General features: G+C 30.0%; 1 protein-coding gene across 1 annotated transcript; it reads left to right on the top strand.

The window, feature by feature from the left end:
* Window positions 1–12,922: 12,922 nt before the first annotated feature.
* Window positions 12,923–52,072, top strand: LOC142235936 (uncharacterized). Its single transcript, XM_075307185.1, has 6 exons — window positions 12,923–13,027; window positions 13,207–13,482; window positions 14,232–14,369; window positions 42,279–42,308; window positions 42,387–43,419; window positions 46,017–52,072. Exons 1-6 carry the CDS (start codon window positions 12,923–12,925, stop codon window positions 51,959–51,961), a joined length of 7,527 nt encoding a protein of 2,508 aa, XP_075163300.1. The 3' UTR covers window positions 51,962–52,072.
* The last annotated feature ends 20,017 nt before the right edge of the window (window positions 52,073–72,089 follow it).

The raw sequence follows: 72,089 nt of genomic DNA, 5'->3' as shown, positions 1-72,089 counted from the left end.
CTTTTTCATCCGTGTAGGAGCACAATTAGTAGTGTAGTTAATTGTACTCAATTTGATTGAAATCGGTTCAGATTTAGATATAGCTCCCATATATATCTTTCACCCGATATGGACTAATATGGTCCTAGAAGCCAGAGTTTTGGACCAATTTGGTTGAAATTTTGCACTAGGACTACAATTAGCAGTATAGTCAAGTGTGCAAAATTTGATTGAAATCGGTTCAAATTTAGATATAGCTCCCATATATAGCTTTCGTCCTATTTACACTCATATGACCACAGAGGCCAAGTTTTTACTCCGATTTAGTTTAAATTTTGCACGGGAAGTATAATTAGCATTGTAGCTGTGTGTGCCAAATTTGGTTGGAATTGGTTCAGATTTAGATATAGCTTCCATATATATGTTTTTCTGATTTCGACAAAAATTGTCAAAATACCAACATTTTCCTTGTAAAATCGCCTCTGCTTAGTCGAAAAGTTGTAAAACTGACTGTAATTTTCCTTAAATTCAAGTGCATAAATATATCGAGCGATAACTCATAAATAAACTTTTGTGAAGTTTCCTTAAAATTGCTTCAGATTTAAATCTTTCTCATATTTTTTTACTAACATTGCGTTAAACCCTAGTGCATTAACCGCCCAGCAAAAAAAGCGTCGCCAAAAAAGTAATGAAAATGTTCTTTTTGGATCCGGAAGTGGTGCAAAATTGACGCGGAAGCGATGAATTTAACATGGGTTTGTCATAGGACGGAAGTCCTCCATTTCAAAAGCCGTTGCACTGAATTTGCATCACTTCTTTAGGTGTGATCCGAATTCAATGTTTTGGATGTAAATTAAAAAATTCTGTGATACTTTGTCAAATAAATAATTCTTATAATTTTTAATGGATTCTAACGCTTGTTGGAAACATTTGACCTCAAATATTTTCAAAAATTCACAATTTTTTCAGCTTGGATTATGCATTTTGTTCGACAAAATTTAAATGATTTGTATCATTTTATGAATTCTTACTCTGTTTAAACCTATTTGAAACAAAAAAAGTTAAAATCACCCATTAAAAGTATGAAAAAACCAAGTTATAAAAAATTGAATTAAAAGAACTTCCTGGGTAGTTAAAATAAAGAACATCATTGGAAGTCCATTTTCTGGAAGTGCTTTTAAAGTTGTGCCTTTGGAAGAACTTCCAAATTTTTTTGCTGGGCGACTTAAATTTTGAGTCTATAGATTTTGTAAAAGTCTATCAAATTCTGTCCAAATCGAGTGATATTTAAATGTATGTATTTGGGACAAATTTTTATATATAGCACCCAACACATTTGACGGATGTGATATGGTATCGAAAATTTAGATCTACAAAGTGGTGCAGGGTATACTATAGTCGGCCCCACCCGACTTTAGACTTTCCTTACTTGTTCTTTCTACAAAAATGTTGATCGAAATTTTATTTCTATAGAAAATTTTGTTAACATTTTTTTTTTCTCTAGAATATTTTGTCCAAATTTTATTTCTATACAAAATTTTGTTAAAATTTCATTTTTATAGATAATTTTGCTAAAATTTCATTTCTATAGAAAATTTTGTCAAAATTTTATTTCTACAGAAAATTGTGTCAAAATTTTATTTCTATAGAAAATTTTGTCAAAATGTTATTTCTATACAAATTTTGTCAAAATTTTATTTCTATACAAATCTTGTCAAAATTTTATTTCTAAAGGAAAATTTAAAAAAATTTATTTCTATAGAAAATTTTGTTAAAACATCATTTTTATAGATAATATTGCTAAAATTTTATTTCTATAGAAAATTTTGTCAAAATTTTATTTCTATGGAAAATTATGTCAAAATTTTATTTTTACAGAAAATGTCAAACTTTAATTTCTGCAGAGAAATTTGTCACAATTTTAATTCTGTACGGAATTTTGTCAAAAATTTTCTTTCAATAAAAATTTTTATCAAAATTTTGTTTCTATAGAAAATTTTGTCTACATTTGATATCTATAGAAAATTTTGTCAAAATTTTATTTCTTTAAAATTTTTATCAAAATTTAATTTTTATAAAAATGTTTGGCACAATTTTATTAAATTTGGGCAAAGTTTTATTTCTTTAGAAAATTTTGTCAAAATTTTATTTCTATAGATTTTTTTTCAAATTTGTATTTCCATATAAAATTTTGTTTTTTCTCTAGAATATTTCGTCCAAATTTTATTTCTATTTAGCTACCCTATCTGGGGCTCGAACAACAGTCAATGATACCAAGCTTCTCCATTCTTAATATGTAACTGCTTCATGTGGTTTATGGTCTGTTTATATAAGATATAGGGAAGCTATTTTAAGAATGTTTTATACCAAATTGTCTTAGTCCCCCCCATCACTCCGCACCCTCTCCCTCCTTTCTACTTCAATTGATATTAACTCCAAATGCATGACTCTTTTTCAAATTCCCTTCTTTTTATACCCACCATCATAGGATGGGGGTATATTAACTTTGTCATTCCGTTTGTAACACATCGAAATATTGCTCTAAGACCCAATAAAGTATATATATTCTGGGTCGTGGTGAAATTCTGAGTCGATCTAAGCATGTCCGTCCGTCCGTCCGTCCGTCCGTCCGTCTGTTGAAATCACGGTAACTTCCGAACGAAACAAGCTATCGACTTGAAACTTGGCACAAGTAGTTGTTATCGATGTAGGTCGGATGGTATTGAAAATGGGCCATATCGGTCCACTTTTACGTATAGCCCCCATATAAAGGGACCCTCAGATTTGGCTTGTGGAGCCTCTAACAGAAGCATATTTCATCCGATCCGGCTGAAATTTGGTACATGGTGTTGGTATATGGTCTCTAACAACCATGCAAAAATTGGTCCACATCGGTCCGTAATTATATATAGCCCCCATATAAACCGATCCCCAGATTTGGCTTGCGGAGCCTAAAAGAGAAGCAAATTTCATCCGATCTGGCTGAAATTTGGTACATGGTGTTGGTATATGGTCTCTAACAACCATGCAAAAATTGGTCCACATCGGTCCATAATTATATATAGCCCCCATATAAACCGATCCCCAGATTTGGCTTGCGGAGCCTCAAAGAGAAGAAAATTTCATCCGATCCGGCTGAAATTTGGTACACGATGTTGGTATATGGTCGCTAACAACCATGCAAAAATTGATCCATATCGGTCCATAATTATATATAGCCCACATATAAACCGATCCCCAGATTTGGCTTGTGGAGGCTCTTAGAGAAGCATATTTCATCCGATCCGGCTGAAATTTGGTACATGGTGTTGGTATATGTTCTCTAACAACCATGCAAAAATTGGTCCACATCGGTCCGTAATTATATATAGCCCCCATATAAACCGATCCCCAGATTTGGCTTGCGGAGCCTAAAAGAGAAGCAAATTTCATCCGATCTGGCTGAAATTTGGTACATGGTGTTGGTATATGGTCTCTAACAACCATGCAAAAATTGGTCCACATCGGTCCATAATTATATATAGCCCCCATATAAACCTATCCCCCGATTTGGCTTGCGATCGCTCTAAGAGAAACAAATTTCATTCGATCCGGCTGAAATTTGGTACATGGTGTTAGCATATGGTCTCTAATGACCATGCAAAAATTTGTCCATATCGGTCCATAATTATATATAGCCCCCATATAAATCGATTCCCAGATTTGTCCTCCGGAGGCTCTTGGAGGAGCAAAATTCATCCGATCCGGTTGAAATTTGGAACATGGTGTTAGAATGTCGTCTCTAACAAACACACAAGAATTGGTCCATATCGGTCCATAATTATATATAGGCCCCATATAAACCGATCCCCAGATATGATCTCCGGAGCCTCTTGGAGGAGCAAAATTCATCCGATGCGGTTGAAATTTGCAATGTGGTGTTAGTATAAGGCCGCTAATATCCATGCCAAAATTGGTCCATATTGGTCTATAGTTATATATAGCCGATCCCCAATCACACAAAAATTAGTCCACATCGGTTCATATTTATGGTTGCCACTCGAGCCAAAAATAATCTACCAAAATTTTATTTTTTTGGAAAACATTGTCATTGTTATTTCTATAGAAAATTTTATAAAAATTTTATTTCTATAGAAAATTTTGTAAAAATTTTATTTCTATAGAAAATATTGTCAAAATTTTACTTCTATAGAAAATTTTGTCAAAATTTTATTTCTATAGAAAATTTTTTCCAAATTTTATTTCTATAGAAAATTTTTCCAAATTTTACTTCTATAGAAAATGTTGTCAACATTTTATTTTGTTATTTCTATAGAAACTTTGAACTTAATTATATACGTATTTAATAGGCCTTTTTTAGTTTAATATATACTACGTATGGACTACCTTGTAATTTAGAAGACGGTGTTAGGAAGTTTTAAGATACCTTGCCATCGGCAAGTGTTACCGCAACCCAAGTAATTCGATTGTGGATGAGAGTCTTCAGTAGAAGTTTCTACGCAATCCATGGTGGAGGGTACATAAGCTTCGGCCTGGCCGAACTTACGGCCGTATATACTTGTTATAAATTTTTATGATTTTTAATGCATTATAACGCTTGTCTGAAACATTTTATCTCGAATATTTTCAAAAATTATTAAAATATTAAAATTATCTAGAGTCGATTTTGCATTTTTGCGGAAAAATTTGTACCATTTTATAAACTCTTACTCTTTTTAGTCGCTTTTTATACCCACCACCATAGAATGGTGACGGGGGTATAATAAGTTTGTCATTCCGTTTGTAACACATCGAAATATCGATTTCCGACTATATAAAGTATATATATTCTTGATCAGGGGGGAATTCTAAGACGATATAACGATGTCCGTCTGTTCGTCTGTTCGTCTGTCTGTCTGTTGTAATCACGCTACAGTCTTCAATAATGAAGCAATCGTGCTGAAATTTTGCACAAACTCGTCTTTTGTCTGCAGTCAGGTCAAGTTCGAAGATGGGCTATATCGGTCCAGATTTTGATATAGTCCCCATATAAAGCGACCTCCCGATTTGGGGTCTTGGGCTTATAGAAATCGTAGTTTTTATCCAATTTGCCTGAAATTTGAAACATAGAGGTATTTTATGACCTTGAAGAGGTGTGCCAAAAATGGTGAGTATCGGTCCATGTTTTGGTATAGCCCCCCATATAGAATGATATTCCGATTTTACTTCTTGGGCTTATAGAAACCGCAGTTTTTATTCAATTTTACTTGAAATTGGAAATCTAGAGGTATTGTAGGACCACAAATACGTGTGCCAAAAATTAAGAGTATCGGTCCATATTTTGGTATAGCCCCCATATAGACCGATCTCACGATTTTACTTCTTGGGCTTATAGAAACCGCAGTTTTTATTCAATTTACCTGAAATTGGAAATCTAGAGGTATTGTAGGACCACAAATACGTGTGCCAAAAATTGTGAGTATCGGTCCATGTTTTGGTATGGTCCCCATATAAAACGACCTCCCGATTTGTGGTCTTGGGCTTATAGAAACCGTAGTTTTTATCCAATTTGTCTGAAATTGGAAATCTACAGGTATTTTAGGACCATAAAGAGGTGTGCCGAAAATGGTGAGTATCGGTCCATATTTTAGTATAGCCCCCATAGACCGATTTCCCGATTTTACTTCTTGGGCTTCTAGAATCCGAAGTTTTTATCCTATTTGCCTGAAATTAGAAATCTAGAGGCATTTTCGGGTCATAAAGAGGTGTGCCGAAAACGGTGAGTATCGGTCCATATTTGAGTATAGCCCCCATAAGACCGATCTCCCGATTTAACTCCTTGGGTTTCTAGAAACCGTAGTTTTTATCTGATTTGCCTGAAATTATAAATATTCTGGTATTTTAGGCTCACAAAAACGTGTATCGGATTAAGTTTTTATCGGTCCATTTGGTAATGCCTCCATATAGACCGACTTCACTTCTTGAGGGTGTAGAAGGCGCACTGATCATGAAAATTGCTTGAAACTCAATGTAAAATTTCCAGATTTTACTTCTACAGATTTAAGATTTCAAATCAAGACGTTATTTTATAGTTTTCTTGCACACTTACAAGAGATGTTAATGATTCTGATATAGTCCTCATAGGTGAAATCTTTAAATTTATTTTCGGGAAGTGTCCTCAAGTCCTCAAGCCCTTCTGAAATTTCAAAGGAAACCCTAATATTTGGTTCATGGTGGTGGGTATTCAAGACTCGGCCCGGCCGAACTTAGCGCTGTATATACTTGTTTTATAAATTAATTGTCTAGTTATGTTGAAGTCTGAATTTTTGTTAATTTTTATAAAATATTTAAAGCATTAAATGAACCTATAACTTCAGCGTATTAATTTTTTGCTAGGGGGGCTATAGCCCCCCCATGGGAAAATTGTCTAGCCACGCTAATGCCTATGTGTAAAAAGTATGTGCATGCAGTATTCGTAATACCCATCAAGCATAACACATAAATAAGCGCAAATGGTAGGGTTGCCAATCACGGCTGCCACTCGAGTTAAAAATAATCTACCAAAATTTGGAGAAAATTTTACCAAACGAAAAAAAAGATACTTATTTTGCCAAACTTTTTTTCTTAGAAAATGTTGTCAGCCTTTTATTTCTATAGAAAATTTTGCCAAAATTTTATTTCTATAGAAAATTTTGTCAATATTCTATTTCTATAGAAAATTTTGTCAAAATTTTATTTCTATAGAAAATTTTATAAAAATTTTATTTCTATAGAAAATGTTGTCAAATGTTATTTCTATAGAAAATTTTGTCAAAATTATATTTCTATAGAAAATTTTATCAAAATTTTACTTCCATAGAACATTTTGCCAAAATTTTATTTCTATAGCAAAGTTTGTCAAAATTGTATTTCCATAGAAAATTTTGTCAACATTTTATTTCTATTGAAAATTTTATCAAAATTTTACTTCTATAGAAAATGTTGTCAAAATTTTATTTCTATTTTTATCAAAATTTTTAATTTTTTATTTATCAAAATTTTATTTCTATAGCTAATTTTGTCAAAATTGTATTTGTATAGAAAATTTTGTCAAAGTTGTATTTCTATAGAAAATTTTGTCAAAATTTTATTTCTATAGAAAATTTTGTCAAAATTTTATTTCTATAGAAAATTTTATAAAAATTTTATTTCTATAGAAAATGTTGTCAAAATGTCATTTCTATAGAAAATTGTATCAAAATTTTACTTCTATAGAAAATTTTGTCAAAATTATATTTCGATAGAAAATTTTATTAAAATTTTACTTCCATAGAACATTTTGCCAAAATTTTATTTCTATTTTTATCAAAATTTTTAATTTTTTTTATCAAAATTTTATTTCTATAGCTAATTTTGTCAAAATTGTATTTGTATAGAAAATTTTGTCAAAATTTTATTTCTATAGAAAATCTTGTCAAAATTGTATTTTTATAGAAAATTTTGTCAAAATTTTATTTCTATAGAAAATTTTGTCAAAATTGTATTTCCATAGAAAATTTTGCCAAAATTTTATTTCTATTGAAAATTTTATCAAAATTTTACTTCTATAGAAAATTTTGTCAAAATTTTATTTCTATAGCTAATTTTGTCAAAATTGTATTTGTATAGAAAATGTTGTAAAAATTTTATTTCTGTAGAAAATTTTGACAAAATTTTATTTCTATAGAAAATTTTGTCAAAATTGTATTTCCATAGAAAATTTTATCAAAATTTTATTTCTATAGAAAATTTTATCAAAATTTTACTTCTATAGAAAATTTTGTACAAATTTTATTTCTATACCCGAGAAAAAATTGTGAGATGTAATTTGATACAATTAGATATGAGTAGATCCGAAAAATGGTAAGATCTAATCATATCTAATTAAATTTGAAAATTTTGTCAAAATTTTATTCCTATAGAAAGTTTTATAGAAATGTTACTTCTATAGAAAATTTTGTAAAAATTTTATTTCTATAGCTAAGTTTGTCAAAATTGTATTTGTGTAGAAAATTTTGTCAAAATTTTATTTCTATAGAAAATTTTGACAAAATGTTATTTCTATAGAAAATTTTGTCAAAATTTTATCAAATTTTATTTCCATAGAAAATTTTGTCAAAATTTTATTTCTATAGAAAATTTTGTCAAAATTTTATTTCTATAGAAAATTTTGTCAAAATTTTTATTTCTATAGAAAATTTTGTCAAAATTGTATTTCTATCGAAAATTGTGTGTTTGTGTTTTGGCTCAGAATAAAACCCTATTGATTTTGGAACAAATCGGTTCAGATATAGATATATCTCCCATATATATGTTTTTCCGATTTCGACAAAAATGGTCAAAATAACACAATTTTCCTTGTAAAATCACCACTGCTTAGTCGAAAAGTTGTAAAAATGACTCTAATTTTGCTAAACTTCTAATACATATATATCGAGCGATAAATCATAAATAAACTTTTGCGAAGTTTCCTTAAAATTGCTTCAGATTTAAATGTTTCCCATATTTTTTATACCCTCCACCATAGGTATATTAACTTTGTCATTCCGTTTGTAACAAATCGAAATATTGCTCTAAGACCCCATAAAGTATATATATTCGGGGTCGTGGTGAAATTCTGAGTCGATCTGAGCATGTCCGTCCGTCCGTCTGTTGAAATAACGCTAACTTCCGAACGAAACAAGCTATCTACTTGAAACTTGGCACAAGTGGTTGTTATTGATGTAGGTCGGATGGTATTGCAAATGGGCCATATCAGTCCACTTTTACGTATAGCCCCCATATAAACGGACCCCCACATTTGGCTTGCGAGGCCTCTAAGAGAAGCAAATTTCATCCGATCCGGCTGAAATTTGGTACATGGTGTTAGTATATGGTCTCTAACAACCATGCAAAAATTGGCCCACATCGGTCCATAATTATATATAGCCCCCATATAAACCGATCCCCCGATTTGGCTTGCGGAGCCTATAAGAGAAGCAAATTTCATCCGATCCGGCTGAAATTTGGTACATGGTGTTACTATATGGTCTCTAACAACTATGCAAAAATTGGTCCACATCGGTCAATAATTATATATAGCTCCCATATAAACCGATCCCCCGATTTGGCTTACGGAGCCCCTAAGAGAAGCAAATTTCATTCGATCCGGCTGAAATTTAGTACATGATGTTAGTATATGGTATCTAACAACCATGCAAAAATTAGTCCACATCGGTCCATAATTATATATAGCACCCATATAAACCGATCACTAGATTTGACCTCCGGAGCCTCTTGGAAAACCAAAATTCATCTGATTCAGTTGATATTTGGTACGTGGTGTTAATATATGGCCTCAAACACCAATGCAAAAATTGGTCGAAATCGGTCCATAATTATATATAGCCCCCATATAAACCGATCCCCAGATTTGACCTCAGGAGACCCTTGGAAGAGCAAAATGTATCTGATTCGGTTGAAATTTGGTACATGGTGTTAGTATATGGTATCCAACAACAATGCAGGAATTGGTTCATATCAGTCCATAATTATATATAGCCCCCATATAAACCGATCCCCAGATTTGACCCCGGGTGCCTTCGGAGAAGCAAAATTCATACGATCTGGTTGAAATTTGGTGCGTAGTGGTAGTATATGATATTTAACAACCATGCCAAAAGTGGTCCATATCAGTTCATAATCATATATAGCCCCCATCCCGAGATCCCCCATCCCGAGATTTGGTTTTGGAGCCTCTTGGAGGAGCAAATTTCATCCGAGTCAGTTGAGATTTGGTACATTATGCTAGTATATGGCCGTTAACAACCATGCCTAACTAGGTCCATATCGGTCTATAGTTATATATATCCCTCAGATAAAAAGATCCCCACTCATACAAAAATTGGTCTATATCAAGTTCATAATTGTATATAGCCCACATATAAGCGACCCCCATATTTCAATTCTGGCTCTCTACGTACCGTGCAAAAGTCCATATCGATTCGTAATTATTTGTAGACTTACCTATACACAACTTTTTTGTATAATATATACCACGTATGGACTAACTCACAATTTAGAAAACGATGTTAAGAAGTTTTCAGATACCACAACCCAATTAATTCTATTGTGGATGACAGTCTTTCGTAGAAGTTTCTACGCAATCCATGGTGGAGGGTACATAAGATTCGGCCTGGCCGAACTTACAGCCGTATATACTTGTTTTAAATCTAATTTAATTAAATTATCCTTTAACAGTGGCCAAAGTTTTTCTTCCCTTCGAAATTCCTGATAAAAGAGAAATTTAAAATTAATAGAGATTGTCGAAAACAACTGCGAAGAATAGCAAAGTATGCGGCAGGCATTCATTTTAGATGAACCTAATGGACATTTTCAGAATTGAAGAGGACGAGGGTTGCAAGAGAAAATGCCAAAAGAAAATTTGAACTTAGTTTATTCTGGGCAATTAAGTGGTCCATTATCCAACAGCTTAATTATGCAATTATGCTTTCAAATAATTCATTTGATGCGAATCTGAATGAGACATTAGGCGTCTGCTTAAAATAATCAATTCGTAGATAATCAAAGTGCAAATGCAAATGGTTTTCTGTTGGAATGAATGAAATTTAATATTTAATTTTAAAAATTTAATCAAATAAAAAATATTTGCCTTGAGGGCCAACGAGCTGAGTGGTTAGCATGCACGCGAAGCCATGACCAATACAAAGGGTGATGGCTTCAATCACAATTTCGGCCGAACACCACGAAGTTTGAGGTAAACTCAGTCGCCTCCAGGGTTTCTGTAAGGACCCACTGAACCTTTCAGAATAAGAAGACAAGTGTTTATCTCTCTCAAGTAGCATATAAAATATTTTTATAATCTTGTCTGATATAGAACAATTTCTCTAATATGATCAGGATCTGATGGGAGCAGACATTCGGGATGTCATCGATTTGTGAATAATCGCAAACTGGTATCTTTATCCGAGATGGAGTAGGAATTTGATTCGGGGATAACCGGTAGGTTATAAGAATTCGAGTCGTCGGTTGCTTGTTGATCGGTACTTGAAGAGATATTCGCTTCGTTGATTATCGATATTGAATGAGAACGTCGATTCATAGAGATTCGATAATTGTTGAGAAATTCGGTTCCTTAATGATCAGTACTGATGACAACGGCCGTTTTTAGATGTTCGGTAGTATATGAGAAATGTGGTTCGTTTATAATCGGTAGTAGATGAGAACGTCGGTTCTTTGATGATCGGTAGTTGATGAGAATGTCGGTTCGTCGATGATCGGTAGTTGAGGAAAAATTCTGTTCATCATTGACCGGTAGTTGATGATTCATTGATGATCTCCGATCTGTTGCATTCGTTGGAATGTAGATTAGTGTTCGTTGCTGAGAAGTTTGGTTTATTGAAGATTGGAACGTTTTGTATTAGTCAATTTGTACTTGATCGGAAATTGTTTATTCGTCGCTTTGTATGTGATCGGGAACTGTTGATGAGATCTTCGATTTTCAGATGGTTGCTACAATTGATTATTGTAGAAGCGTTGGGGTATAAGCTTCAGTATCGGCAGTGGTATGGGATAATCGTTACGGGTCGGTGGAAGATTCAGGTCGTTACCACGGTACTTTTTTACACACATAGTGTCAAACAAAGTACAACAGTGTATACTTCATCAACCCTCTATGAGCGAACTGTAGACCCGAAGGTCTCAGTAGTGGAAATGTAGATCCGAAGATCTTAGTGGAGGAACTGCATGGTCGAAGACCTCCGTGGTGGAAATGTATGCCCGAAAGTATCAGCGGGAGAACTATAGACTCGAAGATTTCAAGGGTGGAACTGGAGTTCGAAGATCTCGCTGGTGTAACTGTAGGCCTGAAGGTCTCAATGATGGAACTGTAGGCGCTAACGTCGCAGTGGTGGAAATGTAGGTCCGAAGATCTCAAAGTTGGCATTGGGGATCGAAGATATCAGTGGTGGGACTGTAGGCCCGAAAGTCCCAATAAAGAAACTGTAGGCCCGAAGATGTCAAGGGTGGATCTGTAGGCCCGAAGATTTCAAAGGCGGAACTGTAGGCTCTAAGGTCTCAGTGGTTGAAAGCCTCAACGTCAAAGAGATAGAACTGTAGTGGCGACTACGTCAGCGATGGAACTGTTGGCCAGAAGGTTTCAGTGGTGGAAGTGTAGGATTGAAGAACTTAAGGGTGAAACGGGAGATCGAAGATCTCACTGGTTGGACTGGAGATCCAAGATCTCATTGGAGAACTGCAGGCCCCAAGGTCTCAGTGGTGGAACTGTAGGCCCGAAGGTATCAGCGGGAGAACTATAGACCCGAAGATTTCATGGGTGGAACTGGAGTTCGAAGATCTCGCTGGTGTAACTGTAGGCCTGAAGGTCTCAATGATGGAACTGTAGGCGCTAACGTCGCAGTGGTGGAAATGTAGGTCCGAACATCTCAAAGTTGGCATTGGGGATCGAAGATCTCAGTGGTGGGACTGTAGGCCCGAAAGTCCCAATAAAGGAACTGTAGGCCCGAATATGTCAAGGGTGGACCTGTAGGCCCGAAGATCTCAAAGGCGGAACTGTAGGCTCTAAGGTCTCAGTGGTTGAAAGCCTTAACGTCACAGTGATGGAACTGTAGTCGCGACTATGTCAGCGATGGAACTGTTGGCCAGAAGGTTTCAGTGTTGGAAGTGTTGGATTGAAGAACTCAAAGGTGAAACAGGACATCGAAGATCTCACTGGTTGGACTGGAGATCGAAGATCTCATTGGAGAACTGCAGGTCCCAATGATGGAACTGTAGGCACGAAGCTCTCAGTAGTGGGACTGTAGATCCGAAGATCTCACATGTTGAAACTGTAGGTCGGTAGCTCTCAGTGGTGGAATTGTAGGCGCGAATGTCATAGTGATAGAAATGTAGGCGCTAACGTTGCAGTGGCGGAACTGTAGGTCCGAAGATGGCAAAGGTGGAATTGGGGTTGAAGATCTCAGTGGTGGGATCTCAGTGGCCCGAAAGTGTTAATAATGGAACTGTAGCCAACGAAGGTCTCATTGGTGGAACTGTAGGCCCAAAGATCTCAGTTGTGGAACTGTAGATCCGAAGATCTCAAAGGTGGAATTGGACATCGCAGGCTTCAGTAATGAACTGTCTGCTTGCAGGTCTCAGTTGTGGAAATGTAGGTCCGAAAATCTCAAAGGTAGGAGATCAAAGATCTCATAAATGGAACTCGGCGCCCCAAAGTCTCACTGGTGGAAATGTAGACCCGAAGACCTCAAGTGTGGAAATGGAGATTTAAGGTCTCAGTGGTGCAACTCTAGGTTCGAAGATCACAAAGGCAGAACTGGAGATCGAAGATCTCGCAATTGGAACTCGGGCCCAACAACGTCTCAGTGGTGGAAATGTAAGCCAAAAGGTCTCAATGATGGAACTGTAGCCACGAAAGTCTCAGTGGTGGAACTGTTGGTTCGAAGATCTCACTGGTGGAACTCGGGGACCCAAAGTCTCAGTGGTGGAAATGTAGGCCCAAAGGTCTCAATGATGGAACAGTAGCCACGAAAGTCTCAGTGTTGGAACTGTTGGTTCAAAGATCTCACTGGTGGAACTGTAGGATCAGAGGTGGAACTGTAAACCCCAAGGTCTCAGTGGTGGAAATTTAGGCTCGAAGGTCTCAGTGGTTGAACTGTAACTGGTGGAACAGTAGTCCCGGAGATCTCAGTGATGGATCTTTAGGCCCCAAGATCTCAAGGGTGGAACTAGAGATCGAAGAGCTCAGTGATGGAACTGTAGGCCCCAAGGTAGCAGAGGTGGAACTGTAGGCTCGAAGGTCTCTGTGGTTGAACTGTGAATCTTGACGTCACAGTGGTAGAACGGTCCCGAAGTCCTCAGTGATGGATCGTTAGGCCCTGATATCTCAAGGTAGGAACTGTCAGTGGTGAAACTTTAGGCCCGTAGGTCTCGGTGGTGGAACTGTAGGCTCGAAGATGCCAGTGGTTGAACTGTGAATCTTAACGTTGCAGTGGTAGAACTGTCCCGATGTTCTCAGTGGTGGATCTGTAGGCCCTAATATCTCAACAGTGGAACTGTCAGTGAAACTTTAGGACCTAAGATCTCAGTGGCGGAATGTAGGGTCGGAGGTCTCGGGCCTAGGAATAAATTCAATAGACGTCGCAAAAAATATAATCGAACTACAAGCAAAGGGCTTGCAATGATCCACCCGATTAGAATCTCTCTGTAAACAACTAAATGATTTCTTGGTGGAAATTTAGGCTCGAAGGTCTCAATGGTTGAACTGTAACTGGTGGAACAGTAGTCCCGGAGATCTCAGTGATGGATCTTTAGGCCCCAAGATCTCAAGGGTGGAACTAGAGATCGAAGAGCTCAGTGATGGAACTGTAGGCCCCAAGGTATCAGAGGTGGAACTGTAGGCTCGATGATGCCAGTGGTTTAACTGTGAATCTTAACGTCGCAGTGGTAGAACTGTCCCGATGTTATCAGTGATGGATCTTTAGGCCCTAATATCTCAAAGTTGGAACTGTCAGTGGTGAAACTTTAGGCCCGAAGGTCTCGGTGGTGGAACTGTAGGCTCGAAGATGCCAGTGGTTGAACTGTGAATCTTAACGTCGCAGTGGTAGAACTGTCCCGATGTTCTCAGTGATGGATCTGTAGGCCCTAATATCTCAAGAGCGGAACTGCCAGTGGTGGAACTGTAGGCCCAAATGTCTCAGTGGTGAAACTTTAGGACCTAAGGTCTCAGTGGCGGAATGTAGGGTCGGAGGTCTCGGGCTTAGGAATAAATTCAATGGACGTCTCAAAAGAAAAAAAAATACAATCGAACTACAAGCAAAGGGCTTGTAATGATCCATCCGACTATAATCTCTCTGTAAGCAACTAAATGATTTCTTGCCCAATGACTCATTCCGTAGCCCATACGAGTCTGACAAAGGTAAACAATATAAGCCATTTAAGCGATGGACTGGTTGAGAATTATCTTCTCTTACATAAATTGAATGTGTCAACCAAAATTACCTTGGTATAACAGCACACAGCCATGTTGGGTGAATAATAGCCCGGGTCTAGTGGTTGTCCTGTATGTGTGTGTAGCTGTTTTTAAATTAAATTAAAAATTTGTTTTGTTTTGTTATTGTTGGTTTTGTTCTTTAAGCATTGTTGTTGTTTTTTATTTCAGCTTAAAACCATACATTGACTAAACTACAAGAGTAGCTTAACCAACAGAGGAAAAGAATGTTTGTCAAATTTATTTGGGCAAAGCCCTATAGACTGCAAGATGGTTGGATGGACGCACGTTTCGGAATTACCACATTCCTCATCAGCATCCTCTACTTGCAGCAAAACTATCAACCAATTATCAGAATAAATTCAGGCAGTTTATTAAACCCAACAAAAACCATACTTGAACCCTCCGAAAAAAGGTTTTACATTGATAGCCGGCTTATGCCGAAATAAAAAATTTAAGTAAAAATATATTAAGGATATCTTGTTCTGTGTTATAAAATATTTTCCATAAGAGTAAGAAACCCCGAATTTATAACAAGTATTGCAACGATTTTGTTTAAATATTTTTTCATTTCTTTATGAATAAAATTCATCTCAGTCAATGAAAAAACAAATAATTGATTCAATTAATTGATACCAGATTAATTAAATCAATTGCACATATAATGATGTTATTTTTCCAGTGTATATTAGTCGGATGCTTTGTTTTGTTCCTTATTCAAATTGAAGTTTAGTCGATTAGAAGGGAATTGCTAAATGAGCAAATGAACATTTTAAATTGTGCGTAATTATCCTTCAATGACCTCGTTTTTTCCATTCATTTCTTCCCTATAATTACCTTCTTTGTGGTTTAGACTCTTAGTGAAGGTGGGGGGATTTCCAATAGTATGCTATTGGAATGGTGAAAGAGGAATGAGGAATGATTACCATTACAAATGTGTCTGTGTCCTATATACATATAAAGGATATTCTCCAAGAATTAATGGTGTCCATAGATGTTGAAATGAGTAGAGAAAGATGTTTCGCTGTGTGTATGTACTCTCTGCAAGGATAATAAATTGTAGCAAAAGAATCCTAAAACTTCTTAATTGTCTTATTTTATAGCAATAAAACTCGCATTATATTTTTTCCTCATATTTTATTTTTAATTTTGGTTGGTGCTGTTGTGCTTGTTGTTATACTCCAGAATAGTTTGTATCCAAATATAATTGTGCTATTAATTCTAAATCTTCCTTGAATGATGGGATTTAGTTTTGCATAATAAATTCATGTAACTTCTTCATCGCCAGACCACTCCATGAGGGTGCTAAGGGAGATTTAAGTCACTACCTCTTTATATTATGATTTTCGTTTGGAAGATATTCAAAAAATCCCGGAAGTCCTATACTTCCGCCTCCCTCACAAAAAAAAAACACAACATCTCATCCAACCACATTAACATCATTACTCTCAATATTTATTATGATAATCCCATAGTAAATGAAATAAATTACATTTTTAATAATGTACAAGAAAATACGCTTACGGCCAGTGAAAAACTCCCACATAATAAACATTTATCATCGGACATATACGATAGCTGAGGCAGCTTGTCTGCTTCCATCTTTTGGAATTTCCTTTAGTCAGATGGCTATTTGTCCGTCCGTCCTCATTTTTGGGCCACATTTTGAGGAAAGCCACTAAACAATCATAAAATATGGTCAAGAGATATACAAAGTACGAGGAGTAACATGGAGTAACTATCATCCCCCCACCCATCTCATCATCATCGTTATGGCCATCTCTCATCCAGAATAGTTTCATTTTCCAGTGGCAATAGGAAATCAACAACAACAAAAACAACGACAATAAAATATCAGAATTTCTAATAAAATTTTCCTTTTGTTTGCAAATCCTTAGGAATATTTAATAATGGTTTGTTCGTTCATTCATTCCATTTGCGTTTCTTTCTCTACTTTAGTCCAAAGTTAAAGTTCATACTTGGGCGGTGTGTGGTAGTATGTGTATCATCATTTGCCATTACTTCAGCCATCACTCATAACAAAGTGGGGAAAAGTGCTATAGTAAAATTTTCTTTATGTATAGAGTTGCCAAATAGTTTTGATTATGAAATGAGAGGGAGAGAGAGAGAGAGAGAGTGAGTGGTGAAATAGAGGAAAGATCAATTTCTGATATTCTGAAATAATCCAACTGACGCATAAGATACCCATAAAATAATATTCTTTGTCTTTAATCACAAAATTAATTGATCCTATTAATATTTAATGATTTATGGAATTTTCATTATCTTTTTGCTATTGCGAAGGGACGCAAAAATAGAAATTTTTTTCAAAATTTTTTTCTATAAAATTTTGTCAAAATTGTATTTCTATAGAAAATTTTGTCAAAAATTTATTTCTATAGAAAATTTTGTCAAAACTGCGTTTCTATAGAAAATTTTGTCAAAATTGTATTTCTATAGAAAATTTTGTCAAAAATTTATTTCTATAGAAAATTTTGTCAAAACTGCGTTTCTATAGAAAATTTTGTTAAAATTTCATTTCTATAGATAATTTTGCTAAAATTTCATTCAACGCAGGTTATTTATGTGAAATGGAAACTTCCCCCTACGACCTAATAAGGTCCTGTGTGGAACGAACAAACTAACTTACTTCTAGTATATATCACAATCATCAAATAGAAAATCTATGTATGTGTTAGGTTATTTAGCTAAATAATCTTCTGCATTCATATAACTTTTCAACAATATTTGAAATTTTGCTTTTCTTAAATTCATATGAAGGTTTTTACCTATTTTTGCCTTCAAATCTTGTATATATGTTTATAACTAATATAATGTATATGTCCAATAAGAGTATTATTTGTTGTAATATCTGCTGTGATAAAATCTCATTAAAGAATTGTAATTAATAAATAAAATAAATAAAGAGGAATATGAAAACTGACTGAAACCTGCTAAAATTTCATTTCTATAGAAAATTTTGTTAAAATGTTATTTCTATTGAAAATTTGGCAAAATTTTATATCTATAGAATATTTTGTTAAAATTTTATGTCTATAGAAAAATTTGTCAACATTTTGTCAAAATTTTATTTCTATAGAAAATTTGGTAAAATTTTACTCTATAGAAAATTTTGTCAAAATTTTATTTCTATAGGAAATTTTTCAAAATTTTATTTCTATAGAAAATTTTGTCAAAATTTTATTTCTTAATTATATTTGCTTAGTTCGGCTTGAGGTCATGTGAATAAAAACAGATGTTGTTGTTTTTTGAGTTGTATTTTTATATTTAAAATTTTCCAATATTTCGAGACATCTCCGATGCTCGTCTTCAGGGAAATTAATTTAAATTTAAAGAACAGTGAACTTCTTTACAAGGGAGTATATTTACAATTTATTTCTTGTCAAAATTTTATTTCTAAAGGAAAATTTATAAAATTTTATTTCTATAGAAAATTTTGTCAAAATTTTATTTCTATAGAAAATTTTGCTAAAATTTAAATTATATAAAAAATTTTGTCAAAATTTTATTTCTATACAAAAGCTTATCAAAATTTTATTTCTAAAGGAAAATTTATAAAATTTTATTTCTATAGATAATTTTGTTAAAATTTAATTTCTATAGAAAATTTTGTCAAAATGTTATTTCTATTGAAAATTTGCCAAAAATTTTATTTCTATCGAAAATTTTGTGAAATTTTTATTTCTATAGAAAATTTCGTCAACTTTTTATTTCTATACAAAATTTTGTCAAAATTGTGTTTCTATAGGAAATTTTTCAAAAATTTATTTCTATAGAAAATTTTGTCAAAATTATGTTTCTATAGAAAATTTTGTCAAAATTTTAATTCTATAGAAATTTCTTGGGAAATTTTATTTCTAAAGGAAAATTTATAAAATTTTATTTCTATTGAAAATTTTGTCAACATTTTATTTCTATTGAAAATTTGGTCAAAATTTTATTTCTATAGAAAATTTTGTCAACATTTTATTTCTATAGAAAATTTTGTCAAAATTTTATTTCTATAGAACATTTTGTCAAAATTTTATTTCTGTAGAAAATTTTGTTAAAATTGTATTTCTATAGAAAATTGTGACAAAATTTTATTTCTATAGAAAATTGTGACAAAATTTTATTTCTATAGAAAATTTTGTCAAAATTTTATTTTTATAGAAAATTTTGTCAACATTTTATTTCTATAGAAAATTTTGTCAAAATTTTATTTCTATAGATAATTTAGTCACAATTGTGCTTCTATAGGAAATTTTTCAAAATTTTATTTCTATAGAAAATTTTGTCAAAATTATGTTTCTATAGAAAATTTTGTCAAAATATTAATTCTATAGAAATTTCTTGGGAAAATGTTACTTCTATAAAAAATTTTGTCAAAATTTTATTTTTATAGAAAATTTTGTCAAAATTTTATTTCCATGGAAATTTTTTGGGAAAAATTTTACTTCTATAGAAAATTTTCACAAAATTTTATTTCTATCGTAAATCTTGTCAAAATGTTATTTCTATCGAAAATCTTGTCAAAATTGTATTTCTATTGAAAATTTTGTCAACATTTTATTTCTATTGAAAATTGTATCAAAATTTTATTTCTTTAGAAAACATTGTCAACATTTTATTTCTGTAGAAAATTTTGTCAAAATTTTATTTCTTGTGACAAAATTTTATTTCTATAGAAAATTGTGACAAAATTTTATTTCTATAGAAAATTTTGTCAAAATTTTATTTTTATAGAAAATTTTGTCAACATTTAATTTCTATAGAAAATTGTGTCAAAATTTTATTTCTATAGATAATTTAGTTACAATTGTGTTTCTATAGGAAATTTTTCAAAATTTTATTTCTATAGAAAATTTTGTCAAAATTATGTTTCTATAGAATATTTTGTCAAAATTTTAATTCTATAGAAATTTCTTGGGAAAATCTTACTTCTGTAAAAAATTTTGTCAAAATTTTATTTCTATAGAAAATTTTGTCAAAATTTTATTTCCATGGAAATTGTTTGGGAAAAATTTCACTTCTATAGAAAATTTTCTCAAAATTTTATTTCTTTAGAAAACTTTGTCAACATAGAAATTTTTTGGGAAAAATTTTACTTATATAGAAAATTTTGTCAAAATTTTATTTCTATCGAAAATCTTGTCAAGATATTATTTCTATCGAAAATCTTGTAAAAATGTTATTCCTATTGAAAATTTGGTCAACATTTTATTTCTATAGAAATTTTTTGGGAAAAATTTTACTTCTATAGAAAATTTTGACTTTTTTTATTTCTATAGAAGAATTTATCAAAATTTTATTTCTATAGAAAATTTTGTTAAAATTTTATTTCTATAAAAAATTTTGTCAAAATTTTATTTCTATAGAAAATTTTATCAAAATTTTTTTCGATAGAATATTTTGTCAAAATTTTATTTCCAAGGGAAATTTTTTCAAAATTTTATTTCTGAAGACTATTTTGTCAAGATTTAATTTCTATGGAAAATTTTGTCAAAATTTTGTTTCTGCACCGAAAAAACAGTGAACTGTTTTATAAGAAGAATGAACTACCACGCACGAAAATTTAACTAAATTTTACTCCACATTTTAAGATTTCCACAAAGCGTTGTTAAAACCAGGAAATTTGAATGCCCTTTTGTACTTTTTAACTACAGTTCGCGAAATTTCATCTCATAGAAGAAAAAATTAACTTAAAGTAAAGAAGAAAATCATTGACCATTTTAAGCATACATTAGCTCATTCTTACTATTTTTGGGAATAGTATGAAATTCTTCTTTTGCTTTAGTTCATATTGAACTTATGTGTACGGTCATTGAACTTTATACTCACGTTTAGTTCATAAAATTTTTGAGACATACTTAAAAAAAGTAAGATTTCATTAAGCTGTGGAAAATTTCGATAAAAATAATAAAATTTAACTACAAGCAAATAATTTTTTTCCAATAAAAATAAGTTGAATTTAGCGTTAGTTTAACTACGGAAATTTTTTGCTGTGTATAGAATTTTATTTCTATAGAAAATTCTTTAAATTCTTCAAAATAAAAACGTTTTGTTTTCTTTACGAAAAATTTGTCTTTCTTAGAAGTTATACGATTTTAACGAATGGAAGCAAATTAAAAAAAAAATATGTATAACAATTTATTTTAAAGAAATTTGTTCATAATTTTGTGTAAATTGCATGTCCTAGAATTTAGCTTTCAATTTTTTTTTTTCGGTCAGAAGTTTATATTTTTGTAGCGTAGAAAAGTTATAGCAATCGAGAAATACATACATATCTACATGGCAACCCCAAAAGAAAGTTATGATACTAGCTATCTACGGTATATGAATACTTTCTCATTTTTATTATAACACATTTTTTTTGCTCATTCTACATACATACATCAATAAATAATAAGTTTTACGAGAATACTATTGGCAATATTCACAATATTTCCTCAAAACTATGACACGGACGAACAACGACATTGCGAATGAATGCATGAAACTTACATGGGTGGGTGGGTTACGGGATCACAGGGAGACATGTTTGTATAAAATACGAGATGACTGCAAAACTTTTCTCCCTTTAGGTAAAGCAAGGAATACGATAGGACTCTCTCAATATGCTGAATAGTCTATGGTAGAGTTAGTGGTAAAGACTGACTGACAGTCAGACGTCAACATCAACAACAACCGATGAGCATACAAATATAGCAATAACAATAACAACAACAACAACACTAACAAATATCGATGCTATTTAACGTTTACAAAGCTATGGTCCACCATGCAAATCAACACACGTACACACATATACACTGACTGACTGGCTTACATCTCATTTCCATCAACATTCGTATGTAATCAAATGATCACATTATGTTAGACTACACAACAACAACAACACAATATGTATTTGCAATAATAACAGTATAATAGCAATAGCAGAAGCAGAGAAGCAATAATAGCAGCAACTTCAGCTATAAGAAAACCCATAGAGTGAATATAAAATGGAAATGTAGCTAATTACATATTCATTAAATTCCGGATATAGTAGAACATACAAATGAACACATTCTCTCTCTGGTACTCTCACTTACTAGTAGTAGAGGGTAGTTTAACCATAACGTTAACATGTTAATCTGTATGAAACATTAACACTTCAAATGCAAGCATTTTTAAATCTTTTAATTTTTTTCACATCAAATAAAATCTTGAAGAACATTTTCATATTTGAATAAAATATTCTTTTTAAACACATACAGAAAAAAAGTAAACTATGTTATGGAAAAAATGAACTCGAGCAAAAATTGAACTAAATTGTATTTCAAACTTTGAGATTAATTAATTTACCGAAAATTTTGTGACACTTTTGGACTTTTCATCAGGCACTTAATAATGTAATCTTTAATCTTTGTTTGTTTGGAGGAAAAGTGTATAATTTTTGCGATAAACGTTGACTTTGTTATAGGATGGAAAAGGAATTAATTACACTAGGCAACAAATAACAAACTTTTCTCTGTGAATTGTTTCTAGCATATTTTTTCTTATTGATTATGACCTACTAAACACGAAAATGATTTTTAAAAAATTTTCTGTCGATTGGTTTTCAAGACACAATTTTTTTTTTTAAATTTTTGGAGGTACACTTCCAATTTTGAGCATATCTTTCGTTTTATTTAACCTTTTTGATCTTAATACTACTCAAATTAAAGAAAATTGAGCCGTCTACAACTCATTCTCAGAAAATTTTCAAATCGGGTAAGTAGTTTGGATGTTGGCGGCTTAAAAAGGTTAAAAAACGGCGTTTTTTTAGTAAAAATGTGGCAGAAAAAAAACATATAAAGATTCATATGATTTGGCCTTTTCGGTCTTTTACCAAAATTATAACTCCGCTATTTGTTGTTCGATTTTGTTAAGTAAGGGCTTATTTTCTTTGTAAAAATTTCAGCTATACGTAAAAACCCAAAATTGCTGTTAGCAATTTTTTTATATTTTATATGAATCTTTATATGGTTTTTTCTGCCACATTTTTACTAAAAAAACGCCGTTTTTTAACCTTTTTAAGCCGCCAACATCCAAACTACTTACCCGATTTGAAAATTTTCTGAGAATGAGTTGTAGACGGCTCAATTTTCTTTAATTTGAGTAGTATTAAGATCAAAAAGGTTAAATAAAACGAAAGATATGCTCAAAATTGGAAGTGTACCTCCAAAAATTAAAAAAAAAAATTGTGTCTCGAAAACCAATCGACAGAAAATTTTTTAAAAATCATTTTCGTGTTTAGTAGGCCATAATCAATAAGAAAAAATATGCTAGAAACAATTCACAAAATGGCTGTTGGCTAGTGTTAGTGACTAACATTGGAAAACTAAACCCTTAACACTTGCCGTTATTATCCTAGGAGGAGGGAATTTAACCATGAAAATAACGAACATTACAAGATTCGTTGTAAGAAGCCTGATATTTTGAGAATGAAATACGTGAGACTTTGCATTAAAGTGTTGGTCAAAAACCCGCAATGCAATAGGAATGATTGTCTCATTTGATATGCAATTAGTAAAACAATTTAGTCATTTATTTATTTTGTGTAAATGAATTTTTCGACTTTTGCTAAAGTCGACTACCCGATTTTTTTCTAAGTTATCAAAACTTATTTTTTAAACATGAGATTTTCAAAAAGAAGACTTTTGATTTTACGACTCACCACTTTTTTTATAAGTTGTCAGCATAAAAAATCTAAGGTTAAGTGGTAGCCCAGTATTTCAAGCTCACTTAGACTATCACTGACCGGTTAGGTTAGGTTAGGTGGCAGCCCGATGTATCAGGCTCACTTAGACTATTCAGTCCATTGTAATACCACACGCAGAGAAGGAATATGATCACCTCAACCATGCTTCAAGAGCAAAATGTTATTTTTGGATGGTGACCATGTAACATGTTTATGGCAAAAATGTTCTTTTCTCGCCAAAAATAATATGCTTGCCGAAATCAGACACATAACCTCCGAGAAAATAACATGGTTGCGACAAACATGTTACATGGTCACCATTCAAAAATAACATTTTGCTCTTGAAACATGGTTGAGGTGATCATATTCCTTCTCTGGGTGCACATTGGTGAACTTCTCTCTTATCACTGAGTGCTGCTCGATTCCATGTTAAGCTCAATGACAAGGGACCTCCTTTTTATAGCCGAGTCCGAACGGCGTTCCACATTCCAGTGAAACCACTTAGAGAAGCTTTGAAACCCTGAGAAATGTCACCAGCATTACTGAGGTGGGATAATCCACCGCTGAAAAACTTTTTGGTGTTCGGTCGAAGTAGGAATCGAAACCACGACCTTGTGTATGCAAGGCGGGCATGCTAACCATTGTGGTGCAATGTGGCTTCCTACTTCTTATAGCCGATTTCGAACGGAGTTCCACATCGCGGTGAAATCACTTACAGAAGCTTTCTATAGGAAATTTTGTCAACATTTCATTTCTATAGGAAAGTTTGCCAAAATTTCATTTCTATAGGAAAATTTGTCAAAATTGCATTTCAATAGGAAATTTTGTCAAAATTGCATTTCTATAGGAAATTTTGTCAACATTTCATTTCTATAGGAAAGTTTGCCAAAATTTCATTTCTATAGGAAATTTTGTTAAAATTTCATTTATACGGGAAATTTTGTCAAAATTGCATTTCTATAGGAAATTTTGTCAAAATTGCATGTCTATAGGAAATTTTGTCAATATTTCATTTCTATGGGAAATTTCGCAAAAATTTTATTTTTATAGGAAATTTTGTCAATATTTAATTTCTATAAGAAATTTCGCAAAAATTTCTGTTTTATAGGAAATTTTGTCAAATTTTCATTTCTATAAGAAATTTTGTCAAAATTTCATTTCTATAGGAACTTTTCTTTAAAACTTTATTTGTATAGGAAAGTTTGTCAAAATTTAATTCCTATAGGAAATTTTGGTCAAAATTTCATTTCTATAGGAAATTTTCACAAAATCTCATTTAGCAAATTTTGTCAAAATTTCATTTCTATAGGAAAGTTTGTCAAAATTTAATTTTTTGGAAAATTTTGTCAAAACTTAATTTCTATAGAAAATTTTGCCAAAATTTAATTTCTATAGAAAATTTTGTCACAATTTAATTTCTATAGAAAATTTTGTCAAAATTTCATTTCTGTAGGAAATTTTATCAAAATTTCATTTTTATAGGAAGTTTTTTCAATTTTTTTCGATAGGAAATTTTGTCAATATTTAATTTCTATAGGAAATTTTGTCAAATGTTCATTTCTATAAGAAATTTTGTCAAAATTTCATTTCTATGCGAACTTTTCTTTAAAACTTAATTTCTATAGGAAAGTTTGTCAAAATTTAATTTCTATAGGAAATTTTGGTCAAAATTTCATTTCTATAGGAAATTTTCACAAAATTTCATTTAGGAAATTTTGTCATTTCATTGAGGAAATTTTGTCAAAATTTCATTTCTATAGGAAAGTTTGTCAAAATTAAATTTCTATAAAAATTTTGTCAACATTTAACTTCTATAGAAAATTTTGTCAAAATTTCATTTCTGTAGGAAATTTTGTCAAAATTTCATATTTTCATATCTTTAAGAAATTTTGTCAAAATTTCATTTCTATAGGAACTTTTGTTTAAAACTTCATTTCTATAGGAAAGTTTGTCAAAATTTCATTTCTATAGGAAATTTTGGCCAAAATTTCATTTCTATAGGAAATTTTCACAAAATTTCATTTAGGAAATTTTGTCCAAATGTAATTTCTATAGACAATTTTTTCAAAATTTAATTTCTATAGAAAATTTTGTCAAAATTTCATTTCTGTAGGAAATTTTGTCAAAATTTCATTTCTATAGGAAATTTTGTCAAAATTTCATTTCTATAGGAAATTTTGTCAAAATTTTATTTCTGTAGGAAATTTTGTCAAAATTTAATTTCTATGGGAAATTTCGCAAAAATTTCATTTTTATAGGAAATTTTGTCAAAATTTTTTTTCTATGGGCAATTTTGTCAATATTTAATTTCTATAGGAAATTTCGCCAAAATTTCTGTTTTATAGGAAATTTTGTCAAATTTTCATTTCTATAAGAAATTTTGTCAAAATTTCATTTCTATAGGAACTTTTCTTTAAAACTTAATTTCTATAGGAAATTTTGGTCAAAATTTCATTTAGGAAATTTTGTCATTTCATTGAGGAAATTCTGTCAAAATTTCATTTCTATAGGAAAGTTTGTCAAAATTTAATTTCTATAGAAAATTTTGTCAAATTTCATTTCTGTAGGAAATTTTGTCAAAATTTCATTTCTATAGGAAAGTTTGTCAATATTTCATTTCTATAGGAAATTTTGTCAAAATGGAAATTTGTCTTCGTAGAGGAGTGATAAAGCGGAAAATGATTCTAAGTTTAAAAGTCTTCTTGATTTGATATTCATATATTTGTTTCCTTTTTTATCGTCTTTTAATGCTTAAGGTTTATATTTTGTTTGAAAATTTTTGAAAAATTTTGGATCTTTTCAGTATGAATTTGTATCATTGTATTCATGAAAATTTTTCGTTATATGAATGAAAAATTTTCGTTGGCTTAATTTAAATGAAATTTTCTTTGTGTATGACTGTCGAAACTATATTGCCTTTTCAATTTAAAATTGACTTCTCGGTTTTTTTTCGATATAAATCGATTTTATCGCTATCAATAATACTACTTTACAAAATATTTTTTTTATGAGATTTATGTAGTTTCATTTGCTAATTTCAATAATAAAGATTATTTTTTTATGCAACAGTTTTTGAGTTATCCTTAATTTTTTGTCTTATTTGTACATGACAAATCATATCTCGTGCTAGAAATGTCGAATTTCAAAAATTCAATGTAGACTTTTTTTTATTATCCGAAAAGTTAATTTTCGAATTTTTATCCTTATATACAGTATCATAAAAATTAACATCATGCATTAGTTTTGGTACACCTTTTATTACTATATTCTTACAGTATCCACAGTATTTCTGTAGGCTTTGTAATACTGCTATAGCACTACCCATAACCAAAAAGACCCATTGAAAGAGAGGAAGAGAAAAAGAGAGCCAAATGGGATGGAGATAATTTGAGTAGTAGAAATGATAGCATTAGCATTGCCATTAGTAGGAGAAATATAGGTGAATGTGTTGATTGAACCTACACAATAGGCAAAAGAATGAGGCACATGTATATGCGAAAGATGATGCATGCATTAATATACTATAGCGGAAGCAATCAACAAAGGAAAACAAATTCAATCGAAATACATATCTACAAAAAAAAGATAATCGCTGGGAAGAGAAATTCCATGTAGTGACCTGAGTGTTATCCGATAATTTTTTAGCATATCATATTAGGTGAGGGTGGTGGTGGGGGAGCTGTGGTAAGACTAACAAACACTTTTTCACCATAAATGATGATTCTCTCTCTCTCTCTGTTTGTTGTAGCCCCCCCACACTGAAAAAACAGTGAACCCATTTCCATTGCAAAATGAACTAAACTGTAGTAATATTGACCATGATTTAGCCCTTAAGATTTTTTTCAACTTGTCTAGTTTATAATTCTCTTAAATTTTAGTTAATCTATAACATTGTATTTTAGTTCATTTTTACAACACCATAAGATTTATATACCCCTACCAAGTTAAAAATTCAGTATTATTTTGGCTTACCTGCTTATTTTTTGGGAAACCCGACAATAAAAAGTGGTTAACAGTCTCTTTAAAATGTCGACGACTAAACTATTTTTAAATCAATCATTCCACATTACAGAGAAATTAAATAATTAAAGGAACAACAACCCGTTTTACTATTATGAAAAATTTCATACATTAAAATTCAACTTTCTTTAAGCAAAAGTACTTTATTATAAAAACTTATGATGAGAGTTCTTAATACAATGTTTTTGTGAATAAAAATTATGACCACGTGGAACAAGAAAGTAGTTTATTTTAACTCGCTATTTGGACATTTTTTCCTTAGTTTTTTATTCATCGTTAGTATATTCACATATCTTGCTGAAAAAATGGAAGGAATAATGAAAATTGTTAAAAATTAACATGTAATAAAATATAATTTTTAATCTCTTTAAATTAGCTTGTAACTTACCATATTTGGGGGCATTTTATTAAATGGTGTAAGGAATTCAACTTTTCTTAGATAAACGTACCTCATAAAGTTTGTACCTGAAACAATTAGAGAAATAATGAATTAAGTAATATATTAACTCATAAAACTGTGTTGTTATCGATGTGAAGGACATAATACAATAAATATTCTTGTCAAAAGAAAGCCAAAGTTTTAATATAAAACTTACCAATTCTCTATTAAATTGTACGCTGAGGTTAAAAAGTTATCGAAATTCATTTGGGGATACTCTGAAATTAAATATTTATTTTTTACATTAAATAGAAAACATTAAATTGGTTTCCAAAAAATCTAATTAAAGAAATAATATGCATAAGAAAAACTAAATATTCTGGTTAAAAGAATGTTAAAGAAAGCTTACCAATTCATAAAAACGTTTCCAAATTGTTATTCTGAAATTTAATATTTGTTTTTTACAATAAAAATATTAAATTTGTTTCCAAAAATATTTGATTATTGTAATACTAAAATAAGGTATTAAAAACATGTAATTTTGATAATAAAAAGGTCATACAAATTTTAATATTCTAGTGAAAAGAAAGCCAAATTTTAAAAGAAATCTTACCACTTCTCTATTAAATTATACGCTGAGGAGGAATATAAAAATATACCCGAATCCATCTTGGGGTTGCTCTGAAATTAAATATTTTTTTTACAACAAAGAAAAACATTAAACTAGTTTCAAAAAAAAAAATAATAATAATAATTAGCAAATAATGATATAAATAAAAAATATCCTTTTTAAAAGAAACCCACATTTTAAAAAGAATACTTACCAATTTATGATTGAACTATATGCTGAGGTGTAACAAAAATTTTCCAAAAATATTTGATTAAAGTAATACCAAAATAAGGTATTAAAAACCTGTAATTTTTGAGAATAAAAATGTCATTAAAACGTAAATATTCTAGTGAGAAGAAAGCCAATTTTTAAAAGAAAACTTACCACTTCTCTATTAAATTATACGCTGAGGAGAAATATAAAAATTTGCCCGAATCCATCTGGGGTTGCTCTTAACTTAGATATTTTTTTACAACAAAGAAAAACACGAAACTTGTTAAAATAATAATAATAATAATAATAATTAACAACTAATAATATACATAAAGAATATTATTTTTTAAAAGAAAGCCACATTGAAAAAGAACTCTTACCTATTTATCATTAAACTATACGCTGAGGTGTAACAAACAATTTTCCAAATTCACCTGGAGTTACTCTGAAATTGAATATTTATTTTTTAAATTGAATAATAAAAATTAAATTAGATAAAACAATTTCAATATACTTTCCATTTCAGCATTTTTTTCCTAAATATTGAACTTTCTTAATAACTTTTTTTCTAAGCTACCGATTATCACTTCGCCATCGTACATCTCATCGCTAAAATATTAGTAACTTTCATTTCAAAGTTTTAATAAACAAACTCCAATGTCTAAAAATGTCTAAGAAAACCAAAATATTCCATACCTTTATATTCCCTTGTTACATACTTGCTAAAAAGATGCAACAGCCCACGCCAACGCCAACTATACAACTGAAGCATACAAACAAAACCAAGCAAAACCAAAACATTCCTACAACAACAAAAACACATGTGCCTTCATTGAAAACAACACCTCATCTAGACAAATAAACCATTCGCGAATAATAAACACACACACACAAACCACTGAAAGAACAAAAACAACCCCACGCTCAGATATACACAACATCCCCATCACTCGCTACCATTTCTCATTATTGCATTGCATGATCTCACTCTCAAAAAAATTTCAAGTAACAACATCTTTACATTAAACATATTCCACTTTGACGAGAAAGATCTCTGTACTATGCATTAGTTCATCGCATCTGTCCACAATTTACTCTAAAAACAATACTCTTAAATGCATATCAGTATAAGAACGATGAAACGTTTAACTTAAAATTAGCAAAAACTTCATGAAATGATATCTACCCATTTTTGACGAAAATGTCTATAAATTTAATTACATGTGAACTAAAAATATTTCATTGGGAAATTTTTTACCAACAATTATTAACCATAGGAATTGTCAGTAAGAAATTACTATCCACTTTCAAGTTCATTTTTCGTAAAAAAATATTTTCTCATACAAAAAAATCTTATGGTAAATTGCACTTATTATTTAGAAAATACTTTACATTTCACAAGTAGTTTTATAGCATGACAAACGAATTTTTAACTACCAGTTAAGAAATTTTTTAAGGAAATTTCCATCGTATTTTGTAGGCCATGAACTAAACGATTGCTACTTAGAATTTGTAAAATTTCCTTTCGAGTAGTTAATTTTCGTTGAAGATACGAAAAATGAACTAAAATTCTGGAAAATGCTTGTAATAAATTATTGTAAAAATCTTCTTAAATTTACGAGACACTTTTTTTTCTGTGCATATAACAAATGATAGACGTGAGTTGTTGGTATACAACGGAGGAACCAATTATTTTTTTCTCTTGTACATTTCGTTTTAAATTCATAGTTGACTTGTCAACTCTCGTGAAAAGTCGATTTTGGTTTTTATCAATAGTCGGAATTTTGTCAACATCTTAGATCAAACGACAATTTTTTATTAAACAAAAAAAAACTTAAGATTAGGAAAAGTTGACTTTTACAACAAATATTCGATTAGTCGAAGAGTCGATTTCCGATTTTTTATCCTTAGCCATTTGAATTGAAATCAAATATGATTGGATCCACATTAAATTTGTTTTAGTGTGTCCTATATGTCCTATAGGAGAAAATTGTTTGTGTCTGAGGGCGAATAAATTCAATAAATAATAGAAGAAAAAACAATTATTGATGTCTGTTTTTCGTTTATCTTCGCTTCAGTTTATTTATTTATTTTTTTTTTGCTATTTTTCATTGTTTTTGCTCTATGGCCAGTGATTTTACCATGGCAAACAATGAGAAGTCATATTAATTCACATTATATATTTAAATTGCATCATTATTCAATCATTTTATCATCAATGTAAGCTCTATTATCTGTCGGTTCTTTCCATTTAAATTAATTATTTCAATTAAAAACATCCTAGATGAAAAAAAAATGTGAATGGATATGAGAATATAAGCGAGAGATTAATTTTATATCCTTGCTTTATCAAATTTGTTTTAAATCGAATGCGCTTTGATGTGCATCAGCATTGGTATGCTATTCTATAAATGGGGGTAACTACGCAATCATTTTAACGTTTATGAGAAACGTTTTTTAAATGGGAAAATGCGTGGCAAAAACAAAATAAAATGGCTTTATGGAAAATGTTGTCAAAATTTCAAATTATATTTCAATAGAAAAATTTTGGCAAAATTTTATTTTTATAGAAAATTTTGTCAAAATTTTATTTCTAAATGGCTTTAAAACTAATGAACCTATCTACAGATACTTCCCCCAAATCGAATTTTAAGACCAATGAAATTCCTCTTTGTTAAAAAGTTTGTTAAAGAACAAATAAAAAAAATAAAACCAATTTATTAGCATTGCAACGGTTGTCATTAATCTTTTTTATTTACTTTTAAAGAGAATTGTTTTGCATCAAATGAAACTTTCGTTCCTCTAAAACGCAAATTCTTCTTTCGGTGTAGTCCTAACCTAAACCACTTTAATTATGAATACCAAGGACTATGCAACCTAAATTTTGAGATATCAAATTTATTGTCATTGTCGCAAATCAATTGATTGTATGATTGCTTTATATTTGGCTGAAAAGCCACAGCATTTAAATGATCAGTGCTGGACGAAAATTCGGTTCGTTGATGAAAACTTTGATTCGTAGAGATGGGCTAATTGATGAGAAATTCGATTCGCCCATAATCGTTAGCCAATGAGAAGTTCGGTTCATTGATGGAAGTTTCAGTTTGCCAACGATTGTGGATTGATTAAAACCATTAAAATATCGGACGCAATCAACAAGCAAAAAAATTTTGTTCTATAGACAATTTTGTCAAAATTTTAAATTTTATTTCTATAGAAAATTTTGTCAAAATTTTAAATTTTATTTCAATTAAAAATTTTGGCAATTTTTTTTTTATAGAAAATTCTGTCAAAATTTTAGTTAATATAAAATTTTGTCAAAATTTTATTTCTAAAGAATATTTTGTCAAAATTTTATTTGTATAGAAAATTTTTTTAAAAATGTTATTTGTTTAGAAAATTTTATCAAAATTTTATTTCTATAGAAAATTGTGTCAAAATTTTAAATTATATTTCAATAGAAAATTTTGGCAAAATTTTATTTTTATAGAAAATTTTGCCAACATTTTAGTTCCATATACAATTTTGTCAAAATTTTAGTTCTATAGAAAATTTTGAAAAAAAAAATTATTTCAACAGAAAATTTTGGCAAAATTTTAAATTATATTTCTATAGAAAATGTTGTCAAAATTTTTTCTATAGAAAATTTTGTCAAAATTTTATTTCTGTAGAAAATTGTGTCAAAATTTTATTTGTATAGAAATTTTTTTAAAAATGTTATTTGTTTAGAAAATTTTATCAAAATTTTATTTCTATAGAAAATTTTGTCAAAATTTTAAATTATATTTCAATAGAAAATTTTGACAAAATTTTATTTTTATAGAAAATTTTGCCAATATTTTAGTTCCATATACAATTTTGTCAAAATTTTAGTTCTATAGAAAATTTTGAAAAAAAAAAATATTTCAACAGAAAATTTTGGCAAAATTTTAAATTTTATTTCTATAGAAAATGTTGTCAAAATTTTTTCTATAGAAAATGTTGTCAAAATTTTATTTCTATAGAAAATTGTGTCAAAATTTTATTTGTATAGAAAATTTTTTTTAAAAATGTTATTTGTTTAGAAAATTTTATCAAAATTTTATTTCTATAGAAAATTTTGTCAAAATTTTAAATTATATTTCAATAGAAAATTTTGGCAAAATTTTATTTTTATAGAAAATTTTGCCAACATTTTAGTTCCATATACAATTTTGTCAAAATTTTAGTTCTGTAGAAAATTTTGAAAAATAAAAATTATTTCAACAGAAAATTTTGGCAAAATTTTAAATTTTATTTCTATAGAAAATGTTGTCAAAATTTTTTCTATAGAAAATTTTGTCAAAATTTTATTTCTATAGAAAATTGTGTCAAAATTTTATTTGTATAGAAAATTTTGTCAAAATTTTATTTCTATAAAAAATTTTGTCAAAATTTTATTTCTATAAAAAAATTTTGTCAAAATTTTATTTCTATAGAAAATTTTATCAAATTTTTTTTTATAGAAAATTTTATCAAAATTTTATTCCTATACACAATTTTGTCAAAAATTTTTTCTATAGAAAATTTTGTCAAAATTTTATTTCTATGGAAAATTTTGTCAACATTTTATTTCTATAGACAATTTTGTCAAAATTTTATTTCTACAAAAAATTTTGTCAAAATTTTATTTCTATAAAAAATTTTGTCAAAATTTCATTTCTATAGAACATTGTGTCAAAATTTTATTTCTGTACACAATTTTGTCAAAATTTTATTTCTATAGAAAATTTTGTCAAAATTTTATTTCTATAGCAAATTTTGAAAAAAAAAAAAAATTATTTCAACAGAAAATTTTGGCAAAATTTTAAATTTTATTTCTATAGAAAATGTTGTCAAAATTTTTTCTATAGAAAATTTTGTCAAAATTTTATTTCTGTAGAAAATTGTGTCAAAATTTTATTTGTATAGAAATTTTTTTAAAAATGTTATTTGTTTAGAAAATTTTATCAAAATTTTATTTCTATAGAAAATTTTGTCAAAATTTTAAATTATATTTCAATAGAAAATTTTGGCAAAATTTTATTTTTATAGAAAATTTTGCCAACATTTTAGTTCCATATACAATTTTGTCAAAATTTTAGTTCTATAGAAAATTTTGAAAAAAAAAATTATTTCAACAGAAAATTTTGGCAAAATTTTAAATTTTATTTCTATAGAAAATGTTGTCAAAATTTTTTCTATAGAAAATTTTGTCAAAATTTTATTTCTATAGAAAATTGTGTCAAAATTTTATTTCTATAAAAAATGTTGTCAAAATTTTATTTCTATAAAAAATTTTGTCAAAATTTTATTTCTATAGAAAATTTTATCAAAATGTTATTTCTATAGAAAATTTTATCAAAATTTTATTTCTATAGAACATTGTGTCAAAAATTTTTTCTATAGAAAATTTTGTCAAAATTTTATTTCTATAGAACATTGTGTCAAAATTTTATTTCTATAGAAAATTTTGTCAAAATTTTATTTCTATAGAAAATTTTGTCAAAATTTTATTTCTATAGAAAATTTTTTCAAAATCTTATTTCTATAGAAAATTGTGTCAAAATTTTATTTCTATAGAAAATTTTGTCAAAATTTTATTTCTATAGAAAATTTTATCAAAATTTTATTTCTATACACAATTTTGTCAAAAATTTTTTCTACAGAAAATTTTGTCAAAATTTTATTTCTATAGAACATTGTGTCAAAATTTTATTTCTATAGAAAATTTTGTCAAAATTTTATTTCTATAGAAAATTTTGTCAAAATTTTATTGATATAGAAAATTTTGTCAAAATTTTATTTCTATAGAAAATTGTGTCAACATTTTATTTCTATAGAAAATTTTGTCGAAATTTTATTTCTATGGAAAATTTTGTCAAAATTTTATTTCTATAGAAAATTTTGTCAAAATTTTTTCTATAGAAAATTTTGTCAAAATTTTATTTCTATAGCAAATTTTGTCAAAATTTTATTTCTATTGAAAATTTTGTCGAAATTTTATTTTTTTTAGAAAATTTTGTCGCAATTTTATTTCAATAGAAAATTTTGTCAACATTTTCTTCGTATAGAAAATTGTGGCAAAATTTTATTTGTATAGAAAATTTTGTTAAAATTTTATTTCTATAGAAAATTTGGTGAACATTTTATTTCAATAGAAAAATAAAAAATATATTTTGTCAACATTTTATTTCTATAGAAAATTTTGTCAAAATTTTAGTTCTATAGAAAATTTTGAAAAAAAAAATATTTCAATAGAAAATTTTGGCAAAATTTTAAATTTTATTTCTATAGAAAATGTTGTCAAAATTTTAAATTTCATTTCAATAGAAAATTTTGTCAAAATTTTATTTTTATAGAAAATTTTGTCAAAATTTTAGTTCCATATAAAATTTTGTCAAAATTTTATTTATGAAGTATATTTTGTCAAAATTTTATTTTTATAGAAAATTTTGTCAAAATTGTATTTCTGTAAAAATTTTTGTCAAAATTTTATTTTTATATAAAAAGTTGTCAAAATTTTAGTTCCAATTTAAATATTGTCAGTGTTTTATTTCTAAGGGATATTTTGTCAAAATTTTATTTGTATCGAAAAATTTTGTAAAGATTTTATTTGTTTAGAATATTAGTATATTTAAATTTTCGAGCAAATCGGATAAAAATTACGGTTTCTAGAAGCCGAAGGAGTTAAATCGGGAGATCGACCATGTTTTGGCTCGACACACACCATATTCGGCTGACCTATTTGTGGTGAGACGGATTCTAGAAGTCCTAGAAATAAATTCGGGAGGTAGGTCTATATAGGTGCTATACCAAAACATGGACCAATACTCACCATTTTCAACACACCTCTTAACGGTCCTTAAAAACCTCTAGAATGCCAATTTCAGACAAATTGCGTAAAAACTACGATTTCTAGAAGCCCAAGAAGTATAGTCGGGAGATCGGTCTATATGGGGGCTACACCAAAACATCGACCGATACACCCCATTTGCGACACACTTATTTGTGGTCCCATAATACCTCTAGATTTTAAATTTCAGGCAAATGGGACAGTATATACAGTTTCTAGAAGCCCAAGAAGTAAGGGGGCTATACCAAAAGATGGACCAATATGCGCCATTTGCGCTACACCAACTTTTGGTACTAAAATATCTCTAGATTTTCATTTTCAGGTAAATCGGATTGATAATACGGTTTTTAGAAGCCCAAGAAGTAACATCAGGAGAACGGTCTATATGGAGGCTATACCAAAACATGGACCGAAAGGCACCATATACAGCACACGTTTTTATGATCCTAGAATACCTCTAAATTTCAAATTGCAGGGAAATCGTTAAACAAATACAGTTTCTAGAAGCCCAAGAAGTAAAGTCGGGAGATCGGTCTATGTGGGGGCTATACCAACACATGGTCCAATAGGCACCATTTTTGCCACACCTATTTGTGGTCTTAGAATATCCTTAGATTTCAAATGAAGTAAAATCGGGAGATCGGTCTATATGGGGGCTATACGAAAACATGGACCGATAGCCACCATTTTCGGCACACCTTTTTATGGTCCTAAAATACCTCTAGATTTCCAATTTAAGGCAAATCGGATAAAAACTACGGTTTTTATAAGCCCAATACCCCAAACCGGGAGGTTGGTTTATATGGGGACTATATCAAAACATGGACCAGTACTCACCATTTTCGGCACACGTCTTTAGGGTCCTATAGTACCTCTAGATTTCAAATTTCAGGTAAATTTGATTAAATCTACGGATTCTAGAAGTCCAAGAAATAAAGTCGGGAGATCGGTCTATATGGGGGCTACACCAAAACATCAACCGATACATCCCATTTGCGACACACCTATTTGTGGTCCCATAATACCTCTAGATTTTCAATTTCAGGCAAATCGGATAGTAAATACAGTTTCTAGAAGCCCAAGAAGTAAAATCGGGAGATCGGTCTATATGGGGGCTATACCAAAACATGGACCGATAGCCACCATTTTCGGCACACCTTTTTATGGTCCCAGAATACCCCTAGATTTCAAATTTAAGGCAAATTGGATAGCAACTACGGTTTTTATAAGCCCAAGATCCCAAATCGGGAGGTCGGTTTATATGGGGACTATATGAAAACTTGGACCGATATAGCCCATCTTCGAACTTGCACTGCCTGCAAACAAAAAGCGAGTCTGTGCCACATTTTAGGACGTTAGCCCCATTATTGAAGGCTGTAGCGTGATTACAACAGACAGACGGACATGCTTATATCGTCTTAGAATTTCTCCCTGATCAAGAATATATATAATTTATATAGTCGGAAATCGATATTTCGATGTGTTACAAACGGAATGACAAACTTATTATACCCCGGTCACCATTCTATAGTGGAGGGTATATAAATCGGGAGTCATTTCAAATAATTTATAATTTAATTTAAAACAGAGTCCAACAAAGGGGTCCAATTTCTAATAAAAACTAAACGACATCAATTAAACAAATTATATACTGCTTAAGATTGTTAACACAAATTAATCAATAGTAGGAGATTTATGGTCATTAACTAATTTACATAAATGCATCAACCATAGATTCCATTTTGTTTGTTTTTATACCCTCCACCATAGGATGGGGGGTATATTAATTTTGTCATTCCGTTTGTAACACATTGAAATATTGCTCTAAGACCCCATAAAGTATATATATTCTGGGTCGTGGTGTAATTCTGAGTCGATCTAAGCATGTCCGTCCGTCTGTTGAAATCACGCAAACTTCCGAACGAAACAAGCTATCGACTTGAAATTTGGCACAAGTAGTTGTTATTGATGTAGGTCGGATGGTATATGGTAAAATGGGCCATATCGGACCACTTTTACGTATAGCCCCCATATAAACCGATGCTCAGATTTGACTTGCTATATGGTCTCTAACAACCATGCAAAAATTGGTCCACATCGGTCCATAACTAAATATAGGCCCCATATAAACCGACGCTCAGATTTGGCTTGCGGAGCCTCTTCGAGGAGCAAAATTCATCCGATCCGGCTGAAATTTGGTACATGGTGTTAGAATATGGTCTCTAACAACCATGCAAAAATTGGTCCACATCGGTCCATAATTATATATAGCCCCCATATAAACCGATCCCCCGATTTGGCTTGCGGAGCTTCTAAGAGAACAAATTTCATCCGATCCTTCTTAGCCTCATGGATGAGCAAATTTCATCCGATCCGGTTGAAAATTGGTACATGGTGTTAGTATATGGTCTCTAACAACCATGCAAAAATTGGTCCACATCGGTCCATAACTATATATAGCCCCCATATAAACCGATCCCCCGATTTGGCTTGCGGAGCCTCTAAGAGAAGCAAAATTCATCCGATCCTCCGTAGCCTCATGGATGAGCAAAATTCATCCGATTCGGTTGAAATTTGCTACATGGTGTTAGTATATGATCTCTAACAACCATGCAAAAATTGGTCCATACCGGTCTTAATTATATATAACCCCCATTTAAACCGATCCCCAGATTTGACCTCCGTAGCTCTTGGAGGAGCGAAATTCATCTGATCCGGTTGAAATTTGGTACGTTGTGAAATTTGGTACATTGCGCTAGTATATGGCCGCTACACCCAGAGAAGGAATATGATCACCTCAAACATGTTTTAAGAGCAAAATTTTATTTTTGGGTGGTGACCATGTAACATGGTAACCATGTTATTTTCTCGGAAATCATGTATCTGATTTCGGCAAGCAGGTTATAAATATTTGACGATAAAATAACATTTTAGTGGCAAACATGTTACATGGTCACCATACAAAAATAACATTTTGCTCTTGAAACATGATTGAGGTGATCATATTCCTTCTCTGCGTGTAACAACCATGCCAAAATTGGTCCATATCGGTCTATAGTTATATATAGCCAATCCCCAAAAATAATCTACCAAAATTTTATTTCTATAGAAAATTTTGTCAAAATTTTACTTCTATAGAAAATTTTGTTAAAATTTTATTGATATAGAAAATTTTGTTAAAATCTTATTTCTATAGAAAATTTTGTCAAAATTTTATTTCTATAGAAAATTTGGCAAAATTTTATTTCTATAGAAAATTTTGCCAAAATTTTATTTCTATAGAAAATTTTGTCAAAATTTTATTTCTATAGAAAATTTTGTCAAAATTTTATTTCTATAGAAAATTTTGCCAATTTTATTTCTATAGAAAATTTTGTCAAAATTTTATTTCTATAGAAAATTTTGCCAAAATTTTATTTCTATAGAAAATTTTGTCAAAATTTTATTTCTATAGAAAATTTTGTCAAAATTTTATTTCTATAGAAAATTTTGTTAAAATTTTATTTCTATAGAAAATTTTGTAAACATTTTATTGATATAGAAAATTTTGTCAAAATTTGATTTCTATTAAAAATTTTGTGACAATTTGACAAATTGCTATAGAAATTTTTGTGAAAATTTTATTTCTATAGAAAATTTTGTTAACATTTTATTTCTATAGAAAATTTTGTCAAAATTTTATTTCTATAGAAAATTTTGTCAAAATTTTATTTCTATAGAAAATTTTGTTACAATTTTATTGCTATAGAAATTTTTGTGAAAATTTTATTTCTATTGAAAATTTTGTCAAAATTTTATTTCTATTGAAAATTTTGTCCAAATTTTATTTCTATAGAAAAATTTGTCAACATTTTATTTCTATAGAAAATTTTGTCCAAATTTTATTTCTATAGAAAATTTTGTCAAAATTTTATTTCTATAGAAAATGTTGTCAAAATTTTATTTCTATAGAAAATTTTGCCAAAATTTTATATCTATAGAAAATTTTGTCAAAATTTTATTTCTATAGAAAATTTTGTGACAATTTTATTGCTATAGAAATTTTTGTCAACATTTTATTTCTATAGAAAATTTTGTCCAAATTTTATTTCTATAGAAAATTTTGTCAAAATTTTATTTCTATAGAAAATGTTGTCAAAATTTTATTTCTATAGAAAATTTTGTCAAAATTTTATTTCTATAGAAAATTTTGTCAAAATTTTATTTCTATAGAAAATTTTGTCAAAATTTTATTTCTATAGAAAATTTTATCAAAATTTTTTTTTGAAAATTTTGTCAAAATTTTATTACTTTACAAAATTTTGTCAAAATTTTATTACTATACAAAAATTTTGTCAAGATTTTATTACTATACAAAATTTTTTCAAGATTTTATTTTTATAGAAAATTTTGTTAAAAATTTATTTCTGTAGAAAATTTTGTCAAAATTTTATTGATATAGAAAATTTTGTCAAAATTTTATTTCTATAGAAAATTTTGCCAAAATTTTATTTCTATAGAAAATTTTATCACAATTTTATTTCTATAGAAAATTTTGTCAAAATTTTATTTCTATAGAAAATTTTGTCAAAAAGTAATTTCTATAGAAAATTTTGTCATAATTTTATTTCTATAGAAAATTTTGTCAAAATTTTATTTCTATAGAAAATTTTGTCAAAATTTTATTACTATACAATTTTTTTTTTTGAAGATTTTATTACTAAACAAAATTTTTTCAAGATTTTATTTCTATAGAAAATTTTGTCAAAATTTTATTGATATAGAAAATTTTGTCAAAATTTTATTTCTATAGAAAATTTTGTCAAAATTTTATTTCTATAGAAAATTTTGTCAAAATTTTATTTCTATAGAAAATTTTGTTAAATTTTTTTCTATAGAAAATTTTGTTAAATTTTTTTTTCTATAGAACATTTTGTTAAAAATTTATTTCTATGGAAAATTTTGTCAAAATTTTATTTCTGTAGAAAATTTTGTTAAAATTTTATTTCTATAGAAAATTTTGTTAAAAATTTAATTGCTATAGAAAATTTTGTCAAAGTTTTATTGATATAGAAAATTTTGTTAAAATTTTATTGAAAATTTTGTCAAAATTTTATTACTATACAAAATTTTGTTAAAATTTTATTACTATACAAAATTTTTTCAAGATTTTATTACTATACAAAATATTTTCAAGATTTTATTTCTATCGAAAATTTTGTCAAAATTTTATTTCTATAGAAAATTTTGTCAAAATTTTGTCAAAATTTTGTCAAGATTTTATTTCTATAGAAAATTTTGACAAAATTTTATTTCTATAGAAAATTTTGTCAAAATTTTATTTCTCTAGAAAATTTTGTCAAAATTTTATTACTATACAAATTTTTTTTGAAGATTTTATTACTATACAAAATTTTTTCAAGATTTTATTTCTATAGAAAATTTTGTCAAAATTTTATTTCTATAGAAAATTTTGTCAAAATTTTATTTCTATAGAAAATTTTGTCAAAATTTTATTTCTATAGAAAATTTTGTTAAAATTTTATTTCTATAGAAAAACTGAATTATATACGTACTTAATCGGCCTTTTTTTGAGAAGACGGTGGTACGAAGTTTTAAGATACCTTGCCATCGGTAAGTGTTACCGCAACCCAAGTAATGGATGACAGTCTGTAGTAGACGTTTCTACGCAATCCATGGTGGAGGGTACATAAGATTCGGCCTGGCCGAACTTACGGCCGTATATACTTGTTTTGTTTTTTTTTTTTTTAATTTAAACAATTTTTCAAAATCTAAATAGACATTTGACTACCAAAAGCTTCCATTTCACTTTCTATAGAATCCCTAAGCGAAAGTTGTTTACTAACATATCTCCCCTTCCCTTAAAAAAAAAAAAAAACAAAAACAAAATAAAAACTTCCAAGTCATTGCCTTGGTAACCTGTTCCATGGAAAAGCCCATACGGAGAGACACTCAAGATGATTCAAATGTGTAATACAAAAAAAAAAAAATAAATAAAGCTTGTATATCAATGAAAAGTGCAGCGCAGCAGTGAGTTCTATTGCATTGGAGAGTGAAATTCCAATTGCTGGAATAAACAACCTAAACAACCTGTCCCATACAAATTCTTATCGTGTGGGCCATTAAATCAAAAAAAAAAAAAGTTTTTGAAAATGTCAAATAAATGAACCATTTGACCAATACGATACTCTGAAGTGGTGGCTGGTCATGGGATTTTTACAGACTCCCAAATGCAGCATAATTAACCCAAAACCTCTTATGATAATTTCTCCGGTCTAGTGGTGTTCGTTTTTCATTCGAGAAAGAAAGGGAAATTATTCCAAATATGGATTAGATATAAAATCCAGTAACCATAAAGGGAGGAAAGGTAAGGGGATTAATTGAAAAAAATAAAAATAAAGAAATGACAAAATAAAAAAACCTTTTGAGAAAAATAAACAAAGAATTTCTAAACTGGATTTTCCAATGCATATAAATAAAGGTTACACCTTCACGCAGGTCATTAGTTTTAAATTAGAAAACGAAATGGTAAGATCGAATAGAAAATAAATTCGAAGAAATTTTAAATTCAATCCCTACAAAAATGTTGCTTCTCTCTTCATTCAGGGTTTTCAAAAAATTTCCAAATATTTTCTTGTATTTGGATTATGTGTGGTGGCGCATGCGCATGTCATACACCATCGAAATGCCAAGGAATTGGATATTGGGGTAAAATCAGCAGATAATTTGAGAACGCCACAAAAATATATTATAGAACCAGTGCCCACCATAACCAAAACAGGAGAGGATTTACAAATACCACCACCCTATGATGAAGTACATTTTGAGGATGATGACATCCAGAATGAAATTGAAGATGTCGAAGCAGATCCTCGGAATCCAGAAAATGGGCGATTAGAAATCAATGAAGTTGAACCAGAGATTAAAGATTTAACAGACCTTAATAGTCCCGATACAAAGTCAGATTCTTTGAATCAAAACGATAGGAAAATTGTAAGCAAAGAAGATGACAGAGCTACCTCTTCAGAAACTATCAAAGGAATTCTTCTCAAACTAAAGGATACTAATGAAGAAACCCCAATTTCGTCGGATACAATACCTTCAAAATTTCAGACAACATTAAGCGAAAATATATCGGAAATTATGCAAGAAGAGGATACCAATCAATCATTGCCTATAAATAAAATTAAGGATCCAGAAACTTCCAAGGATAATGAAAATGCAAATGACAGTAAATCGGTGGAAGGAAATGTTGTGGCTACCACATTATCTTCAAATAGAAAAACTGGTGATTTAATTGATTCAACTATAAAAAGTGAAAGTGTTGCACACCCAATCGGCATTAAGGATTCATTGCTAGAAGAAGATTTAAATATCAAAACTACCGCCGATATAAATTCTGTGAGTGATACAACGAAAATTACAGAATCAATGCCAGATGAAAAAGTCTTTTCCCCAATAACTATAACAACATCAGCCAAAGTCTCCCAACAGAGTTCCACAGTATATGCTGATTCCCAACATAGAAATTTAGTGAAAGATACCGAAACATTGAACGAAATTTCTTCAATTCCTGAAGCAAAAATATCATTAAAATTCACTAAAAATGATATAAATTACGATTTGGAATTACAAAGAGGTAATAGAATACATTTAAATTTCCCCCCAAAAAAAATCATAATAACAGAAAATAATTAAGCATAGTAAATTTAGTAAAAAAAAATTAACAAAACCTTATAGTAGTTAGGAACAGTAGGAATCTCGTTGCGAATTTGACATGGAGAGTTCTTTACATACGTAAAACAGACAAGTAACCTTGGAAGTTATACCATATTTACTAATTTCCATCATGAAAATTTAATCAAGAATACTGAAACATTGAACGAAAATTTGAAAAATCGTTAAAATGAAATTTCTTCTATTCCCGATTCCAAAAATCCATTCAAAAACTCACTACAAATTATTTAAAAATTCGATTTGGAGTTACAATCAGGTAATATAATCCATTTAAATTTCCTAAATATTTTATCATAACAGAAAATATTAAACATAAATCAATTAAATTTAGTATAAAATCTACAAAACCTTATAGTAAATAGGGACAGTAGGAATCTCGTTACAAATTGGATATGGAGAAGTCATTACATAGGGAAAACAGCCAAGTAACATTGGAAGTTACCACAATATTTACCAATTTTCTTCAGAGAGATTCAATGACGTATAGCAAAACTTTGTTTGAAATTTTGGAAAAATCATCAAAACCAAATTTCTTCAATTCCTGATCGCAAAAATTAAAAATCACTAAAAATTATTACAATTTCGGCTTACAATCAGGTAATAGAATTCATTTAAATTGCCTAAATATCACCATAACAGAAATCAATTAAATTTAGTAACAAGCCATTATAGTAGTTAGGGACAGTAGGAATCTCGTTATGAAGTTGGACCTGGAGTTTTCATTCATTACAAAGGGAATGCAGAACAGTTACCACAATATTTACTAATTCTCTTCACGGAGATTTAGTGATTGATAACGAAACTTTGTTTGAAAATTTTGAAAAATCATCAAAACCATATATCTTCAATTCCCGATTCCAAAAATCCTTCCAAATTATTCCAATTTCCATTTGGAGTTAACATAAGGTTATGGTATTTATTTAGATTTATAATAAAAGAAAATAGTAATCAGAAGTTCATTAACTATAGTAAATTTAGTAAAAATTAATAAAACCTTTTAGTAGTTAGGGACAGTAGGAATCTTGTTGGACATGGAGAATTCATTACATAGGTGGAGTTATCACAGGTCAGATAATAGAACCTAAATATTTCATTGTGACAAGATATAGTAACCAAAAGACCATCATCCATGATAAACAAAAATTAATAAAATCATTTAGTAGTTAGGGAAAGAAGGAATCTTGTTGTGAGTTAGATCTGGAGTACTCGTTAAAAGGCGTTGGCAGAACGGTAATCATAGAGGTTTGCACTATATTTGTTAATACCTTCCAGGAAGATTTAGTGACAATTTTTAAAAAATAATCAAAAATACATTTCTTCAATTCATGATTCCAAAAATCCATAAAAAGTCAGTAAAAATGAATCTATTTCAGATTTAGAGTTAACAATGAGGAAATAGAATTAATTTTAATTACTTAAATATTTCATTATTACAGACAATGGAAGCCAAAAGTCCATAATGCATTGTAATCAAAAATTAATAAAATCGTATAGTAGTTAGGGATAGTAGGAATCTCGTTGTAAGGTTAACCTAGAGAGTACCCTTGAAAGTTACCATAATATTTGCTAATTTCCTCCAGAAAGATTTTGACATGGATACCAGTGCTTTAGGAATTAAAAAAATCATCACAACCTCTATTAAAAAATCCATTAAAGCTCCTTACAAATTATACCAGGACCAGGAAATGGAATTTTCATGAAGCTCCGTTAGTGCTGTGTTAGCTAACGAACTTTTAAACCATACTATGGACATACCTGTCATCTTGCATATATATTCCATATGCCATTTAAGAACTTAAATGCTGGAAATTGCTCAGTTAAAGTTAACCGGAGCGAAGACATTCTAACTGGCAGTTAAAGCCTAATAGAGTTACATGAAAATGCCCGTAAATTTCCTAATTATTTGATTATACTAGAAAATGGTACCCAAAACTTCCTTAACCATGGTAATCAAAACTTCATCAAACGTTATAGTAGTTAGGCACAGTAGGAATCTGTGTATCATAAAATAATTCCTACAGTTCCTACCTTTTATCAAATTGTTTTCGTGCAAAATCAAGCTATTTTTTATGATAATATTGTAATTGGTATTTTTCTAAGATTGGACCATAAATTAGGGCGTATTATCAGATACAGTAGTTAGGGCTAGTAGGAACCTTCTTATGGGAATGAGTTTGCCATTTTGTTGACAAAGTTAGGTAGGTTTTAGATGAGGTAACTATTACGAGATTTCCCCAATAGATGTCTACTTGCTTTATTGCCCAGGTTGTCCTTTAGGTTATCCCTTGATTTGACACCCAACCCAACTTCGTAGTAGTTGGGTACAGTAGGAATCTCGATCTCATAATAAGACTTGATAAAGGCAATTTAGTGACATTAAAATATTTTCAATTATCCAAAAGAGACTAAATGTAAATTTTTGTGTAAAATAAATCATTTTATTGTACATCCTAATAATTTTCTTAAATGTTTGAAACCTTTACCCCCGATCATTTACAGACACTAAACCGGTCTCCATAGATCCTGAAGCTTCATCCGATTTATACACAAACATTGAAGAAAAATTAACTGAAATTCCTAAAGTATCAATGGAAGATAAAGCATCTCAGACAGACAACTCCGAAGTTGATCTTATTTCCAGTTCCAAGAGTTTACTGGGAAATGAAAATCTAGCAAAAAATATTGTTAACCAACAAACAGATACTGATGAATCGAAAAAGGTAATATCGCAAGACTTTCAAAGAACCCTGCCAGTTAATATTGCGGACACAGCAAATGACTTAGAATCAGAGATTGAGAAGGATATTCCATCTAAAGGAGATGGCGAATTGGTCAAAGGAAATACCACAATTAAAGCTGCTGCTGCAGCAAGTAACTCCCGAAAAGAAAACAATATTATCGAGACTTTAGTAACAGAGCAAAGAGAAAAGCCAACACCAGTTAATGTAGAGCAAACATCAGGGGAATTTATACCTTTCAGTGGTAGTAAAACGGATTCCCTTATCGTAAATGCAGGAGGGAAAGGCGAAGAAGGGAAAGATCCCGAAGTTTCAACACCAGCCTCATCCGATGATAAGATCTTGAAAACTTCCGAATTTAAAAGACCAGAAAACACTGTCGATGCCGTATCAGCACTCTTAGCAGATGATCTCAATCCATTACCATTGAAGAGTTTAACCACCAGAGAGCCCACCTCCAATACAGATCTAAGTAAAAATGATCTCCAGACTAACAAAATTACTGAGGCCGAAGATCTCAATCCATTGCCATTGAGGAGTTTAAGCTCCATAGAGCCCACATCCAATAAAGGTTTAAGTACAGATATTCCCCAGAAAACTGATGCAACGAATGATAAAGATGCTGTGAGCCCTACAGAAACCTTATCCACCGAAGAATCTTTGACTAATGCTGGCTTGGTTATCAACCAAGAAATTTCAAAAGAAATACCCAAAGTGATCCCAGAAATCCAAACAGAGATTAGTGAAGGAAACACAAGAGATTCATTAATAATGGACGAATATCAAGATCCACAACAAGAAATAGCTCGAAATGCTGCAAACAAAGATAAGGAAATAACAGCAAATATTCCAGAAATTCCTCCAGCACCAGAGAAAAATATCCCCACTAATGGGGGTAATTCAGTCCAAGTAATCTCCAGTTCTCCAAACATTCCCCAAAACTCCTTAGAATTGGTAAATACCCTTGAAAATGGGCAAAAGGAAAGCCCAAACCTAATAACGGAAAAAATATCAAACACTAAGAGTGAAAGCACATCTGAATTAGCAAGTGATCTTACAACGGATCTACAAACGGCCCTTGTAGAACCCTTAATCCCAGGAAATGAAGAAGAAATCCCAAAAATTCCTTTTGGTTTTTTTAAATCTGCATTAACTGTTTCAGAAACTGAAACTAAGGATGGTCGTTTTGAAGACAATGTCCCAACTCAAGCTAACAAAGAAAGTGAACATGTTGAAATTCCCACAATATTTTCAGAAATCCCCAAACCATCATCACAGGATCTCTCCGGTACAAAACATCCAGAAGAGAAAGCAACACAGGCTCCTACAAGCTTTGAAATATCTCAAGACTTCGATAATTTGGCCACAGCTGAAATTTCACAATCTATAAAAATTGAAAATTCTGGGATTCCTAAAATTCCCACAATTTTATCCAATTCCCCAATTACTGAGAACACCATAAAAGAGAAATCAGATGAAGTAAACGAAATTCCCCAGCAGACAAACAACAATAATCCCAAGACAGAAATGCCTTCATTCTATGGAGAAAATAAAACTGACATCCCCAAAACAAATCCCAATATCTTATCTAAAAATCCCCAAGACGGGAAAGAAAAGAAATTCTCGGAATCCTCGATGACAATTGAAGAGAAAGAGCCTAATCTTCTTCCTTTGAAAGTTGAATATATCAATGCTTTGGGCGGAACAAAGGTGTCAATCCCTACTGGAAATTCCGAGATTAGTGAAGAATCTCACGGTATTCCTCTGTACTCAAGCAAATCTGCAGTGACTGAAGAGGATCCTTTAGATATTCCCATGCTTTTTATGGAATCTTTTGGCGCAACAAATGAGAAGCAAGATTCAGATAAAGATCAATCTTTATCCACCGAAACTAAAGAATCATCTCAAATTTCTACGAATGCTCTGAAAAAAGAAGATGAACTACAGACTTCTGAAAGTTCCCCAGATCGCCTTAATCCTACTCCAGGTCTTAGGACTTTCGATTCAAAAGCTTCGGAAGAAAACCAGAAAGATTTTTCAATATCTCCAGATAACTACGAGAAGCCCAAAGAGATTTCTCTAAATACCGGAAATTCTATCCAAACACCCGTAAAGGTTATAGAATCTTCCGATAGTGATGACCAAAAATCGGAATTATCAGCAGTAATCCCTACCTCAAATGATTTTGATACTAAATCACCTCTTCAAAGCTCTATAGATAATAAAGATGATACCAATGATGAGATTTCCAATGAGTTTTTAAAGCAGTATGACTCGAAACTAAAGTCCAATTTAATTAGGGATTCCCATGCAGAAAAGGATGACATCGAAAATTCGGAATTTTCTGTTGTAATCCCTAACTCAAATGATTTTAATAATAAATCACCTCTACGGAGTTCTACAGATAGTAGCGATACTACCAAGGAGAAGATTTCCAATGAGTTTTTGAAACAGAATAACCCGGAACTAAATATAATTAGGGATTCCAATGCAGAAAACCTTGACACCCAAAATTCTTCTGTGGATATTAGAGAAAGTACCAGTAATGAGATTTCGAATACATTTCTGGAGACCGATAATTCCAAACTAGAGGCTACTTCAATTAGGGATTCCAGTTCAGACAAAAATGACTCTCAAAACCCCTCAGAAAAACCCAATAGTCCCCCGGAAGAAGAGAATATTTCTTCTAAGGGTGTTTCCAACTCCCATGATCTATCCAATGAAGGTAAGATAAAGGATCAGAGTTCATCCCTAGATAAAGAACATACGGAAACTTTAAAGGAAACTTCTAAGGATCAAAAACCAGGATCAACAAATCCGGAAAATCAATTATCTGAGGGTGAAGAAAATCGTATTGGACAATTGGAGACCATTGATTTGAGTAAAAATCCTTCTAAGGAAGACAAAAATCCTTCGAAAAGTATTTTTGATCCCCATTACTTAGACACCGATGGCACAATTAAAGGATCTCAGCCAGCTATTGCCAGTGAACCCACCGAGTCTTCTACCCACAAGGCTTCCAATTTAAAGGACAATTCATTGGATCAAAGTCCAAATCCAGAAATTACAGATGCCAAATTGGATACTCCAGAGATAAATGAAAATCCCAATGAACCAATTGGTGGCAACCCTAAACAACTGCCCACCCTTATCAAAATAAGTTCAACGGCTTCCCAAAATGATGCTGAAAAAATCAAAAGTTTTAGTCTGGTCTCCTTGATATTTGGATCGCAACAACCTGAGGCTCCTGCCAGCGTCAATTCGGGAAATGTGGCCGTCAATCATGATGAAATACCAAATGATGCTGATATTTCTCCTTCTGATGAAAATGATAACGAAGAGCTTAATGTCAACCATGATCCTGACAATCATGCAGCAGAGAATGATATTTTATCTCTTTCCCCTATACCTGGAGATGAGAGACCAGCTGATGATTCATTGGATGATATTCAAGATGTGGTTACAGAGACAAATTCTAACAATGACGAAGATCAATTGGGAGAGTTGTTAACAGTTGCAGTAGATACTCCTTCGTTGGGAGATATCAATCCCGAAGTCAATGAATCCTCAGTTACAATATTGGATTTGGATCCCTCCTCAGATCATCAATCACTTCCAATTTATGCATCCCACATTGAAATGGATGATTCCATTACAAGTCCTAATTCTATTAAAAAACCAGTTAAAATTGATCAGGCAATCATTAAAGATCCTCAGCCAGTGATTACGATTACAGAACCGGAAATTTCCTCTCTGGAAGATGTAAAACCAAATGATACTCAAAATAATTTGCAATCCCATGGAAATTTCAGTCTCTCACACTCCTCCAGCCAAGATACTCCCAATATTCCCAATAAAATCTCCACTATGGAACTCGTCACTTCCATTGTTACGGAAGAGCCTAGACGGAATTCCTCTACTTCAGATATCCAAGAAATTATAGCCGATTTTCCCATCAATAATTCAGCGCAAAAGGATGAAATTGCGGAGTCGCCATCAACTGCTATAGAAGCTTTGGCAAGTGATGAAATAAAACCAAATTCTTTAATGGAATCGAATCCCAGCCTTCCCCAGGAATCACCCAAACCTCTAGAGCTATCAAATATTGCAAACACAGGATCTAGGCCTTCTGTGCAAAATGATGAAATTCCCGAATCCCCATCATCGACCGTAGAAGCTTTGGCAAGTGATGAAATAAAACCAAGCCCTTTAACGGAACCAGTTCTCAGACCACAAGAAGAAACCTCAAATCCCAGCCTTCCACAGGAAGCAGCCAAACCCCAAAAGCTACCAAATATAAATGCGGGAACTAGGCCCTCCAGTGGAACTAAGAAACCAAAACCTGCTCGAAAACCTGTTACCACTTCCAAGCCCTCTAGAAAACCTGAGAAGCCTAATAAATCCCCAGAACCTAATAAAAAGCCATCGACAAAACCTCAAGAACAAAACCCTGTAAGAAACCCCTTAAAACCTACTCATGCGCCTACTCCACCCAGTATTACAAAACCTGTAAGGGTGGTCTACATTAAGACAACAACTGCTCCAAAGCCTAACAGAAGAACTACAAAGGCCCCCAAACCAGCACCCACCAAACAGGGAATTAGGAAACCCACAAGTTCTCCTTCAGGTTCCTTGCAGAATAAAAATAAACCTCGGCCGCCACCAAAGACCAGCGTCAAACCTAAACCCACAACTCCCAAACCTACCTCAAGTTCTTGGTTCCCTACATTTCCACCATTGGGATCAGCTCAAGTATCCAGTTTTCTGGCCAATCCCTTCAATGTCACCAATCCCCTTTCTTCAAGTTTCCTCACAAATCCCTTCAGTAATGTCACCAATCCCCTAGCCATCAATCTCACCAATCGCAATCAAAGTAACTTTGGTGCAGCACTTCTACCCAGTAATTGGAATTGGAGACCCTTAAATTTTACCAGCCTTAATATTTTCTCTCCCCAGCGTGTGATTGAAACTCCACCACCCAAGGATGCTGCTGACGATGACGAAGATGATGCAAAAGATCCCGATATATTGGGTCGTGATTTGGCTTTTTGGAATTCCCTATTTCATCGTAGTAATGCCACCAAGCAAGCTAAACCCACAAAAAGTTCAACGCAAAAGAATTCCACAAATTCTGGGGGATTTTTTAAACCTTTTGGTAATTTTCACTACAAAGCCGTTTCAATACCGGAATTCTTTCGAATTTTAAAATCCAACGATACGTCAGTTGCCAATCCAGATAATGTGGCCATAATACCAGCGGATACACAAATTCTTCATTTATATATGCCTTTGAAATTTCCTTTCCAAGGGAAATTTGTTAAAACCAATAGTGCGGAAACCACACCCGCTCCGCAGCGTGTAACTCGAAGACCCCAACAAGGTCAAAATCAAAAACAAAGAGTAACCAATAAAGTGGAACATTTCAGATCATCTTTTCAGCCTGATCAACTGGATGAAATCAAGGAAAATCAAGAGAAAATAGAAAAACCAACAACCATTATTCTAGTGCCGGAGAAAAAAGTGGATCCTAGCAACAATAAAAATTCGAAAGCTTCAGTAGATCAAAAAAATTTCCCAGATCTTAATAAGGTTGGCACTGCCATTGCTGGGGAGAGACAATCATCGCTTCTCTTTGAATTGCAAGTTCCCAAGCCATTTGCTTATTTCTTCAATCCATTCCTGTTTTTCCGTCCTCCAGCGAAATAGTAAATTGTGATAACAGCTTTAATTAATCATGCCTTCCAATTTAGATTAAAAAAACGAAAATAAATAAATAAATAAAAAATTACTTTATTAAAAAAAAAGAATTTCTTTTTGTCATAGTCCGTATTGGGATATTTTAAGAAGCTGCTTTAAAACAAAGAGAGGAAAGGGAAATTCGCAATCTGAGTTGCCGTTGTGTCACTTTTTTATGCCACACTTTTTATATTTTTTTGGGGAGCCACCGTGCAATGCAATGGTTAACATGCCCGCCTTGCATACACAAGGTCGTGGGTTCGATTCCTGCTTCGACCGAACACCAAAAAGTTTTTCAGCGGTGGATTATCCCACCTCAGTAATGCTGGTGACATTTCTAAGGGTTTCAAAGCTTCTCTAAGTGGTTTCACTGCAATGTGGTACGCTGCGCGGACTCGTCTATAAAAAGGAGGTCCCTTGTCATTGAGCTTAACATGGAATCGGGCAGCACTCAGTGATAAGAGAGAAGTTCACCAATGTGGTATCACAATGGACTGAATAGTCTAAGTGAGCCTGATACATCGGGCTGCCATCTAACCTAACCTAAATTTTTGTGCCACCATTTATATATCCCTTTTAGGAAAAAAATTTAAATAAGTTAATAAAAAAAATTAATAAAAAGAAAAAAAATTGTTCGAAGTGGGAAATTTTAAGAATCTGTTTTTTTTTTAAGTGTGATTTAAGGGTTAAGGCAAAGCAGGTAACCAGTGTCACCACTTTTTTTAAACATTGAGGCTTTTGTGCTACTAAATTCCATTTTACATTTTTGTGCCACCATTTTGCCATGTTGTGCCACTGTATAATTAATTCGGTTTTTTGTACAGTAGTTTTCGTAAATTTTGATCCCATATCACTTTGAAATATAATATATAAATAAATAAATATTAATTTATTAAAATGTAAAAAATTAAAAAAAAAGTATTGTTGTCATGGAATTGGAAAATTTGAAGAATCCACTTTCAAAACTAAAGAGGAATTTAAAGGTTCTGACAACCTATCAACCTGTGTTACCGTTGTGCCACATTGATGGGAATTTTTGCGTTAATACTAAAAATACTAATACCAAAGCGTTAATACTTATGTGCCACTAAATGTCATACTTTTTACATTTTGTTGCCACTATTTTGCCACATTATGAAACTGTACAATGAAATTCCTTTTATTGCAATTTCTTTCGCAAATTTTGATCCTGGATCACATTGAAATATAATAAATAAAACAAGTATACACGGCCGTAAGTTCGGCCAGACCGAATCTTATGTACCCTCCACCATGGATTGCGTAGAAGCTTCTACTACAGACTGTCATCCACAATCGAATTAATTGGGTTGCGGTAACACTTGCCGATGGCAAGGTAAAAAACTTCGTACCACCGTCTTCTCAAAAAAGGCCGATTAAGTACGTATATAATTCAGTTTGACAAAATTTTCTGTAGAAATAAAATGTTGACAAAATTTTCTATAGAAATACAATTTTAACAAAATTTTCTATATCAATAAAATTTTGACAAAATTTTCTATAGAAATAGAATGTTGGCAAAATTTTCTATAGAAATGAAATTTTGACCAAATTTTCTATAGAAATAAAATTTTGACCAAATTTTCTATAGAAATAAAATTTTGACAAAATTTTCTATAGAAATAAAATTTTAACAAAATTTTCTATATCAATAAAATTTTGACAAAATTTTCTATATCAATAAAATTTTGACAAAATTTTCTATATCAATAAAATTTTGACAAAATTTTCTATAGAAATAGAATGTTGACAAAATTTTCTATAGAAATAAAATTTTGACCAAATTTTCTATAGAAATAAAATGTTGACCAAATTTTCTACAGAAATAAAATTTTGACAAAATTTTCTATAGAAGTAAAATTTTTACTAAATTTTCTATTGAAATAAAATTTTTACTAAATTTTCAAAAGATTTAAAATTTTGACAACATTCTCTATAGAATTAAAATTTTGACAACATTTTCTACAGAAATAATGTACCAAATTTCAGCCGGATCGGACGAAATTTGCTTCTCTTAGAGCAATCGCAAGCCAAATTTGGGGGTCCGTTTATATAGGGCTATACGTAAAAGTGGACCGATATGGCCCATTTGCAATACCATCCGACCTACATCAATAACAACTACTTGCGCCAAGTTTCAAGTCGATAGCTTGTTTCGTTCGGAAGTTAGCGTGATTTCAACAGACGGACGGACGGACGGACGGACATGCTCCGATCGACTCAAAATTTCACCACGACCCAGAATATATATACTTTATGGGGTCTTAGAGCAATATTTCGATGTGTTACAAACGGAATGACAAAGTTAATATTCCCCCCATCCTATGGTGGAGGGTATAAAAATATTAATTTATTAAAACATAAAAAACAAAAACTATTTATTCATAGTTCGAACTGGAAAATTTTAAGAAACCGCTTTAAAAAAAACAAGTAAGGAAAGTCTAAAGTCGGGAGGGGCCGACTATATTATACCCTGCACCACTTTGTAGATCTAAATTTTCGATACCATATCACATCCGTCAATTGTGTTGGGGGCTATATATAAAGGTTTGTCCCAAATACATACATTTAAATATCACTCGATGTGGACAGAATTTGATAGACTTCTACAAAATCTATAGACTCAAAATTTAAGTCGGCTTATGCACTAGGGTGGAACACAATGTTAGTACAAAATATGGGAAACATTTAAATCTGAAGCAATTTTAAGGAAACTTCGCAAAGGTTTATTTATGATTTATCGCTCGATATATATGTATTAGAAGTTTAGGAAAATTAGAGTCATTTTTACAACTTTTCGACTATGGCGATTTTACAAGGAAAATGTTGGTATTTTGACCATTTTTGTCGAAATCAGAAAAACATATATATGAGAACTATATCTAAATCTGAACCGATTTCAACCAAATTTGGCACGCATAGCTACAATGCTAATTTTACTCCCTGTGCAACATTTTAACTAAATCGGAGCAAAAACTTGGCCTCTGTGGTCATATGAGTGTAAATCGGGCGAAAGCTATATATAAAAGGATCGTGGTGAAATTCTGAGTCGACTTTAGCATGTCCGTCCGTCCGTCTGTTGAAATCACGCTAACTTTCGAACGAAACAACCTATCGACTTTAAACTTGGCATATAGCCCCCATATAAACCGATCATCCGATCCGGCTGAAATTTGGTACATAGTGTTAGTATATGGTCTCTAATGACCATGCAAAAAATGGTCCATATCGGTCCATAATTATATATAGCCCCCATATAAACCGATCACCAGATTTAACCTCCGGACCCTATTGGAAGACCAAAATTCATCTGATTCAGTTGAAATATGGTACGTGGTGTTAATATATGGCCTTAAACACCCATGCAAAAATTGGTCGAAATCGGTTCATAATTATATATAGCCCCCATATAAACCGATCACCAGATTTAACCTCCGGAGCCTCTTGAAAGACCAAAATTCATCTGATTCAGTTGAAATATGGTACGTGATGTTAATATATGGCCTCAAACACGCATGCAAAAATTGGTCGAAATCGGTTCATAATTATATATAGCCCCCATATAAACCGATATCCAGATTTGACCTCCGGAGCCCCTTGGAAGAGCAAAATTCATCGGATTCGGTTGAAATTTGGTACGTGATGTTAGTATATGGTATCCAACAATCATGCAGGAATTGGTTCATATCAGTCCATAATTATATACCGCCCCCATTTAAACCGATCCCCAGATTTGACCTCCGGTGCCTTTTGGAAAAGCAAAATTCATCCGATCTAGTTAAAATTTGGTACATGGTGTTAGTATATGATATTTAACAACCATGCCAAAAGTGGTCCATATCAGTCCATAATCATATATAGCCCCCATATAAACCGATCCCGAGATTTCGTTTTGGAGCCTCTTGGAGGAGCAAATTTCATCCGAGTCCGTCGAAATTTGGTACATTGTGCTAGTATATGACCGTTAACAACCATACCTAACTATGTTAGGTCCATATCTGTCTATAGTTATATATAGCCCTCAGATAAATCGATCCCCAATGACAAAAAATTGGTCCATATCAAATTCATAATTGCATATAGCACCCATATAAGCGACCCCCTTATTTCAATTCTGGCTCTCTACCACGTATGGACTAACTCACAATTTAGAAAACGATGTTAAGAAGTTTTAAGATACCACAACCCAAGTAATTCGATTGTGGATGACAGTCTTTCGTAGAAGTTTCTACGCAATCCATGGTGGAGCGTACATAAGATTCGGCCTGGCCGAACTTACGGCCGTATATACTTGTTTCAGTTTAATGTTAATCAAGTTGAGAGTACATAATTTTAAATTATTAATTACCCTCTTGATTATGTGTAGCCAAAAACTTCAATCTCATTATCTTTCTGGATGTCATGTACAATTATGTCATCTACTGTCACAGAGGGTTTATGCGGGATTAATATGAACAAAGGAAATTTCAGCTACTACAATAATCCCCATCACTACGCGGCAATCTAATCATTAAAGCAATTTTCTTCAAAAATTCATTTTGTTGACTTTCATGTAGGTATTTCTTTTTTGTACTTTCCAAGAAAGCAAATCTATTTTATGGATTACAAATGAGTTTTTCTTCCTTTCACATGAAAATGGGAAAAATGTTTGATATGACGGTTGATTGTATGACAGGTCTATTGTCATGGTATTATAAAAAAAAATATTTTTTTTTTTTGGGGGTGTGCTTCATGAATATCAAAACCATCATTGTTTGCAGTCCATATGGTACTTTTTATTATATTATTATTAAAAATAAATATTTTATATAAAATAATTCCTCTTGGGTAATTATTTTGGTTTTGAGAATGTGAATTGCGATGTGAATGCCTTGCAGGCGGCCAACCGCCTCTAAGGGGACCTAGTATGTTTCCAATTACAAAGCATGGCATTATGATGTGAGATGAAATATTGTTACACTTGGAAATGCTTGTTAACATGATTTTGTGTGAATTTTTCCAATGCTGAGATGTGTGAGAAAATGTCACATTGTCACAATTTGTTGACAAGTGCGGTGAATATTTTGTCATTTGGTTTTAGGTTTTATGTATCGATTCATCAATCATAGGCTTCTTGGAGGCATAACAATGAAAATGAAAATTTAAGAGGCACCGCTGTCGCTATCGAAGAGACTATAGTTGCGAATTTTGAAGTTTTGCTGCCAGTAGAGGATGCTGATGAGGAATGTAGTAGTTCCGAAACGGCTGTCCATCCAACCATCTTGCAGTCTATAGGGCTTTGCCCAAATAAATTTGACAAAAAAAAACTTTTCCTCTATTGGTTAAGCTACTCTTGCAGTTTAGTCAACGCAATGGTTTTAAGCTGAAATCAAAACAACAAATATGATTGAAGAACAAACCAACAATAAAACAAGTATATACTTCTACGAAAGACTGTCATTCACAATCGAATTACTTGGGTTGTGGTATCTTAAAACTTTTTAACATCGTTTTTATACCCTCCACCATAGGATGGGGGTATATTAACTTTGTCATTCCGTTTGTAACACATCGAAATATTGCTCTAAGACCCCATAAAGTATATATATTCTGGGTCGTGGTGAAATTCTGAGTCGATCTAAGCATGTCCGTCCGTCCGTCTGTCCGGCTGTCCGTCCGTCTGTGGAAATCACGCTAACTTCCGAACGAAACTAGCTATCGACTTGAAACTTGGCACAAGTAGTTGTTATTGATGTAGGTCGGATGGTATTGAAAATGGGCCATATCGGCCCACGTTTACATATAGCCCCCATATAAACCGATCCCCAAATTTGGCTTGCGAAGCCTTCCGGAGCAGCAAAATTCATCCGATCCGTTTGAAATTTGGTACGTGGTCTAAGTATACGGTCTCTAACAACCATGCAAAAATTGGTCCACATCGGTCCATAATTATATATAGCCCCCATATAAACCGATCCCCAGATTTGACCTCCGGAGCCTCTTGGAGGAGCAAACTTCATCCGATCCGGTTGAAATTTGGTACCTGATGTTAGTATACGGTCTCTAACAACCATGCAAAAATTGGTCCATATCGGTCCATAAATATATATAGCTCCCATATAAAGCGATCCCCAGATTTGACCTCCGGAGCCTCTTGGAGGAGCAAACTTCATCCTACCCGATTGAAATTTGGTACGTGGTGCTAGTATATGGTCTCTAACAACCATGCAAAAACTGGTCCATATCGGTCCATAATTATATATAGCTCCCATATAAACCGATCCCCAGATTTGACCTCCGGAGCCTCTTGGAGGGGCAAAATTCATCCGATCCGTTTGAAATTGGGTGCCTGATGTTAGTATACGATCTCTAACAAGTATGAAAAAATTGGTCCATATCGGTCCATAATTATATATAGCTCCCATATAAACCGATCCCCAGATTTGAACTCTGGAGCCTCTTGGATGAGCAAAATTCATCCGATCCAATTGAAATTTAGTACGTGGTGTTAGTATATGGTCTCTAACAACCACGCAAAAATTGGTCCATATCGGTCCATAATTATATATAGCTCCCATATAAACCGATCCCCAGATTTGACCTCCGGAGCCTCTTGGAGGAGCAAAAGTCATCCGATGCGGTTGAAATTTGGTACATTTCGTTAGTATATGGCCTCTAACAGCCATGTAAAAATTGTCAAATTTTATTACTATAGAAAGTTTTGTCAAAATTTAATTTCTATTGAAAGTTTTGTAAAAAGTTTATTTCTATAGCAATGTTTGTCAACATTTTATTTCCATAGAAAATTTTGTCAAAATTTTATTTCTATAGAAAATTTTGTAAAAAATTTATTTCTGTAGAAAATTTTGTCAACATTTTATTTCTATAGAACATTTTGTCAACATTTTATTTCTATAGAAAATTTTGTCAACATTTTATTTCTATAGAAAATTTTGTCAAAATTTTATTGCTATAGAAAATTTTGTCAACATTTTACTTCCATAGAAAATTTTGTCAACATTTTATTTCTATAGAAAATTTTGTCAAGTTTTTATTTCTATAGAAAATTTTGTCAAAATTTTATTTCTATAGAAAATTTTGTCAAACTGAATTATATACGTATTTAATCGGCCTTTTTTTGTTTAATATATACCCCTTATGGACTAACTTACAATTTAGAAGACAGTATTAAAAAGTTTTACGATACCTTGCCATCGGCAAGTGTTATCGCAACCCAAGTAATTCGATTGTGGATGACAGCCTTTAGTAGAAGTTCCTACGCAATCCATGGTGGAGGGTACATAAGATTCGGCCTGGCCGAACTTACGGCCGTATATACTTGTTATACCCTAAACCACATAGTGGTCAGGGTATAATAAGTTTGATCGGCCAAAAAATGTGCCTACCAGAAATATTGATTTTAGACCCCATAAAATAGATACCGATCGACTCAGAACCACCTCCTGTGTCGATCTAGCGCTTGTCGTCCGTCCGTCTGTCCATGTATTTGTTGTTCACAGGATTCCGGTCGCAATTATTAATCGATTTGAATGAAATTTGGTACAGGGTGTTTTTTGGGCACACGGACGAATGCTATTGAATTTGGAAGAAATCGGATTAAATTTAGATATAGCTCCCATATATATGTATCGCCCGATTTCGACAAATGGAGTCACGTTGCGCTTTTTTACAAACCGATCGTCATCAAATTTTGCGCATAGTAAACTTTTTCATCACCCTTTAAGTCTGCAAAATTTCATCGAAATCGGTTCAGATTTAGATATAGCTCCCATATATATGTAACGCTCGATTTTCCCAAATTTGGCCATAAAAACCTTATTTATTAAGCGATCTTACTCAAACTTGGCTTACTCTAATCTTTTATGGTACTGACAATATGTGCCAAAAACAATCGAAATCGGTTCAGATTTAAATATAGCTCCCATATATATGTATCGCCCGATTTTGCCAAATTTGGCCGTAAAACCCTTATTTATCAACCGATCGTAACCAAGGATGGCTAAATGTAATCTTCTATACCTCTAACTGTATGCGTGAAATTTCATCAAAATCGGTTCAGATTTAGATATAGCTCCCATATATATATGTATCGCCCGATTTTGAAAAATTTGCCCCTAATAACCTTATTTTTGACCAAAGGGACCACATTTATTAACTGATCGTACTCAAATTTTACACAAAGTGACCGTCTGTGGTATCAATCATACCTGCAAAATATTATACAATTGGTTCAGATTTAGATATAGGTCCCATATATATGCATCGCTCGATTTTGTCATATTTGGCCATAATACTCTCATTTATTAACCTATGTTATTCAAATTTAAAATTTTGATGTATAGCTCCTAATATTAGACATTTCTGCTCAGATTGTGACAAGACACCCATAAACATGTACCCCCCTTTATGTTCTCCAAAACCTATACCAATGATAAACCTATACCAATGCTTATGTTTACTAATTCAGTAGGGGGGGTTTAGGGTATGATATAGTCGGCCCCGCCCGACTTTCTACTTTACTCACTTGTCTAAATTGTGAGTTAGTGGTATATATTAGATAAAAAAGTTATGTATAGTTAAGTCTACAAATAATTACGAATCGATATATGGACTTTTGCACGGTACGTCGAGAGCCAGAATTGAAATATGGGGGTCACTTATATGGGGCCTATATACAATTATGAACTTGATATGGACCAATTTTTTGTGATTGGGGATCGATTTATCTGAGGGCTATATATAACTATAGACCGATATGGACCTAGTTAGGCATGGTTGTTAACGGCCATATACTAGCACAATGTACCAAATTTCAACTGACTCGGAGGAAATTTACTCCTCCAAGAGGCTCCACAACCAAATCTCGTGATCGATTTATATGGGGGCTATATATGATTAGGGACTGATATGGACCACTTTTGGCATGGTTGTTAAATATCATATACTACCACCACATACCAAATTTCAGCCGGATCGGATGAATTTTGTTTCTCCAAAAGGCACCGGAGGTCAAATCTGGGGATCGGTTTATATGGGGCTATATATAATTATGGACTGATATGAACCGATTCCTGCATGGTTGTTGGATAACATATACTAACATCACGTACCAAATTTCAACCGAATCGGATAAATTTTGCTATTCCAAGGGGCTCCGGAGGTCAAATCTGTGGATCGGTTTATATGGGGGCTATATATAATTATGGACCGATGGGGACCAATTTTTGCATGGTCATTAAAGACGATATACTAACACCACGTACCAAATTTCAACTGAATCAGATGAATTTTGGTCTTTTTTGGTCCGCAAGTCAAATCTTGGGATCAGTTTATATGGGGGCTATATATAATTATGGACCGATGTGGACCAATTTTTGCATGGTTGTTGGAGACCATATACCAACACCATGTACCAAATTTTAGCCGTATCGGATGAAATTTGCTTCTCTTAGAGCAGTCGCAAGCCAAATTTGGGGGTCCGTTTATATGGGGGCTATACGTAAAAGTGGACCGATATGGCCCATTTGCAATACCATCCGACCTACATCAATAACAACTACTTGTGCCAAGTTTCAAGTCGATAGCTTGTTTCGTTCAGAAGTGATTTTAACAGACGGACGGACGGACATGCTTAGATCGACTCAGAATTACACCACCCAGAATATATATACTTTATTGGGTCTTAGAGCAATATTTCGATGTGTTACAAACGGAATGGCAAAGTTAATATGCCCCATACCTCCACCATAGTATCCATAAAAAGTTATTTCTACAGAAAATTTTGTCATAATTTTATTTCTGTAGAAAATTTTATTTCTATAGAACAATTTGGCAAAATTTAATTTTATATAAAATTCTGTAAAAATTTTATTTCTATAGAAAATTTTATAAAAATTTTTATTTATGTAGAAATTTTTGTCAATATTTTATTTCTATAGAAAATTTTGTAAAAATTTTATAGCTATAGGAAATTTTGTCAAAATTGTCAAAAAAATTTTATTTCTAAGGAAATTTTGTCAAAATTTTTTTTCTATAGAAAATTTTATTTCTATAGACAATTTTATAAATATTTTAATTCTGTGGAAAATTGTAAAAAAATTTTATTTCTTAGGAAATTTTGTCAAAATTTTATAGCTATAGGAAATGTTGTCAAAATGTTATTTCTATAGAAAATTTTGTCAAAATTTTATAGCTATAGAACATTTAGTTAAAATTTTATTTTGTCAATATTTAAATCTATAAAAAAAATGTTGTCAAAATTTTATATCTATAGAAATATTTTATCAAAATTTTATTTCTATAGAAAATTTTATCACAATTTTATTTCTGATAATTTTTTTTTATATATATAAAATTCTGTAAAAATTTTATTTCTATAGAAAATTTTATAAAAATGTTATTTCTGTAGAAAATTTTATCAAAATTTTATTTCTATAGAACATTTTGTAAAACTTTTATAGCTATAGGAAATTTTGTCAAAATTGTCAAAAAATTTTATTTCTATAGACAATTTAATAAACATTTTATTTCTGTGGAAAATTTTATCAAAATTTTATTTCTTAGGAAATTTTGTCAAAATTTTATAGCTATAGGAAATGTTGTCAAAATGTTATTTCTATAGAAAATTTTGTCAATATTTTATTACTATAACAAATTTTATCAGAATTTTATTTCTGCAGAAAATTTTGTCAAAATTGTATTTCTATATACAAAATTTTCTAAAAATTTTATATCTCAACAAATTTTTATCAAAATTGTATTTCTATAGAAACTTTTGTCGAAATTTTCTACCTATAGAAAATTTTGTAAAAATTTTATTTCTATAGAAAAATTTTATCAAAATTTTATTTCTATAGAAATTTATATCAAATTGTTCAAAATTTTATTTCCATAGAAAATTTTGTCAACATTTAATTTATGTAGAAAATTTTGTCAAAAGATTTGATCAGAATTTTATTTCTATAGAAATTTATATCAAATTGTTCAAAATTTTATTTCCATAGAAAATTTTGTCAAAATTTTATTTTATGTAGAAAATTTTGTCAAAATTTTATTTCTGTACAAAATTTTCAAATGTTATTTCTATGCAAAATGTTGTCAAAAATTTATTTCTACGGAAAATATTGTACCTATAAAAAATTTTGTCTAAATTTTATTTCTGTACAAATGTTGTAAAATTTTATTCAAAACTTTATAGCTATAGGAGATTTTGTCAAAATTTTATATCTATAGGAAATTTTGTCAAAATTTTGTTTCTATAAAAAATGTTGCCAAAATGTTGTATCTATAGCAAATTTTGTCAAAGTTTTATTTCTATAGAAAATTTTGTCAAATGTTTATTACTATAACAAATTTTGTCAGAATTTTATTTCAGTAGAAAATTTTGTCAAAATTGTATATCTATGGAAACTTTTGTCGAAATTTTACCGCTATAGAACATTTTGTTAAATTTTTTTTTTCTATAGAATATTTTGTCCAAATTTTATTTCTATAGAAAATTTTGTCAGCATTTCATTTCCATCGGAAATTTTGTCAAAATTTTACTTCTATAGAAAATTTTGTCAAAATTTTATTTCGCTAGAATATTTAGTCAAAATTTTATTTCTATAACAAAATTTCAAAATTTTATTTCTGTATAAAATTTTTTTAAAATTTTATTTCCATAGAAAATTTTGTCAAAATTTTATTTTTTATAGAAAATTTTGTCAAAATTTTATTTCTGTACAAAATTGTCAAATTTTATTTCTATACAAAATTTTATTTCTACGGAAAAGATTGTACCTATAAACAATTTTGTCTAAATTTTATTTCTATACAAAATTTTGTAAAAATTTTATTTCTGTACAAAATGTTGTAAAATTTTATCGCTATAGGAAATTTTGTCAAAATTTTATATCTATAGGAAATTTTGTCAAAATTTTATATCTTTAGGAAATAGTGCCTAAATGTTGTACCTATAGCAAATTTTGTCAAAATTTTATTTCTATAGGAAATTTTGTCAAAATGTTATTTTTATAGATAAACGAGTAGTCTGCTTTTTTTTAGTCCGTCACGGCTAGTACTAAAAGAAAACAAGCCTAATATATTAAGTAGAAAATTATAAATTTTTAGATATATAAGATTATGCTCATCACATAGTAATATAATTATAATTTTATTGTAAGAACCACAAATCGTTATTGTAACGTAAAGAAATTATGAATTTAAAATCACATCATTTTCAAATTAAATTTAAATTGAATTATTCTTATTAATTTGATATAGCATATAAAGGCATTAAAGAAGGATGTGTATTCTCATACAATTTCAAGCTTTGCTTTGAATGACATATTTATTTATTTAGCTAAATTGCAATAAATATTCTCCTTAAAATATTTACTTCGTTCAATATGAACGACATCCATCCAAGTAGAAATGTTGAAGAGGAACTAGACTAAATCACATTGACTGCTTGACTGGCTTATTCACTTCTCCATTCTGCATTCGTTCATTATTGAGACTGCTAGGTAGTCATACATAGTCGTAGTGTACTTGAGACAATGATTGAGTGGTTTTGTTAATAACTTTGCTAGTAATTAATTTTAACTGGAAAAATTTAGCTTTGAACAAAGCGTTGCACAAACGTGCCGCCGCAAATTATCCCCCAAAAGAATCCCCTTTAGATGAAGGATGAAGATTATCTTTAGAATAAACATGTCAAGTTATTATTATGTGCATTTAAGGTAACATTCTATACAATGTACGAATGTATGAGTGAACAATGATAATGAATTACCCGGGCAATGAGACGGCACAGTGTTCCGATGAAGAACAACATTTATCAACTCCCAGCAAAACAAAAAAATATAAAACAAGTTAAATGTGTAATAAATAATAGATCATGTTGTCCTATGAGAACCATTTAAATGCTTACTAGCACCATATTTTGGCTCGGTCAGAATTTTATTTTTTTTAAAGACGAAATATCTGAATTTAGCGACAATTTAATGCTCTAAATAAGCTTTAAATGGCTACGGTGAGGTAAACATTTCCAAACGTGTTTTTGCAATTTATAGCTATATTTATTATTAGTAAATTGTGTATACTTCAACCCACAGTGCATATTGTAGACAAGTGTCATATTCAATGTGTATATGTATCCATCACAGTCATATTTGGTGTTTTTATGCTTCATAGAGAAAGGATTTTTGCAATGTCTTCTTCTTAAGCGATCTTTGTCAAGTCAAGTAAAACTGTGTAATCAAACAAGTGGTAGATCATTATAATCTTTTTACGATTTTATAAAAAAAAAATTAAATAAAAATAGGAAAAAATGAAAAAAAATTACCAAAAATCTACAAAATTTAAAAAATCTTATTTTGAAGTTTTTTTTCGCAATTTTTTGTGGATAGTATGAATAATACATATTTCTTCGAAAGGCATATTTTATTATTTAATTTTAGAAGTTTATTTATTATATATTTTGATCTCTCCCATTAGCGACAATTTCTTCCGTGTATAAATATCCCTTTTAAATGTAACGAATTTTAAATGTTATAAGAATTTTAGCTGGTATGTGACATCAAGGAAGTTACTACTTCTACAAAAAAGCAGAACTTAATCACAATGAATTTTGATAGTATGATCTAAGACGAAAATTAACTTTTTAAAGATATGGGAAATTTGGCCAAATTTTTTTACTTCCATAGAAAAATTTTTTTATTTCCATAGAAAATTTTGGCACATTTTATTTCTAAAGAAAATGTTGTCACAATTTTACTTTTATAGAAAATTTTGTCAAAAATTTTATTTCTATAGAAATTTTGGTCAAAATATTTACTTCTATAGAAAATTTTGTCAAAATTGTATTTCTATAGAAAATTTTGTCACAATTTTATTTCTATTCAAAATTTTTATTCTATATAAAATTTTGTCAAAATTTTTACTTCTATCGAAAATTTTTTCAAAATTTTATTTCTATAAAAGATTTTCTCAAAATTTTATGTCTATAGAAAAGTTTGTCAAGATGTTATTTCTATACAAAATTTTATTTCTATAGAAATTTTTTTTCAAAATTTTTACTTCTATAGAAAATTTTGTCAAAATTTTATCTCTTAGAAAATTTTGTCAATATTTTATTTTTATAGAAAATTTTGTCAAAATTTTTACTTCTATAGAAAAATTTTGCCAAAAATTTATTTCTACAGAAAATTTTGTTAAAATTTTATTTTGTGAAAATTTTGTCAAAATGTCTACTTCTATAGAAAATTTTGTCAAAATTTTTACTTCTATAGAAAATATTGTAAAAATTTTATGTCTATAGAAAAATTTGTCAAAATTGTATTTCTATAGAAAATTTTGTCAAAATTTTATTTCTATACAAAATTTTATCAAAATTTTTATTCTATATATAATTTTGTCAAAATTTTTACTTCTATAGAATATTTTGTTAACATTTTTACTTCTATAGAAAATTTTCTCAAAACTTTATGTCTATAGAAAAGTTTGTCAAGATGTTATTTCTATACAAAATTTTATTTCTATAGAAATATTTTTCAAAATTTTTATTTCTATAGAAAATTTTGTCAAAATTTCTCTATTTTGTCAATATTTTATTTTTATAGAAAATTTTGTCAAAATTTTTACTCCTACCGAAAATTTTGTCAAAAATGTATTTCTACATAAAATGTTGTTAAAATTTTATTTTGTGAAAATTTTATTTCTAAAGAAAATTTTGTAAAAATTTTATTTCTAAAGAAAATTTTTTCAAAATTTTATGTCTATCGAAAAATTTGTCACAATTTTATTTCTATAGAAATTTTTTTCAAAATTTTTACTTCTATAGAAAATTTTGTCAAAATTTTATCCCTATAGAAAATTTTGTCAATATTTTATTTTTATAGAAAATTTTGACAAAATTTTATTTCTATAGAAACATTTGGCAACATTTTACTTCTATAGAAAATTTTGTCAAAATTTTATGTCTATAGAAAAGTTTGTCAAGATGTTATTTCTATACAAAATTTGGTCAAAATTTAATTTCTATAGAAAAAATTTTCAAACTTTTTACTTCTATAGAAAATTTTGTCAAAATTTTATCTCTATAGAAAATATTGTCAATATTTTATTTTTATAGAAAATTTTGTCAAAATTTTATTTCTACAAAAAAAATTTGTCAAAATTTTTACTTCAACAGACAATTTTGTCAAAAATATATTTCTACACAAAATGTTGTTATATAGAAGTAACAATTTTGTCAACATTTTTTACTTCTATAGAAAATGTTGTAAAAATTTTATGTCTATAGAGAAATTTGTCAAAATTTTTTCTCTATAGAAATTTTTGTCAAAATGTTATTTCTATAGAAAATATTGTCAACATTTTACTTCTATAGAAAATGTTGTCACAATTTTATCTCTATAGATAAATTTGTCACTGTTTTATTTTTAAAGAAAATTTTGTCAATATTTCATTGATATAGAAAATTTTGTCAAAATTGTATATCTATGGAAAATTTTTTCAAAATTTTATATCTATAGAAAATGTTGTAAAGATTTTATTTCTAAAGAAAATTTTGTCAAATTTCTTATTCTATATACGATTTTGTCAAGATTTTTAATTCTATAGAAAATTTTGTGAAAAATTTATTTCTATAGAAAATTTTGTCAAAATTTTATTTCCATAAAAAATTTTATCAAAATTTCATTTTCTCAGGAAAATTTGTCAAAATGTTATTTCTATAAAAAATGTTCTCAAGATTTTTACTTCTATAGGTTAGGTTAGGTTAGGTTATGTGGCAGCCCGATGTATCAAGCTCACTTAGACTATTCAGTCCATTGTGATACCACAGTGGTGAACTTCTCTCTTATCACTGGTGCTGCCCGATTCCATGTTAAGCTCAATGACAAGGGACCTCCTTTTTATAGCCGAATCCGAACGGCGTTCCACATTGCAGTGAAACCACTTAGAGAAGCTTTGAAACCCTCAGAAATGTCACCAGCATTACTGAGGTGGGATAATCCACCGCTGAAAAACTTTTTGGTGTTCGGTCGGAGCAGGAATCGAACCCACGACCTTGTGTATGCAAGGCGGGCATGCTAACCATTGCACCACGGTGGCTCCCGAGAAAATTTTCTCAAAATTTTATGTCTATAGAAAAGTTTGTCAAGATGTTATTTCTATATAAAATTTTGTCAAAATTTTATTTCTATCGAAAAAATTTTCAACATTTAATTTCTATAGAAATTTTTTCCAAAATTTTTATTTCTATAGAAAATTTTGTCAAAATTTTTACTTCTATAGAAAAATTTTGCCAAAAATTTATTTCTATAGAAAATTTTGTTAAAATTTTATTTTGTGAAAATTTTGTTTCTATAGAAAATTTTGTCGAAATGTTTACTTCTATAGAAAAATTTGTCAAAATTTTATTTCTATAGAAAATGTTGTAAAAATTGTATGTCTATAGAAAAATTTGTCAAAATTTTATTTCTATATAAAATTTTGTCAAAATTTTATTTCCATAAAAGATTTTATCAAAATTTCATTATCTATAGAAATTTTTGTCAAAGTTTTATTTCTATAGAAAATTTTGTCAACATTTGATTTCTATACAAAATTTTATCAAAATTTTATTTCTATAGAATTATTTTTTCTAAATTTTATTTCTGTAGAAAATTTTGTCAAAATTTTATTTCTATAGAAAATTTTGTCAAAATTTTATCTCTATAGAAAATGTTGTCAACATTTTATTTCTGTAGAAACTTGTTTCAAAATGTTTACTTTTATAGAAAATTTTGTCAAACATTTATTTCTACAGAAAAAATTTGGTTAAACTTTTATTTTGCGAAAATTTTATTTCTATAGAAAATTTTGTCAAAATGTTTACTTCTATAGAAAATTTTGTCAAAAAGTTTACTTCTATAGAAAATGTTGTAAAAATTGTATGTCTATAGAAAAATTTGTCAAAATTGTATTTCTATAGAAAATTTTTTCAAAATTTTATTTCTATAGAATTGTTTGTCAAAATTTTATTTCTATAAAAGATTTTATCAAAATTTCACTATCAATAGAAAATGTTGTCAAAATTTTATGTCTATAGAAAAGTTTGTCAAAATTTTATTTCTATACAAAATTTTGTCAAAATTTTATTTCTATAGAAAATTTTGTCAAAGTTTTATTTTTGTAGAAAATTTTGTCAAAGTTTTATTTCAATAGAAAATTTTGTCAAAATTTTATTTCTATAGATATTTTGTCGAAGTTTTATTTCTACAGGAAATTTTCTCAAAATTTTTTTCTATTGTAAATTTTCTCAAAATTTTATTTATACAGAAAATTTTCTCAAAATTTTTTTTCTATTGAAAATTTTCTCAAAATTTTATTTCTTAAATGTTGTCAACATTTTATTTCTGTAGAAATTTATTTCAAAATGTTTACTTCTATGCAAAATTTTGCAAAAATTTATTTCTACAGAAAATTTTGTTAACATTTTATTTTGTGAAAATTTTATTTCTATAGAAAATTTTTTCAAAATTTTGACTTCTATAGAAAATGTTGTAAAAATTTTATTTCTAAAATTTTTTTTTCAAAATTGTTACTTCTATAGAAACTTTTGTCAATGTTTTATTTTTATAGTTGTTGTCAATATTTCATTGCTATAGAAAATTTTGTCAAAATTTTATTTCTATGGAAAATTTTTTCAAAATTTTATTTTTATAGAAAATTTTATTTCTATAGAAAATTTTGTCAAAATTTTAATTCTATATACAATTTTGTCAAAATATTTACTTCTATAGAAAATTTTGTCAAAATGTTATTTCTACAAAAGATTTTATCAAAATTTCATTTTCTATAGAAAATTTTGTCAAAATGTTATTTCTATAAAAAATGTTGTCAAAATGTTTACTTCTATAGAAAATTTTCTCAAAATTTTATGTCTATAGAAAAGTTTGTCAATATGTTTTTTCTATATAAAATTTTGTCAAAATTTTATTTCTCTCAAAAAAATTTGTCAACATTTAATTTCTTTAGAATTTTTTCCAAAATTTTTATTTCTTTAGAAAATTTCTCAAAATTTTACTTCTATAGAAAAATTTTGCCAAAAATTTGTTTCTATAGAAAATTTTGTTAAAATGTTTACTTCGATAGAAAATTTTGTCAAAATGTTTACTTAAATAGAAAATGTTGTCTATAGAAAAATTTGTCAAAATTTTATTTCTATAGAATTTTCTGTAAAAATTTTATTCTGTAGAGAATTTTGTCAAAATTTTATTTCTATAGAAATTTTTGTCAAAGTTTTATTTCTATAGAAAATTTTGTCAAAATTGTATGTCTATGGAGAAGTTTGTTAAAATTTTATTTCTATACAAAATTTTATTTCTATAGAAAATTTTGTCAAAGTTTTATTTCTGTAGAAAATTTTGTCAAAGTTTTATTTCTATAGAAAATTTTGTCAACATTTGATTTCTATAGAAAATTTTGTTAAAGTTTTATTTTTATAGAAAATTTTGTGAAAGTTTTATTTCTATAGAAAATTGTGTCAAAATTTTATTTCTATGAGTTATTTTGTCAAAATTTTGTCAAAATTTTATTTCTATGGAAAATTTTGTCAAAGTTTTATTTTTATAGAAAATTTTGTGAAAGTTTTATTTCTATAGAAAATTTTTCTCAAAATTTTATGTCTATAGAAAATTTTCTTAAAAGATTTTATTTCTACAGATTTTTTTTTTTTTTTAAATTTGATTTCTATAGAAATTTTTGTCAAAATTTTATTTCTGTAAAAAATGTTGTCAAAATTTTATTTCTATAGAAAATTTTCTCAAAATTTTATTTCTACAGAAAATTTTCTCAAAATTTTATTTCTATAGAAAAGTTTGTCAAAATTTTATTATTTTGTCAACAAATAACCACAAATTTGATTTTATGAAATAAAACTACAATCCAAAGTTTAGTCAAATCGAATGAATTTGGGGACTTCTGCGCTCAAGTACCGGTTTATGTTTGGATATAGCAAAATCTCAAAACAATAGGAGTCATATTTTGCATATTTCTTTAGGAATCCTTAAATCTGGTAAATCTTTGAAATTTCAGGTTAAGTGCTTAAGAAATCAAGTGGGAAGATCAGTTTACATGCAAGTGCTGTGTCACAAAGTTAAAATAGATGTTTCGAAATGTTTCAAATAGAATTTTATGTTGGTTGGCATTAAAATGGATCGATTCAGCCCATCATTCAGTCTTACCTTTTACAAAATACAAAATAATGTCATCAGTTCTCGCAATATGATATCATCACGAGCATGAATCATTTCTGGTGTTGTTACCGGTTTTTTGTAAGCAATTTGATTTTTTTGTTGTACTTTCGCCATATTTTAATAAGGACTTGAAGATAATTGAATGTTATGCTATTTTATGTTTAAAATTTACATTTGACAATCACTAAAGATTTCAATTAATTTAGTTCACGTTTTGTGTTTAGGTAAATGCCTCTTTATATTTAAGGTCCTTTGGTTTCTTAATTATTTTCCCGAAACAGTACCCAAACTCTTGTATTGAATGCAAGTAACGTCCAATTTAATGGCTAAAATCAATTATTTTTATTTTGATTTAAATTTTTTATGATTTCGTTTGCTCTCCCCCCAAGCAAACGAGGAGATTTGGTCATGGCTTAGGTGGCATGGTGATGCCCATGGCTATGGTGGTTAACAAATAATTTCTGTTCCAAAACAAAATTCACTTAGAACTCGTAAAATTTACTACCAAAACACTTGTTTATTTTATTATCCAATTTGGGAAGCTGTGTAGGCAATGTTGTTAGCTATCATGTTGCAGGAGAGGAGGAGGCTTGCAAGAATTAAACATGTCCAAGACACACCCAAGATGGAGCTAGCTCACTGTTTTATGTTTCCATCTAGGAGACCAGCCAAAGAACAACAACAATGAAAACATTATGGCTTGTTTGGCATTGGACACATATACGTACGACCGTGTATAAAAATTCTAATTTTAGCAAATAATTTGAACATAAAATCTCTTGCCATAAAATGTGGTCACAATTAAGCTGTAACATTCCCAAATAATGTCACTCTAAACGTGGAATAGTTTGTAA

Source organism: Haematobia irritans, chromosome 4, assembly GCF_050003625.1.
Source record: "Haematobia irritans isolate KBUSLIRL chromosome 4, ASM5000362v1, whole genome shotgun sequence".
Lineage (NCBI taxonomy): Eukaryota > Metazoa > Arthropoda > Insecta > Diptera > Muscidae > Haematobia > Haematobia irritans.
This window is presented reverse-complemented; position numbering and strand designations above follow the sequence as displayed.

Excerpts from the sequence above, each read along its gene's own strand:
- LOC142235936 (XM_075307185.1), top strand. The coding sequence starts at position 12,923 with ATGGCAAAGGTGGAATTGGGGTTGAAGATCTCAGTGGTGGGATCTCAG. Across the intron at positions 13,483-14,231 it reads AAAGTCTCAGTGGTGGAAAT|GCTCGAAGGTCTCAATGGTT; the intron begins GTAGGCCCAAAG and ends GTGGAAATTTAG. Across the intron at positions 14,370-42,278 it reads ATGGAACTGTAGGCCCCAAG|GTCATTAGTTTTAAATTAGA; the intron begins GTATCAGAGGTG and ends ACCTTCACGCAG.